The following is a 69,048-nucleotide window of genomic DNA, read 5'->3' as shown; positions in this document are numbered from 1 at the left end:
CATGGGCACAGTGCCCGAGGCATCCTCTACAAGAGCTGCAGATGCCGGAGGGTCATTTGTCCCCAGACTTTGCCCCCCATTTGGCTCTGTGGAAGAATTGCTGCAGTGGATTAATCTAGGAGCCATTCAACATAGGAGATGGTCAGGCCATTGTCAAATGTCTTGCAAAGGCTACAAATACAAAGGAAAGGCCACTTTATTTCTTCTGTTACTGCCCTCTTTTCTTGTAGGTGTCAGCAGCTCAGGGACTTCCCCCAACAGACATTGTAGCTCACTTTTTCAAATCACTGCTTTTACCTGTCCTCTCCACAGGGAATGTTGTGACTTACTGTTTCACCTTAAATATCTAGTTTCCTATGATCCCTTATAGTGTCTCTAGAGAATCCACGACCAATAACATCTGTTTTGGAAGAAAGGTTGAATGGGATGGTTCTGTCCACAGAAGAATAGAATTCCCAGCACAGCCTTTAAGAGAAAAGTTGCCTTCTTGACCCAGGTATTCCAGAACCAGCTCTCCATCAATAAAAATCCACGGACACAGGCTCTTGTAAATGTGTGATGAAATCAGGTGGATGTGTGTGAAAACAGGCTCAGAGTGAGCTGGTCCCCCCCCATCTCCCCACCAAAAAAAGGAGAAAATTTTGTTAAAATACAAATGGAGATTTTTAGGGGAACAAGAAGAATTATGCTGGAAGGGCCAGGATACTTTCTTTTGGAAAACAGCAGTGTCAACCTTTCAGCAAGGACTGAAGGAATTCAAACAACCTCTGAAATGTATCTTCATCTGCCTGTGACACATTTCTAGAGGAGAGGGGGACTCCCTCTGTTCCCGTTTCCTCTGAAGCAGAACTCAAGGAGGGCTCTTCAGTATCATGTAGTGGAACACAACCTAAACATTCTCTCCAACACGTCACTGACAGTAGTGGGGCACCTCCAGTAATTTTTTGGAGGGCCTGCACCGGGACAGACATAGACAAAAGAACGGCAGAACTCAACTTTAAGCCAAAGGGATTCAAGCGTGTGGCTCGTGGGAGGCTGTGAGCACAGCTGTGCTCTGTGGCACTGCAATGGGAACAGGCTGTTTAACGGCCTCGGAGATCTCAGGGACAAGCAGGGCGAGGTCTCCCTGCTGGGGAAGATTTGCCAGCGAGTGAAGGGTGTGTGAGAGGCACCTGTGTGAGCCCAGGCCTGTTGCAGGAGGTGTTTTGAGCTTGTTCTCTTTGTCATGCCAGGCTGAAGGTATCACATCAGCACATTCCACAGCTTTCCCGGAGCAGTGAAGCAATAAGGAGGAGAAAACAATTTGACACACTAAAGGGAAGAGCAGATGAACCTGCCTGTGTTAACAATGGAAAATAGCAGCACTGGGATTAAAAACTGTTGATTACAAATGAGAAATACACTTGGTGACAATGATAATGCAAACAGGATGAAATAATGCTATATTGGTTTTGTATCCTAGAACTGGATCTGAGGATTAGGAAACTGCTCCACAATTCCAAGTTACCACTAATGAAAATCACAAAAGTAAGATAAAAATCAAATTAAAAGCCAACTTCAGTCAACTATAACCAGATGTTCACCACCTTCAAACCCAGTGAAAGGCACATACAAATAAATCAAAACTCTGAACCACAGACAACTCAGTGGTCAAATAATCAGTTCATAAGATTAAAGAAATTGAGGGGAGAAACGGTGCATATAATCAGGGAAAATACCCACATGACCCTTAGAAAAATGGCACTGTCTTGGTTTGAACTGCCCCCCCCAGGTTCAGGGAAGCCCTGGGCCTAGAGGTGATTGGTCCCAGGAGAATTCCCCCTGAGGGACCAGTCAGAGCTGTTCTTTTTCACTCCTGTGAAAATTAGACATCAACAACAGCTGGAAGTTGTTGGCAGTGTCAGAGCCAAACAAGCAGGTTTTTCTGGGTAAGGACTTTAAAACTATTTGGGGTAAAAGAACTGAGCAGAGACCCAGAGCCTGCAACCTGGAGGGTGAGAATGGAACATCTTACTCTCTGGGGAGGAAACCTTCATGAACCAAAGAGGAAGGACTCAGAGCTATCTCCTTGGGCCTCATGATGAAGATGAGACCTCAGCAAAGAGCTGAGGGCTGGTAGGGGTGCAGAAGAGTGCCTTCCCCTGATACCCCAATGAGAGAGAGAGACTGTTTAACTATCAGCCTGAGCTCTTCTCCTGGACTGATAAGGGAGGGCTCAAGGGGTGGTAGAGACTGTTAATATTGTATATAATTGCCTATAGTATTTATTTGTGTATAGTAATAAATTGTATATATATTCCCTTCCCCCCATACTGAGTGGTGCCTGCCTGAAAATGTCTCTTCAGTGTCGAGGTAAATTGTGGGGGGAAGCTTGGAGACTGGATTTTTGTGGTGTCAAACCCCCACACACTCAAACAAAAAGTACTAAAAATAAAATAGCAGAGTAAATAAGCAACTTTAGCACATTAAAGGAAACAGAGTCCATTAAACCAACTAAACCAAAATAACTTCTGAACAATTCTTAAACATAGACTGATTTTTTTTTTCCTCATGAAAACAGACATTGAGGACAGAAATACTCAAAGGTCCAGAAAGAGTTAGGAAATGTAGAATGAAAATACGTTGAAAATTAATAAGCCTAGGCAGCTTCCCCCCAGATATTCATTAAAATATTTCCCTCTAACTGTCTTGGTGTTTGCTAAAACACAAATCAGTAATCAGATCCTTTCAGTGAGAACAGTTCAAACAGCAAAATTCCTGTTCTACAAGCATGGGCAATATTTTAGTGATATTAATTGTCCTATCTGTCAAAAAAAAAAAGTAATGATGATGTTTTCTTTAGTGTAGAACATCCTCTGGAACAGTATTAGATGTTCAGAAGTAGAACAGTGTAGAGGAACAGGAAAAAAAAACCAGCTCTTTAAAGACATGAAAGAGTAGACATCACCTGGCACTAAAAAAAAGCCAAAATATTTTTGTAGAACTGTTGACCACCAGGATTCATCCACTCTTCCTTCTCTCCACCTCCCTCCTCATCAGCAGGATCAAGGAGAATCCCATGTGGGCCCACACACCCTTGACCATCACCCCATGTGAGTCAGCACAGACAGGCAGCTGGAACTGGATTCAGGACTAGAACGCAAAGAGTAAATTTGTTTCCATTACCTTGATAACCCCGGGAATCTCAAAGCAACACCCAGGCAGAGGCACAGAGACAGTGGCTTCTGAACTCGGTCTGTGCTGGAGGGTCACCGGCTGCAGTTCACTCTGGGTTATCAAGGGTTATTCCCCACTGCAAGGTCACATGAGTGATTTACAATCCTCCTCACCTCTTTTCTGCTCTTAACCCATTCCTTCCAACAGTCCCAGAGCCTGCCTGCTACTTCCCAGGACTGCCATGGCACTGTCATTAATACCCCCAAGGAAGAGAAGGAGGGGTAATGGGCTGCAGGTGCAATAAGTTGAGCAGGTCCATTAAAAGTGACCCCAGTTTGAGTCCATGGCAAGCAGATGACTGGTCCAGCAGCTTGGAGCCTTCCATTGCTGTCACTCACCAATTTTTCTGGTGTTCCTGTGTGGCTCGTGGGCGATGGGCTCAGACACCTTGTTTGGCAGAGCTCCCAGCTCCTCCTTTGCCAGGACAGCACAGAGTCTACTCTGTGGCTGCAAATCTTCATGTGAAACAAGAGCCTTCACCTTGGTGCCAGGAGCTCCCAGCCTTTGTCACCATGGCAACCTCCATTTCCCATCCTAATGGGCACAGACTCAACCTGCCTCTCCTTTGGTAGAAAAGGGAGAAGTGGGCTCTTGAAGCTGCAGAGACTCAGAGGTGGAGTCCATCTTTTGCCATCAAGGTCCAGATTGTGTTAATGCTGCACAAGTTGATCATCATGAAAGATCTGATAATTCTGCAACAGCTCCTTTAATCTCTGATAGTCACTCCCATGGCCACAGTGCCTCTACATAACAAAGGACCATCATTTTCTTAGACTGTTCCTTCAAAGCCATATTGTGTTTCTTCATGTGGTATGTTTGGTCTTGAACCACTTGAGAAGTCACATGACTCCCTGTATAATCCAAAATTCTGTGTAGTGGAAGAGAGGCAGTTTTTGCAATGAAATACACCACTGTGTACAGGGGCTGGCGGGCCACAATGATATAAACAGCACAGGGCCCTGTACAAAAACCCAGAGAAGGTAAAAAGGCAATATATTTTGGGAAGGAAAAGAGGTGAGTGACTGTGATGATTAAAGAGACAAATAGAATAATCTTTTTATATTTCTGTTTATCCTGGAAAGATAGAGCTCACAAGGTTTCTAAAAGATTGAAGAAAGGGTGAACTTGGAAGTTCTGTACTTGATCAAGCTATTTGAAATCACTGAACTATTTAATTGTTGTTTTTCCTTTTCCAAATTTGGAAGACACCCTCTGGACACCCTCAAGGAGTTGCATACATGGATAATTAGAACAAATGTATGGCTCTTCATATCCTGTTTTTACAACCTTTTTGAATATCATGTGGAAAGAGTGATTTATTGCAATGAGTATTAGCAGTGTGAGGATGATAAGCTTGTATTTGGACCAGGGACCACCATCACAGTTGTACCAAGTAAGTACTTTGTTTTATTTATTTCTAAAATTGTGTTACAGTTAAGGTGGGGGAGGAAAAAGGAATCTAATGGTTTGGGTTCACTGCAAGAATTTTCTGCTGCAATAACCCCTTGAGTGCACTCTCTCTCTCCAGCCAGGCTTTCAAGCCAAATCCTCAGCTTGGAGCTGCTTAGGAAGGTTTCACAGGAACAACTGGCCTAACTCTGTGTAACACCTTCATTCCATGATCCCCAAACACCAGGTGTGCACTACTGAACATGTTACAATTTATTCCCAGTTTGGACACCACTGTGGCCCAAACTGACTCTGAAGGCTCCTCTTCTCCAGTGGATCTTCACTGACTCCCTCTGGGCAGGAATGCACAGCTCAGTGGAGAGCTCACAGTGGGGAGAAGTTTTGAGACAGACCTTTAACTGTCTGGTTGGAGAAGTTTTGACACTGGTACCACACTCACAGTGTCCCCAGGGAAGCAATTCCACTGGAGACAGAGGAGGAAGGAGGATAAATATCCCTGGCCTTCAGTTTTCACAGGTGCCTCATATCCAAGACGTCCTAGAATGAAAGACAACTGGCTCCCAAGTTGTCTGGGCTTTGAAAACACAGGTGTGGGGAGTAGGGATGATAACAAGCCATAGTTGTTATTCCTGTCTTTATTTGGACTTTCCTGATGTACAAAAAAGGTGGATGTCCCACCCTATGGGAATGTGAGTGTTGGGGTGTCAGAGGAGATTGTCAGGTTGCTCTGTGTTATCCTGAAGATAACACAGACTTGTTGCTGTGCTTTCAGAGGTCTGCATGTCTTTATAGTGCTGCAAAAATGTCCCATGTCATTTTACATTCCTAAAACACCCTGCTCTCATTTCAGAAGGGCTTGGGACTGCCTGAGGTGCTGCCTAATATCTGCCCATGCCTGTAGGAGATGTTGCATGGGAATAAATGTCTGTTTTGGAACAATCTCAGTCCACTTCCACTTCCAAAGGGGCAAAGGAATGCCAAGTTATCCTTTTGAAGAAAAACCTATTCTTTCTGTGCTGTTAATGATTTTCTTTTTGTAGCTAAAGATGAGATATTTTCAAAGCTGCACAAAGACTTTCAGATTATGTTTGACAGTATAATATATTGAGTCTTAAGTATCTAAACTCTTTCTGTCAAGGAAGGATGATAGAGGATTCCTTTCGTTTCCATATTTTTACTATAATTCGAATGGCTAATCTGAATTAGTCCTGACACTGGTATATAAATCATGCTGGATTATCCATGTCTGGGTTACGTGCAAGCAAAGATATTTTGGTTTTCTTTTAAACCTCATGGTATTGCAATGATTTGTTGGCTACTAACTCCTTTTGAGACTACCTGCTTTCTTTAAGGGCATCTCCTGCAAATTAAACAGTCTTGTATGTCTTATAGGAAATTCCCAGAGAAGGCTTCTGCTATACCATTGAAATTCAGTCTGTTTTAGTTGTCAACCTCTTGTCATTCATGTATTTCCAGGGGAATTCAACTCTAAAATTCTTTCAAAACTGAAAAAATACATCTAACATTTCAGAGTAACCAAATTTCTGACAGATCAGAGCAAGCATCTCAAATCCTGTGAAAAGTTGTCAGCATCTTTTAGATTCTGTCTAAACTCTCGTTTTCATGTCTCGATGTTTGTTGGTATTTTAGTGCTAAAGGACCAGCACTGAAGGTTATTACACTACTCGAAGGAATATTGTAAGATTTGTCCATGAGCATCATGTTTGTAGGTCCCAGGATATTCTTTCCCTCCGATCAGTTTATTAAACAAACTCTGCATTACACTTCCCACTGCTCCGGAGCCGTGGGTCTGACGACACGGCACAGCACAGGGGTGAGAATGGTCACACTTTCTGGAACAGGCACAAGAGCTGTTGAACCAAGGACCAATCCTGCTCTCTCCTCATCGCCTGCAGACTGGTTGGAATGTCTTACACCTTGTGCAATGTCTAGGGGGGAAAACCTCCCCCACAATGAAAGTTCTTGGCCTTGTCAGGAACTTCTGGAGCAGAACTAGTGAGCGACATCGCTGCCCATGGCAGGGGCTGGAACCAGATGGCCTTCAGGGTCCCTTCCAACCCAATCCATTCTGTGATTCTGTGATTCTGTGTGGAGATATACAATTCACAGACTTTCGATTGCTTCTCTCCTACTTTCCCATCTTACAGCCAGAAGTCCTTCTTGCACCTGAGCATTTGTTATGGAAAAGCTCAGCCTTGTCCCCCCCCTGCAGCAGCAGGACTTCATTTCTGCAAGTAACGTCACTCAGAGGGGGAACCTCGCACAGCAGTGAGGCAACAAACTGACCTCTGCTCTCCCTGCCACTCCTGCTGTGGTTGGACCTTTCAACCACAACAGGAGATTTGGGGAGGGGAGGGAGAGCAAAGGGAAAAACAGTTATTCCCTCATGTCTCACGAATATGCAAGGCAGTCCTCATAGAGTTGACATTGTTTGGAATTAAATTGTTGAGAAAGCAGAATAATTGGACTCTTGGAGTGACATGCACAAAAGTTCCCTTCTCCTTTGCAGGTCCTTAATTTATAAAATGAAGAATTCACTTACAGGCACCAGCTTTGGCAAAAGGAAGCTGAGATCCTGTGGAATTAAATCTCCTATAAAATACCTGCTCTCATACACCCTTTCTGTCTCTAATTTGATCTTTTGGAAGCAACAGCAAGAAGTAATGGCAAAAAAAAAAAAGGCAGTTGGTCATTGATAATGCTACAAATCAGTCCCAGGTGGTGTGTCTATTAATTTTCGTGACTTAACTCTCAGGTAGGCTTGCAGTAAAATCCATCATGCCCAAACCATACTTTTTTTACAGGCAGTCCAAAACATTCTGTCCCACAAGTCATTGTGATGAAATCAAAGAAACTGGAAGAAGGAGGCAGCACTGGGAAAGCAGCTTGTTTGGCAAGGAATTTCAGTACAAAGAACATCAGCTTGGAGATGTCCTCTGATGAGGTCGTGTATGAACAGAGCACACCCATTCTGGCGTCAGAGGGGCTGTACAGTGCAATGAAGGTGGTCAGTGTGACAAAAGACACAGAGGTGACCTGCAAGGCCCATTTGGACATTGGCACCATTACAGCATTGTCAGGTACAACTTGGGGGCACAGCTGGAACGTATTTGTGGAGACAGTGTCTTGTGGTGCTGCTCTTCCCTGACAGTCTGCACTGCCCAGGGTGGGCAGCAGAAACGAGAGAGACAGTTGGTACTTCAGCAGGGAAAGATGAAAGATGTTTAAAAGCATCTAAAAGAAATGGTCTCAACTGTTTAATAAATTGGAGAAACTTTTCTTTTGATGGGGGAGGAGAGAAGGCACAATCCATTTTTTTAAAATGGGAGTTTATTTTATTTGCAGCAGCAAACCTCCTGGAGTACAACCTGAAACAGCCTTTCTAAAGCCAACAAAAAGTTAAACTGGTGGTGTGATTTGGTTTTGGTTTTTACTAAATCCCTTTTCCCTATTTGAATGACCTTCAAGATGACAAAAACAATCACACAAAATATAAAAACAAAACAACCTAGAAATTCTTTTGTTTCCTGCAACTGCAGGGAGAAATTGTCTCCTCAGATTTATGTTGGAATTAGTGACTGATCATCTGAGCCCCAGGCTCTACTTCCCACATGTCCCTGTGGAAAGGGCCATAGGAATAGTTTTTTAATACTTTCTAAAAATTGGATATGGGTTAAAATGCCTTTTCTTTTTCATTCTACAGAAAAGGAGGCTGAAGAACCCGTAACGAGGACCAGTAACAGGGTTTGCAACAGCACAGACACCTCTGCCCAAGGTTAGTGACCGAAACAGATTGTGAAGTTACATTGCTGGTTGGGGGATAAATGCATAGAAAGGTAATTTCTCGAGGGGAGAGGAGACAGATTATGACATATTTATCAAACACAAGCTGCTTTTTCAAGGTTGCTGCTGTAGGAACACGCAAGCAACAGGAAGCAAAAAGCAATGGAGACAGACACCCTCCTCCCCTGGTGTTGCCATGTTCTCTGGCATCTCTTCCTCTGCTGCTGTTCCTTTCCCTGAAGCTGTTACCTGTGGCTTTTTCCACTTTCTGCCAAGATCCCAACATCCAGACTTAGGCCATGGTCTCTCTCCTCTTTTTGCTGTTCCTGAGCAGGTACCACAGTGCAGAGAGTGAACATGCTGTCTGTGGCTGTGCTGGGTTTGAGAGTCCTGCTGGCAAAAAGCATCGCCTTCAATACACTCATGAGTATCAAGTTGGTTCTTTTCTGAGGTAAGGAAGCACTCAGCTTGATTTGTAGAGATACTGGAAGCATGTGGCAGGAGTGACTGCCCGTCTGTGTGTACTTCTCTAACCCCACAGGTAACGACACCTATTCATCTGCTCCTGATTCCATTGAATAGCTCTTGCAGGTTTCTGGGGAAAAAAACAACAACGATGAGCAAAACCCACAAAAAGCACCCACACCAGGCCCCCTCCCCAAAAAATAAAACAATTAAGAGAAGCCCACCCTGCCTCCCACGTGACAAAGGAAACAACACTTTTCTATATCCAGAGCTCAGTTCTTGGTGGCTGGTTCCCAAATTTTCTTTGCCCGAGCAACTCAGGTATTGCCTGAAGAGCCTAAGAGGTACCTCCTTCACTACTTCAAGTGCCAGAGCACAAAGCCTGGAGAAAACTCCAAACAAATAAGGATTCAGAAGCAAGGATCCCAAAACACAAACCTGTGGGAGTAAAGAGAGGGGAGGCAGGGGGGATTTTCAAATTAAAGTGTCCAAAGAGGCACAAAAGATAGTCCAGCCTAAGTTTTGTAGTGTACCTGTCTTGACTGGACAGCTCCCAAACAGTGATTTATTGCTCCATTTGCATTAAATGTAGTTTAAAACACCCTTTGCTCTTCCAGCCATGTGGAGTCAAGGCAAGAGGAACCTGAAGAACTGCAGGAAAGAAGGTGAACCAGCAGCACAACGGGCTGGACAAGCAGTGTCACATCTGCTGACAGTGAGCACCCAGAACACAACACAGCCCCTTCCCCTTTAGACATTTGATGCTGTTCAATCCTGCCCAGCCAGTTCATTTAGATTTAAGAGTTGTAACTGCTTTTGCTATTTCTTTTTCTCTGTGCACTGAGGAGAGTGCATTTCTCCTCATCCTCCTGCTGAGTAGATCTCCCCACTGTTCTGGCATTTACACAGGAATGTCCAACCTGCCTCAATAGTTGTAGAAAAACCCAATCCTCACTATCAATACATATAGATATATAGAGAGCTATATAACGTTTTAAATCAGGTTTCACAGGCATGTTGTGTTACTGTCTGTAGAACTGGTGTGTTACTGCAGAGACAATTCAGGCACAATAGTTGCCATTTATAGCTTTGGTTTTTAGACAGCTTTATTAACAATAATTTCCTATTGTGGTTGAGAAGACCTGTGTTGGATCTGAAGTGATCCAATTCAAACAGATAATGTTCAACCATAGAAACATTTCTTTCTTAAACCTGTATTTCTTCTGCAAAATATATCCCACGTGCATTTTAGTTTCCTGTAGTAGTGACAAAAATAAAATTTTCCTTGACCAAAATGCTGTGGTTTGTTCTGTGCTTTTTCTTATGAATTTGGGATGGACATTGCTGAAACCCAACTGTCCTAATGACCACTGAGATTAGAAATACAGCTTTGATAACCCAGATTTCCCGTTGGCTGGATTTGTCTTTTCTAGACTTTGTGCAGGGAAGTATCTCTTGGGACATTCAGAAGCTTCAATTAAGACATAGCTTGCTGAAAGCATGAGGGAGGGAAACACACAGAGCAGAAGAGAAGAAAACATGCTGGTTTTTTCCACTCAGTGATATGAGGAAGAGGCCAACAGGAAATAATATGTGAATGTTTGATGGGGTGATAGTTTCCACAGCAACTTGGTTATGAACTAATAGACCCCACCACACACATGCCCCAGCTCACCTTTTTCTCACAAGCAACGGGCAGGATGTTGTGGCCAACAATTCTGACTTAGTTGCACCGTGCAAGATTAACCCTCCCCTTGTTTGGAAAAACAAGTTCACCACATCCTGGAGGAGAAATAAGGCTTTTCTCATACTGGCTGAGTTACTGATGGCTTCAAGACAGGCTCTGCAGAGAACATTGCAGGGTCTGCTTCATTAAGCTTTGTCAGGTTGTCCCTCAGACCCTGCAGACCCCTGGAGGAAGACCCTCACCCTATGCAGAAGAGAAGTGAAATTTGCCTGGCAAATCCAAATCCAGTAAAATGCTTGTTTAGTGCATCCTACCACCATAATGTAAATCAGGGGGAGTCACTCACTAGTATTTTTATCCTGATTTTCTGATGACACTCTGAATGTTTTCATCTTACACTCCACACCTTTTCCCAATCTCTCAGGCAGATTTAGCTTTTAAGAACACTCCCTTAGAGAAAAATGGTGTAATCAGGTGGACAGGAGGGAAAGGTCAATGATTGAGTGCTGTTATAATCTTTTACATAAACTGTTGATCAAGTCTGGGACTAGGAATGGTTCGATCCACACCTCCCCTGAGAGGCAGTTGAGAAAACAAGGGGGTCCTTTCTGTACCTTGTGACTCAGTGGGATGGTCTCTCTCTAACAACTCTACCTTCTTTTTGCCCCCCCAGTCTCTGCAGAAATCATTCTAAATTAATTCTAACTCGATGTTCCTGTGTATGTTTAATAAATAGAGTGACCATTGCCGTTGGACTTTGCTGAGCTTTTGCAAATTTCTATTAAACCTGCTTTTGCTGACATCTTTGACAGTGAGTGTTTAATCGACCTCAGCCACTCATTTCATGAGAGGCCTCCTGATTGCCTCCCACTGAGCAGTGGCTTTTCACTTTACGTTTGCATACATGGTTGAATTACAGGACATAGATCTTAAGAAAACAGGAGAATAGAATTGTTTCCAGAAGAAACCCCATAATAGGGAGCTTTTGTACAGTCCAATAGTAAGATTGTGTTAGTGTGGCTAATTCCACAGGAGAGGACAGAGTCTGCAGCTCTCCCAGCTCATATGATCTAAGGAAAGCTTTTGTGGAGAAATTGTGCTCCACAGTAAAATGCTCTCTGTTAAACCAGCACCTTTGCATTTGGAATTATCCCAAAATAGGAAAAAACCAAATTGTCCAGTGAGGGAACCAGAGATACCAGAAAAATGGAGGACGATTCTAAGCTGAACTCTTTGGTACAATACCTTTTAACAGTACTATCTATATTCTCCTTCAGACTTAATTGTATCCATATTTGATTGTGTTCAGAGAGCCTTTGAATATCTCCAGAGGTGGAACCACTGTCCCTGGAGATATTCAAAAGCTGCCTGGACATGGTCCTTGAGAAACAGCTCCAGATAGTCCTGCCTGAGCAGGGGAGACCAGATGACCCCCAGAGGTCCCTTCCAACCTCAATCATTCTGTATTTCTGTGATATCTTCCTCATAAAAAGAATGTCTGCCTAGGAATTTCAAAGAAGAAAGCCCAGGTTAGGAGTAGAATTATTTGGGTAAGAAAAGTAAATTTCACATTAACAGTGCGATTCTGTGAGGAATTATGTGAAGCTTATCTTGCCTGAAAGCTCTATGTAGAGTGGTCAGGAGCCCTCACAGAGTCAAATAAAAGCACAAGAAGATGAGTAAGTCATGAGATAATAAATGTAGTAGGGGAACCGTTAGGGAAAGAGAATTTTCATGTCCCAAAAGACAATGAAACTTGAGACAGTCCCTTTCCCAATAGAACCTGGCTGCTTAAAGGCCATTATTGGATTTGTGGACAACATGCATACTGAAGATTGCCCCCAGATTGGTCACAGATACATTATGTAGGACATATTAGACCATTGTTCTTTTTGTTACCACAAGCTCAAGGAGACAGATTAGGAATCAAAATATATGATGATCTGATTAGAGAAAAATGATCAACTGATGTCTCTTTGGTTGGGGGAAGTTCTCAAAAATGGGGAAAGGATGAGTGGCCCCCCAAGAGAATTATACAATGTTATGGACAAGTCACTTGGAATCCTAAGGAATTAATATATGGAGCAAGAGACCCTATTTATAATTTGACTCATATAATTAGACTTCAAGCTGGTTTAGAAGATATTACTAATCAAACGGCTACCACCTTAGATCTGTTAGCAGATCAAGTAACCCAGATGAGAAGTGCCAGCTTGTAACATCAAATAGTATTAGATTATTTATTAGCAGAGGAAGGAGGGGTATGTGGAAAATCAAATTATTCAAATTGTTGCCTGTAAATCGATGCCAATGGAAAAGTAGTAAAACAGATAACAAAAGAAATTTGGAAGCTAGCCCATGACCCAGTTCAACCTGGAAAGGGTGGGACATTGATATGTTTTTATACTTCTTGTCGGATGGGGAATAAAGAAAATATTATTTCTTGTTCTTTGTGAACTAGCTACCTTGATTTCTTGCCTTGTATAATCCTTTGTTTTATGCAACTTATCACACGTGATAAAGGGAATGCAATTAGTAGTGATGCCCAGTGATCCTGAAATGGTGACTAAAGGACAGAAAATAATGGCCCTGAAGATAATGCTCCAAAGAAAATTATCAATTATTCACTCTCAAGAAACTTTAATCTTAAGTAATTAAGTGGATCAAGAGACAATTATTAAGAAAATGATACTCCCTTTTTCAAGAACACCATCACAGAAACATGATGGGATGACTCCCATGACTGGAGTGCTGCCATGGGTGGCTAACAGCTCTTCAGAAAGGGCAGGCAAGGTAGGAGAGGTGGAGGGGTGGCTCTGTATGTTAGAGAGTCTCTTCACTCTGTAGAACTTGAAGTTGGTAACGATAAGGTTGAGTGCCTGTGGGTCAGAATCAGGGGGAAGGCCAACAAGCCTGACATCCCAGTGAGAGTCTGTTACAAACCATCCAACTAGAATGATGAATTATTCTACAAGCAGCTGGTGGATGTCTCAAAATCATCAGCCCTTTTTCCTGTAGGTGACTTTAACCATCTGAATGTCTGCTGGAAACTCAACACAACAGAGAAGAGGCAGTTTAGGAGATTCCTGGAGTGTTTAGAGAATAATTTCCTGCTCCAGCTGGTAAATGAGCCTACCAGAGATGGGGCCCTGCTAGACCTGCTGTTCACAAACAGAGAGGGGCTGGTGGGAGATGTGGTGGTCAGTGGACATCTGGGGCACAGTGACCATGAAATAATAGTTTTCAATACTCAAGGATGCAAAGAAGGCCATTGATAAAACTTCTACCCTGGACTTCCAGAGGGCAGATTTTGGCCTACTCAGAAGACTGGTTCAGAGGGTACCTTGGGAAACAGCCCTTGAAAACAAAGGGGTCCAGGAGGGATGGACATGCTTCAAAAAGCAAGTCTTGAATGCACAGGAGCTGTCCCAGTGTGCTGAAAGGCAAGCCGGTGGGGAAGACAATTGGTCTGACTGAACAGGGAGATTTTGAAGGAAATTAGGGTAAAAAAGAGAGCTTACCGACTATGGAAAAAAGAGCTAGCTATTCATGAAGAGTTTAGGAGTACAGTTAAGTCACATAGAAAGAAAATTAGAGAGACGAAGGTACAATTTGAACTCAATCTAGCCACTTCTGTTAGGGATAACAAGAAGTGCTTCTCCAAATACATCAATAGCAAAAGAAGGGGCAAGGAAAACCTCCGTTCTTTGTTGGACATGGAGGGAACATAGTCACCAAAAATGAGGAAAAGGTTGAGGTATTTAACACCTTCTTTACCTCAGTTTTCAACAATAAGACAGGTTGTCCTCAGGACAAGTGGCCTCTGGAGCTTGTAGACAGAGACAGGAAGCTGAACGACCCTGTAATCCAGGAGGGAACAGTCAGCGACCTGCTGAGCCACTTGGATCCTCACAAGTCTATGAGATCCATCCTAGGGTGATGAGGGAGCTGGTGGAAGAGATCGCCAAGCCGCTCTCCATCATCTACCAACAGTCCTGGCTCACTGGGGGGGTCTCAGATAATTGGAAGTTGGCGAATGTCACGCACATCCACAAAAAGGGCCTGAAGGAGGACACGGGAAACTACAGGCCTGTCAACCTGACCTCAGTGTCTGGCCAGGTGTCATAGTTTGAAATTGGCCTCCCTTGAGAGGCTGGGGGGGCTCAGAGGTGATTGGGTGCCAGGACAATGTTCCCTGGAGAGCCAATCACTGTCCATGTTGTTCGCTTCTGCTCAAAATCATATATCACAGCACCGGAAGCTGTTGGCAGTTCTGTCTTGGTTGTTTTGCTGGTGGTGTCTGCTGTGGGTAGGTGGACAAGGCCAGGGTGTGGCTGGGCTCGCTCTCTCCCCCTCCGGGGGGAAGAGGGGAGCCCTGTGGCCCCCCTAACTCTGCCTAGTCCAGAGTTGGAGACAGCACTGGAATGAGTGCATGTTTGTGGGGGATGAGACTCACAAACAACTGGTAAGTGGGAGAGAGAGAGGCAGGCCCTGCGACCAGGCCCTCTTCTTCTTTCCCCCCCACCTTTGCAGCCAAGCTGCAGAGCAGGGCTGTTTTTCCCTCTCGCTGTTTAGTGAGAGTGGATGTGAGGCTCAGCATTGGAGCAGAGCCAAGTGGACGGGCTGGAGGAGGCTCGATTGCTGGGGAGAAGGATCCCAGGCAAAAATTGGAGATGGACCCCAGAGAGAGAGAGAGGGGCCCGGAGGATGTCTCTGCCGTGAACTAAAATGCAGGACAGCTGAAAACCCGAGGAGAAATCAACATTCCAGGACACAGACGCTTGATAAGCTGAACTACACTGCAGCAGCCTACGAACCAAGGTATGAGAGAGAGAAATCACACAGCAGCAGAAGAGCAAGGACTCAAAACTATCTTCTTGGACTTCATGAGGAGAGAGACTGTAACAAGCAGCTGGAACTTGGTGAGGGGGGAGCGTTCAAGCCCAGAACACTCCCACGGCAAAGACTCTGTTATGTATCAGCCTTGAAAAGCTGCTCCTGGACTAAAGTAGTTAAAAGGAGGGGCTTGAAAAGACTGACAGACAGAAATGTAATATATATATATATCTGCTTTTAGTTTGTACAGTATATTTATTTGTGTAAATAAATGTATATACTTCCCCTTTCCCCTATAGAAGCCTCTAGCCTGAAAGTTTCTCTCTGGTGTTAGGATAAATTTTCAGAAGGTGTGGGGGAAGCCTGGAAAATTGGATTTTAGATTTCTAATGCGGCTCAAACTGCCACACAAGGTTATGGAACAGATCATCCTAAGTGCAATCACACAACACCTACAGGATGGACAAGGGATCAGACCCAGCCAGCACGGGTTTAGGAAGGGCAGGTCCTGCCTAACCAACCTGATCTCCTTTTATAATCAGGTGACCCACCTGGTGGATGAGGGGAAGGCTGTGGATGTGTCTGCCTGGACTTCAGCAAAGCCTTGGACACCATCTCCCATGGCACACTCCTGGAAGAGCTGCAGCCACGGCTTGGACAGGGGCATTCTGTGCTGGGTTAGGAACTGGCTGGAGGGCTGGGCCCAGAGGGTGGTGGGAATGGTGCTGCATCCACTTGGGATCCAGTCACCAGTGGTGTCCCCAGGGATCAGTGTTGGGCCCAGTTCTGTTTAATATTTTTATTGATGATCTGGATGAGGGGATTGAGTTTACCATTAGCAAATTTGCAGATGACACCAAGTTGGGGGGGAGTGTCAATCAGCTGGAAGGCAGGAGGGCTCTGCAGAGGGACCTGCACAGGCTGGATCCATGGGCCGATTCCAATGGGATGAGGTTCAACCAGGCCAAGTGCCGGGTCCTGCCCTTTGGCCACAACAACCCCTGGCAGCGCTACAGGCTGGGCACAGAGTGGCTGGAGAGCAGCCAGGCAGAGAGGGAGCTGAGAGTGCTGATTGACAGGAAGTTGAACATGAGCCATAGTGTGCCCAGGTGGCCAAGAAAGCCAATGGATCCTGGCCTGGCTCAGGAAGAGTGTGGCAGCAGGACCAGGGAAATGATTCTTCTCCTGGACTCAGCACTGGTGAGGCCACCCCTGGAGTGCTGTGTCCAGTTCTGGGCCCCTCAGTTCAGGAAGGATATTGATGTACTGGAGCAGATCCAAAGAGCAACAAGGCTGGGGAAGGGACTGGAGCACAAGTTCCATGAGGAGGGGCTGGGAGAGCTGGGTTGCTTAGCCTGGAGAAGAGAAGGCTCAGGGGAGACCTCCTCACTCTCTACAACTACCTGAAAGGAAGTTGTAGCCAGATTGGGGTCAGTCTCTTCTCCCAGGCAACCAGCAGTAGGACAAGAGGGCACAGTCTAAAACTGTGCCAGGGGAGGTTTAGCTTGGATATTAGGAAGAAATTTTTTACAGAGAGAGTAATCAGCCATTGGAATGGGCTGCCCAGGGAGGTGGTGGATTCACCGTCCCTGGAGATTTTCAAGATGAGACTGGATGTGGCATCAGTGCCATGTTCTAGTAACCATTCGATCTAGATGGTGTTGGATCAATGGTTGGACTTGATGAACTCAGAGGTCTTTTCCAACCTGGCTGATTCTATGATTCTATAACTCTAAGAGAGAAAAAGGAGGGATTATTAGGAATAAGTAGGTGTTCTTGCAAAATTTGTAGTGTAGTCACAGTTCGCAGTAAGAAGCGACAAGTTCCTGGTTGGTCAGTTGTCAGTTGGTGCAGTTTGCCCAGAGATGGGGCACCAACCAGCAGTAGAGAAGGATCAGGTGGCCATGTCCTCCACATCACAGTGAGCTGTGGCCTCCATTCTGAACAATGTCAGTGACCTTCAGAGCCACCCAATAAGCACATAGTGTGGGACACACGGGAGGCGTCGGGAAGGCTGTAACTCTGGAGTATCTCAGCCAATGGAGAAACGGGGAGTGACCAGCACTCCGGGCAAAGGGGCTAAAAGGAGGCTGCAATTTCCACTGAGCTGAGTGACCTCAGTGAGATTTGTTCAGTGAACTTTCCCTTTTATTCAAATAAAAGTTTATGTTTTTTAGTTAGATCCTGTGTTTCCTGGCTATTTATGTGTTTCCCAATGCCTGGATTTTTGGAATAAGAATAACCACTGACAAAACTAGAGAAGAATTGTTCTTTTATACACTGTAAAGGATTTTTATTAAATCTTTTGTCAGTAGATGGTTCTAACTACCTCTTTAAGCCTTTTGAACCACATATATTTATTATGTATTGTGTATTTTGAACCCAGGTACAACAGACCAGTGCAATCGAAACTAGTTTTCTTACCAAACAGATTAAAAACCTAGGTTTTTATCCCCAAGAGACTAAACCCTGTGTGTTTAATCTCACACCTCACACAACTGGAACCAGTATCTGCCCAGATTCTTTTTGCCCTGGTGCAGCCACATAGCCATTTTAAGACATCTGACTCTGAGAAATAAAATACTTTTTAATTACAAAACAAAATTATAGGCATATCGTGAAGTTGTAAGGTATCCAACTCCAAACTGGACTGAGTACCAGGGTCTTTTGCAGCTGTCCTCAGCAGAGTCCACGGCTGATTGTGTGTTCCTGCCTTGTGTGCTCTTGGAGCAGCTGCGTTTGCACGGACACATGTGGGGGCACAAATCTGTGTGTGATTCCACACTGGTGTGCACGAGCCTGTGAGTGTGTGTGTGTGTGTGTGTCTGTGTGTGTGTCCGTCCATGTGTTTCCTCATGGAAAGTTCATTTGCTGCTTATTCCAGGGATACCGTCCTCTGTTCTGGCCCTGAACTCCACAGAGCAGCAGGTTGTCAGGGTCAGAAGGCGCGTGGGTGCAGCTGAGTGCTGACGGCACCTGCCCCCTACAGCTGTGTCCAGGGAAGAGGCAGAGAAATGCAGGTTCTGCCTCCGGAGCCCTTCTCTTCCTGTCCGTCCACAGCTCTCGCTCCGCTGCTGCTGATTTCGGCCCAACAAGGCCGGTTTCACTGCAGCTTGGATGCTGAGTTGACCTCAGTGTAAGCAACACTGGCAGTGCCTCAGCACGCCTGGCAGCCCCCCGTGCCCCCTCCCCAGCCGTGAGGCTGCTGCTCTCAGCAGCGCTGCAGAGGTGAGGAGGGGCAGGTTTGCCTGGTGGGCAGGGAGAGAGGCTCCTGAATGGCGCCGACCGTGTGCTGCCAGTCCCGGAGTGGATGTGCTTCCGATGGCGTGTGGGTGGTGTCTGGGCTGGCCCCCAGCTGTGTGCTGTGGCTGGCAATGCCAAAGGGATTTGTGCCGCTGCTTGTGCTGGTGCTGTGCGAGGAGGGGGCTGAGCCCGGGCCGGGGCGGAGCTGGCGGAGGAGGGCAGAGGAGGGAGAATGGGAGGGGATGGGAGGGGAGGCGGCCCGTCCGGAGCCGAGAGCCGGGGCTGGCGGGGGCAGCGAGGCGCGGGCGGCGAAGCGGCGGGATGCGGCGCTGGCGGGGCGCGGGGCTGGCGGCGCTGGCCGCGGTGCTGCTCGGTGCGCGGGGCTGGCGGCGGGGGACCGTGGGGGTCGGGGCTGGGGCTGGGGTGGCCGCGCAGGTCTCTGGAAGCTGCCGTCCCCTCTGGCTTCTTCACAGACCTCTGTCCCTGAATCATCCTCCCATCCATCCCTCTCTCTACACCATCCCACATTCCCTCAGAGAATTCACGCCTCTCTTCTTTGTCCAACTATCACTGCACCTTCCTTTCCTCTCTGTCTTTCTTTCTTTCTTTTGCCTATTATTCACACAGTCATGTCTCCACTAGTGATTGACATTTCTATTACTGCACATGTTGACATCCTCTGGATACTCTTCTCCTCATCATCTCTGTATGTCCCTGACTGCTTCTGCAGGATTTCTTCTGAGAAACAACTCACAGGACAAAAAGAAATTCTGATATTTTTCTTCTTTGTCTCTCTGGCAGTGGCTGCAGGCAGAGCCCAGGTGCAGCAGGAGCCGTTGGCACAAACCCCCGAGGGCACGGAAATCACCATCAACTGCTCACACCCGACCATACGGACTGGTGACTATATCCACTGGTACCGTCAGCTCCGGGGCCGAGGCCCCCAACTGCTCGCACTTATTGTTCAAGGCTCCAAAGATCTACCGGACAAGGCGGGACAGGTGTCGGTGTCGCCAGACCGTCGCTGGAGCACCCTCTGTCTCTCCGGGCCCCGTGTTGGGGACGCGGCGGTGTATTACTGCGCCGTGGCAGACACGGCCAGAGGAGCCGGGGCTGCGGCCGGGCACGAACCGCCGCGGGCGGGGCCGGGCGGGGCCGGGGGCACAGCGCCGGCCGGGGCCAGCAGGGGCCGCTCCTGCACCTCCAAGATTTCTTTCTCAAACCATGTCCCGCCTTCCTGGGCCCCCTTGTTTCAAAGGGCTGCTTTCCAAGGGGCTTTCCGAATCGGTGTCCTCAACAGGCCCAAGTCCAACCTCCAGAAGTCGAGGGTACAGGTTTGGTTGATGCTCCTCCTTACTTCACCAAGTGTGGAAAACTCTAACATTTCATGGTCGCTGTGCTCCAGATGGCCTTTGATCAGCACATCTCTCACCAACCCTCTTCTGTTTGCAAATAGCAGGTCTGGGTGCTGTATAAACTCCCTGACGATCAAAAATATTAAAATTCCACCAATGGCACTGTTCTTTATGCCAGAGCAGATGCAGGCAATCATACATAAGACTGTAGTGGCTGCCAAGAGAAGGTTTCACCAGTCACAAGGGATGAGATGTACATGTTACAGCATCCTCTCCCCCAGACTGGCAGCCAACTCCTCAGCACAAACCCTCTGTGGGGAGCAAGGAAGCAGTGAAGAGCTCTGCACCCACCTGCAGCTCTGCTGGGAAGTGCAATCCCACAATCCTTGTCCTTGCTGATGTGCCCGTTCTCCTGTAGGTTCAGTGTCACAGGGATGTCACCTCCCGCAGTATTTCACTGTCTCCCTGTCCCCACTCGCTGTGACAGCCCTCAGCTGCCCTCACCTGCTTTGCTGCAATTTCCAGCCTTGACTCATTCAGCAGCCAAAGGATGGTTCCCCTCAACAGAGGAGCCATTGCAGGCTGTCCCAACCTCCCATTCCTCTGTCAGTGGAGAAGGCTCTCCTTGTGCCATCACCCACTTCCACTGCTGAGAAACTCCTTTCCACTTTGACAGCTTGGAGAGTGTCTGCAGGGGTGGGAAAGCCAACACGGAGGCCAGGCTTGAATTCAGCAGAAAGATGTGAGGAGTCAAAAGAGGGAAAGGACATCCCTGCATGTGGAGGACAGCAGTGCAGGGAGCCCGGGGGCATCTGAGAGTCTGTCCTCCTTGGTGGGGGAGAAGTTCCTGCATGGTGCCTGTCTGCCTGTCCCTTAGAGGGAGAGGAGACAGATGGTCCCCACCAGGCTGACCATGGTGGGACCTTGCTGCCAAGGGGAAGCAAAGCAAACAAAGAAAAGGGAAAGGCAAAGCCATTCACCTCTCCTGGTACCAACATGGAAAAATGTCCATCCTCACTCAGCCCAGCATCATGTTCTGAGTCCCCTGAGGTGTCTCCCTGGGGCTTTCCCAGTATCTTCTTCAGGGGAGGGACCTTTTGCCACAATAGCATCTGAAGATGTGGGAGCGGTTGAAACAAAGAAGATAAAAATACATGGCTAAAGTTTAAGGCCTATGTTAACATAACCTTCAGAACTTAGCATAAGTATGACTCTGTAAAAGTAACTGCTTGCAAGCAGAAAAACAACATGGCTGGAAGGGGAAACACCCAACTGGAAGGGAAAGATAATAGCTGGAAGAAGTGCTTCAGGACACAGCAGGTGTAATCAATAGCTTTACAAGGGGTCTAAAGGATGGATGGCGGATGTTGCTGCTTGGAGTGATAATCATATGTAATAGCAGGTATAGAGAATAGGTAACCAAGTGTATAGTTAGATAAGACATCTACCCACCTTTGTACTGAACCTTGAAGAATGTATGTGTTAGATAAAATTCGGAGCTTGTTTACTTCCATGTATAAATGCTTGTTGGGTTCTGGCACTCGTTGGACATGTGTATGGCAGTGCTACCCCTACGTGTACCAACAACTTGCCATGACAGCAAGCTCCAGGGCCCAGCACAGGACACAGCCAGAATCATCTGAGATGTCCAACCAGTGGAGATCTCGCTGTGGAAGAGGAGGAGAAGGGGCTTCAGACTCACCTGGTTCCCAAGCAGAAGGAGATAAGAGAAGTGGATGAGACAGCAGGGGCTGGGGCTGCCTTTTCTACCTGTCCTTCACCGCCACTGGACCAGGGACAGCCTTTGCAGAGGTAACAATTTCATCTTGAATGCAAACCATCACAGCTGATGGTACAGGCTGTGCTTTGGTTTCCAAACTGCTGCCTTTTCATTTCTGGGTTTCTTCCATGCCCCAAGGATGGCTTTGTTTGAACCCTAGGATTTCTAGGGTAAGAATGAAATAATGCAGCTCAGGACTCAGCTCCAGGGCTGGATGGATCCAGAGCAGGCAATGATGTGTCAGTCTGGATCACACTGGTGGGGTTGCTTAAAGTGCTGTTTTCAAGAAGAAGTTGCAGCAATCCTCTGTGGATACCCAAGGACTCCTGGGCATGAGGATGGGCCATGTCATTCCCTTTCCCTCCCTCCTCAGCTCACCCCAATGGTCACTGGTTGTTGCCTCTCTACGTGTGTGCTTTGGGCGGCTGCTTTGACCCCGTCCTGCCTAACACTGCCCTCAGGAAAGCATTTGGGTTTATTTTGAATCTTCTGTCTGTGTGCAGCCTGTGAGTACACAAACAATGCCACGGGCTTCCCTGGGGCCTTGTCCTTCCCCACAGTGCCCCAGCCCTGCGGTGTTGTCCCCAGGTGTCCTCAGCAGAGTCCGTCATTGGTTGTATTCCTGGTTTGAGTGCACTTGTGTGCAGCCAGGTTAGTGTGAATTCATGTGCGTGGGTTTGCACGGCGAGGTTTTGGTACTGGGGGAGCACTAAAGGGGTACCTTCTCTGAGAAGCTGTGAGAAGCTTCCTCCATGTCCAACAGAACCAATGCCAGTCAGCTCCAGGACGGACCCACCGCTGGTCAAGGCCGAGTCAATCATCAATGTCAGTGACACACATCTGTGACAACACTTGTAACAGGGGAAAAAATGATTGTGCAGAGGAAACTGCAGCCAGAGGGCAAAGGAGTGAGATGGGAGCAGAAATCACCTGCAGCCCATGGAGGAGCAGGTGAATGCCTGAAAGATGGCTGTGAGCCTGTGGGAAGCCCATGCTGGGGCAGGCTTCTGGCAGGGACCTGTGGACCCACAAACTGAAGAGCACATACTAGAACAGGTCTCTAAGAAGGACTTGTGACCCTCTGGGGGACCCAGGCTGGATCAGTCTGTCCCTGAAGAACTGCACCCCGTGGAAAGGGACCCACGCTGGAGCAGTTTATGAAGAAGCATAGCCCAAGGGAAGGACTCACACTGGAGAAGTCTGTGGAGGACTGTCACCCATGGCAGTGACCCCAGGCTGGGGCTGGGGAAGGAATCCTCTCCCTGAGGAGGAAGCAGCGGCAGAGACAAGGTGTGATGAACTGACCACAACCCCCATTCCCCACCTCCCTGTGCCACTGGAGGGGAGGAGAGAGAGAATTGGGAATAAAGTTAAGTCCAGGATGGAGAGAGGGGTGGGGAAAAGGTGATTTTAGCATTTGTTTTGCTTCTCATTATCCTGCTCTAGTTTTGATTGGTAAACAATTCAACTGATTTTCTTAAGTCAAGTCTGTTTTGCCCATGCAAGTAAACAGTGAGTGATCTCTCCCTGCCCTTAACTCATGAGCTTTTCATGATGTTTTCTCTCCCCTGTGCAGTTGTGGAGGGAATGATAGAGCGGCTTCAGTGGGCACCTCTGAAGTGCCTCTTGCCTGTAGTGACCTTTGGTGAGATCATTGCCAGGGAGCTCTGCTGGGAGAGCTCAGCCAGGCCAGATTCCCCCTCCATGGAGATGCTCTCGGACTGAGGTACTCGTGGAAGTGAGATCAAAGCTCATTGATTTCTCCCCAGATCACAACTCTGTGGAGATGGGAGGGCAGCACAGGTGTGCACCTAGAGGTTCACCAGACCCTTGACACCCTCCACCCATACAGCCTCTGCAGGCTGGGAGCTGTCTGTCTAGGAAGCAGATCCATGGAACAGGATGTGGGGTTTTAGGAGACATCTGGCAGAACATGAGAGAGCAGTGCCCTTGCAGCAAGGAAGGTCAAGTGCATCTTGAGCTGTGCTAGTTGATAAGCTGTGAGCAGGTTCAGGGAGGTGACCCTGCCCCTCTGGCTCGTTGGAGGCCACATATGGAGTATTTCATCCACCCTGAGGCTCCCCAGTCCAACAAGACTATCAACAGACTGCAGTGAATGCAACAAAGGCCACCAAGTAGATTTGGGCACTGGTCAAACATGACATGCAGGGGCAGGCTGACCAAATCGTGTTACTTGTCTTGGAGAAGAGAAACCCTTCCATTCCCCTCATGGTTTTGCAGGACTTCATCTTATCCCGAGAGTCACAGTTGCTTTCAGATCCGTCTCTCTCAGGCCACAGATGGCCACATAACCTTGTCATCCCTGATCTTCCACCTGTCCTAGCCTTGTGCTCCATGAATGCAGACTGCATCTCCATGACTCCAAAGCAGATGGGAGATGCCATGCCATGTCCGGGCTTTCTCTGGGGAACGTACTTCTCCCATGCACTGCCTCACGGTAGCACTGGTGCCACAGTCCCTGCCCAACCGGGCTGTGTCCCCACACGAAGTGCTCCAGCTGCCAGCAGGGATGCTCCCCGTGACAGGCCAGGAGAGGCTGAGCCCGGGATGCTGAGCCCGGAGGGATGTTCTGCCTCTCATGCCCCTCGACCATTCTTACAAGCACGTGCCCTGGAGGACAATTCAGGAGTCCCCAGGTGCCAGTGAAGGAGGGATGTGAGGGAAGAGACGATGGCGGTGAAAGGAGCTCATGGCCTGTCCATGTTAAGCTCCCCGATACCAACCCGCTCCTCTGCCAGCCAGCCCGGCCCCGCCGCCCCGCAGTGCAGAGCCCCGACCGCCGCCGCGCTGCCGCCGCTCTCGCCTGCCCTCGGCATCCAGCCCGCCCCCGGCGAGAGCCCGAGCGGCGCCGGCGCAGGGCTCAGCCCCGGGGCGGAGCTGGCGGAGGAGGGCAGGGGAGGGATAATGGGAGGGGATGGGAGGGGAGGCGGCCCGTCGGGAGCCGAGAGCCGGGGCTGGCGGGGGCAGCGAGGCGCGGGCGGCGGAGCGGCGGGATGCGGCGCTGGCGGGGCGCGGGGCTGGCGGCGCTGGCCGCGGTGCTGCTCGGTGCGCGGGGCTGGCGGCGGGGGACCGTGGGGGTCGGGGCTGGGGCTGGAGTGGCCATGCAGGTCCCTCGAGGCTGCCGTCCCCTCTGGCTGCTTCACGGATCTGTCTCCTCAGATCATCGTGCAGTCCATCCGTCTCTCTGTGCCATCCCATATTGCCTCAGAAATCTCATCACTCCATAGTTTGTCTGACTCTCACTGTTCTCTTCTTTTCATTGTGATTTCCGTATTACTCATGCAGTCAGTCCTTCCCATTTGCTACTTTCTTTCCGTCTTTTCTTTCTTTGTCTCATTTTTTTGTTACAGTGACCTTATCCTTCCACGTTTCATTCACACATTCCTCTCTCCACAAACGGTCGATGAGTTGTGATCTGGGGAGACTCAATGGACTCTGTTCTCACTTCCACGAGTGCCCTCACCGCACGTGTTGACAGCCTCGGGAAACACTGCTCGTCATCATCTCTGTGTGTTCCTGACTGTTTCTGCGGGGTTTGTTCTGAGAAACTGCGGGGAGGGCTGGGCAGAAAGCACATTTTGACGGTTTTTCTCTGTTTTCCTTCCCAGCAGTGGCTGTGGGGAGAGCTCAGGTTCTGCAGGACCCGTCGACAGAGACCATCGAGGGCACCGGTACCTCCATGAACTGCTCCCTCCCCAAACTTCAGGGTACTGCTTCTGTTCATTGGTACCGTCAGTTCCCCGACCAGGCGGTGCATCACATTGTAACGGGTTTCACTGGAGATAAAGCAGTGCTGGAGCCTGTGGGACAGGTGTCGGTGTCACCAGACCGTCGCTGGAGCACCCTCTGTCTCTCCGGGCCCCGTGTTGGGGACGCGGCGGTGTATTACTGCGCCGTGGCAGACACGGCCAGAGGAGCCGGGGCTGCGGCCGGGCACGAACCGCCGCGGGCGGGGCCGGGCGGGGCCGGGGGCACAGCGCCGGCCGGGGCCAGCAGGGCTTTGTCAAATGCTGTAAATCCCACCTGAGCTCAGACTCACTGACACCCTCGTCTTTGGAGCTTTCAGGGAATTTTCTTAGAAATACACAACTCAGTTAATTGTTCCTACAGCGGAGCAAAGTAACATCCCGATGAAAACAGGGCGTTTCACTCCTGCGTAAAGCACAGGCTTGTGACCGAATGTCTGGGTGCCAAGTGACATACACAGCACAGCACAGGTCTGGGCATACTCCAGTCAGCTGCAATGTGTGTCCCTAACTTCTCCTGAGAAATCATCACCTGGATATTCCGATCTGTTCCGGGCAGGCACTGAGATTCTCTGGTTCATGAGGATCTTCTGTTTGGGTAGGGGGAGAATTCTGACCTTGCCCGCAGTGTGGAAAAGGGACAGTCGGGGTCTGCAGAGCTTCCAGTGTCACTCATGAGGGATCTGAGCACTACATCTCAGAGGTGTGCTGAAGAAGGTGTGAAGGCAGACACTGCAATGGAGCGAGGTACAGACAGGCCAGACCGAGTGTTAGAGGTGGTGAGAGAGGAGACAAAAGCAGCAAGAAAGGAGAGACTTCCAGCCATGAGGCCCTGCGGTCAGGAAGGATGGTTGGAGGTTTATTCTCTCAGTATGAATGCAGACTTCTCACCTTCCTGCAAATGTGTTGTCTCTGCTTTGACACCTAAGAAGGTAGAACCATGTCAGGACCCATAGGAGGGTAAGCTTGATGCTGCTTTTCCACTGGGAAGACTGTGAAAGCCTCAGGATGCTCCACTTCCCTAGAAATCTCCTTTTACACCATGAGGAGGTGCAGAATTTTCATGCGAATGTTCTTATTAGAACCATTATCATTATTTCTATCATTATTCAAATCATCGTAGACGTTTTGTAGAGGAAAAAGCCAATTTAGAGGTAACCAAAAGGAAGAGCATGTTTTCTGTGGTGTGCCGCGTGCCTGGGATCGCTCTGGAGTTGATCTAGAGAAGGGGTGTGTAAGAGATCGTTCCGTCTCTAACTCGCGTCTTTGTTTTTACATTGACCCGTGCAATAAACAATTGGTAATTGGCCGCTCTGCCCAGGCGCGAGAGGTGTTAATGGGGCAATTAAACACCTTGGGCAAGGCTTCTTGGAAGCCGGTTAAAGTTGCACAGGCGGCAATTAACTACTTCACACTAACGAGGCTCTTTCCATCGGCTGAGGTACGCGCCAAGGGTCAGTTTTGCGGGCTACCAGGAGCCCCCGGGAGCCCAGCGACCGAACGAAGTGGGGACACCGACTTTAGCTCTTGGCAGGGCTGTCTTCATCCACCTAGAGGACATTGTGGACTGCTTGCTGGAACCGCTGGAGAGTCTCCAACAGAAAGGTGTTCCATTTTCCCGCCTTGGCAGAGCCGGCCAGCCTGGATAGCAGCAGCTTCACCAACCGACACCGTGGAGAGATCTGCCCGGAGCCAAGCTGGCCAGGGAGCACCCACCGGGGGGTATTTAAGGCACTGCCCAGCGTTTAAGTCCAGTCGGTGTCGGAGCAGGGGCCCGTGCTGGCTGCTGGCCCCACTCCTCGCTCCATCCTGCTCGTGTCCCACCTGCCCGCGTCTCCTGTCTTGTCTTGGTTCCAGTCTGTTCACCGCCTGCTTCCCTCCAGCGGTCCTTCCCTGACTGCCTGAGGCTGACTACACCCGGTTCTCTCACTGGTGGTGGTTCTCTCACTGGTGGTGGTAACTCTTTTTGCACTTTCCTTTTGTAGACTTTCCTTTCCCTTATCTCTACCTCTTCTCCCCTTCCACCCGGCCCCGGTTTTCGCCTATTACTTACTGTTACAAATAAAGCAAATTGTCTGTTTGAGACCTAACGTGTGGAGTTTTGTGCCTTAATCTCGCCTTGGAAGTAATCATCTAAAAGAACCACGTTGCAGCCCCTGACCGGACTGTAACAGGGTGGGAGTAAGGGTGTCCATCTGCCAAGCCCGCAGCCCTTCACCTGCCCTTTCAGATGGGTGGGGCAGGGCTGTCCCAGCCCCACCCCTCGCAGGCAGCTCTCTGGTGGGTGCCCCGTGCGCTCCCTGCCTGTGCGTGGGGATCACCTCCTGAGCCCTCCTCCTGTTCCCTGCTCATCCCTCAGCCCTTTCCCTAGGGAATATGCTGTCCTTGCCACCGCTGGGGCTGGGACATCCAGCAGCCCTGCTGGAGCCACGTTCCTCTCTCACACTGTGCATTTCCCCAGCAGAGCAAGGCACAGCCAGAGAGCCTGGGCTGCTGCCCAGCAGGGCCCATCTCCCGTTCCTGGGCAGCTGGGAGAGAGGTGTTTGTCCCAGGGAGATGAAGAAGGACAGGGGAGAAGCCACAGACAGGGAGGAGACACGTGCTCCCCGAGGGAACTGCAACGAGCCCAGAGAGCTGAGGACAGCACGGCAAGATGTGAAACCTGAGTGGGGAAGAAGCCCCGGAGCTCCCAAAAGCCCAGCAGTGGGTGTGCAGCAGAGCAGGCCATTGCAGCTGGGGAGGGGGGACTGCCCTGCGAGCTGACCGGGAACAGCCCCTGCCCGTGAGGGAGGCCCCAGAGCCAGGCAATGCTCAGAATGCCATCGGCTGAGGGAGCCACAGGGGCTGCTGCTGGGGGAGGGAGAAACCCAAAGAGAGCATTTCAGGCACTGAAAGACAATATCTCTGCCCTCCTTCTTCCTTTTGCTCCCCCTAGAGAGTCGGTTCTGGCAGCTCTGTTATCTCGGGGCTGGGAGGTGGTTTCTGACTCTCTCAGCAAACAGGCAGGTTGGTCTCAGCATGAACCTCGGCTGTCTCATCCTCACTGTCTGCCTGGGCCACCTCCTGGGTAAGTCCTGGTTTTTCATCAGTCAGCTTTCTTCTCCCCCCAGGAAATCCTCAACAGCTTTATCAGGAGCCCGTGGGAAAAAAACCTACTGAATTGAATAGAGGGAAAATGCTGTCAATTGTCTCCTCATATTTGCCGGTTTGCCTGTGTTTGCTCCAGAATCCTTTATCATTTTAAAGGGAAAGGGAAGAAAGAGAAGGGAAACCTCAGAACCCGTCTCTGTCTCTTCTCTCTCCTTCAAACCATCTCCCTCTGCCTCTTTCTTTGGATTCCCCTGCTATCCCCACAGGAGATCTCCTCTTTGCAGTCCCACATCCCTCCTTTTTTGATGCATATTGGCAGATCCTGTCAAATCTGCCCCAGGCACTTTAAAGCTCTCATTTCTCTGACATCAACGGGGTGTCCCATTTTGCCTCCTGGCTGCCACAAGCTTCCAGTTTTCTCCACTTGGCAACACAGCCAGGGCTCCCTCTTTCCAAGCTCAACATTCTGTGTCCTCAGGGAGTGAGGAGCTGGTTCCAGCACACAAAGTTCAGGCGTGACAGGCTGTTCCCTGCTCCTCTGAGCAGGAGGAGCAAGAACATGGACACAGCCCAGCTCTCCTCAGATTCGTGCTGTGATAAGAGCTCTGAACCACTTTCAAAATCACTCTCACCTGACTGTCTCCAGGTCTCAGGACTTCCCTACAGGGCAGGCAGCTTTCTCCACCAGGGTTTAGCATCCAGTTTGCTTTATCTTGCCATAGTATTTCCCTGTGCAGCTGCTGACCTTCACTTTCTTCCAGGCACCATGGGGCAGATCGTTGTCACCCAGGAAGATGGAGAAGTCCTGGTGAAGCAGAAAGGCCTCTTCCAGACCACCTGTACATACCAGACCAATTACTTCAATGGATTGTTGTGGTACCAGCAGAGGAAAGGACAAGCCCCACAGCTGCTCTCGTCTCAGGCGGGGGCCGGCCAGAGGCAGAGCGGCCGTATCAGCACGGAGCTGAACACCACGGGGAAATACAGTGTCCTGCAGGTGGAGGAAGTGGAGGTCTCTGACAGTGCTTTGTACCTCTGTGCTGTGCGAGACACCCTGGTGCAGGGAGCTCCCTGGGCTGTGCAACAAGCCAGGGGAGGGAGGGGATGTGTCTGTGCAAGGCTGAGCTTGGGGAAAGGGACCCTCCGCTGTCCCCTGGCAGCGCTGCTTCCCCTGTACACCCAGAGATCTGCAGGCTGAGCCCCTCTTCCAGGAGAGGAGAGTGTCAGTGGTCGAGGGGAAGGAGAAAGAGGTGAAACAATTTCCAGATTGCTCATTGTCACTTATGGGTTCCGTGGTTCTTCTTCCCAACATCTCCAGGGAGTTGTTGGGCAATTCAGGAGGCTGAGACCACTTCTGCAACGATTCCTTGTGCTGCTCTTGGCTTTCTGTTTTTCCCTGCTGCCCGTGGCTTCTCCAGGGTTTCCACTGGGCTTGTCCCTTAGAGTACCTGCTCTGGGTTGTGTCCCTCAGAGTTCCGAGTTCAAAGTAGGGTGAAAAACATAAATAAGACGTTATCTGCAATGCTCCTTCCTTGAATTGCATGACTCCAACAATTTCTGAAAGTGCTCAGAAGTGCCCAATGAAAACGTCCAGTTGCTGTGTGGCAGAGGAGAAGTGGAGGAGAGAGCAGGAAGTTGGGCTGCCTTTTATACCTGCCCTTCACTGCCACACAACCAGGGGCAGCCTCTGCAGAGCTAACAATTTCCCCACAAGCTCATCTTGCATGCCAACCACCACACCGAGTGCTATGGGCTGTGCTCTCATGCCCTGCACTGCTGCCTTTACATTCCCATATTTGTGCCATGCCCATTCCCCAGTGAGGGCTTAGCCCTGGGATGAAAGGCCCCAGGATTTTGCAGCAGGAATGCAGCAGTGCAGGCACATGACTCATCTCCAGTGCTGGATGGATCCAGAGCAGGAGAGGGATGCATCAGCCTGGGTGACTCTGGTGGAGACACTTGAGGTGTCATCCTCAGGAAGAAGTTCTGCCACCCCCAACTGGACACTCATAGGCTGTTGTGCATGGGATGATGTCCCCTTGCCTTGTCTTTCTCTCTCTCCTCAGCTCACCCCGATGCTCACTTGTGGTTGCCTCCCCATGGGTGTGCACTGAGATGATGGTTTTGATTCTGTCCTGCCTAACGCTGCCCTCAGGAAAGTGCTCTGCACTATTTTGTCTCATCTCCACTTTGTGCAGTCTCTGAGTAAACACAGACTGCCCTGTGCTTGCCTGGCACCTTGTCCTTCCTCTCGATCCTCCAGCTCTGCTGCTTTTGACCTCAGGTGTCCTCAGCAGAGTCCACGGCTGACTGTGTGTTCCTGCCTTGTGTGCTCTTGGAGCAGCCGGGTTGGCACGGACACATGTGGGGGCACAAATCTGTGTGTGATTCCACACTGGTGTGTACGAGCCTCTGTGTGTGAGTGTGTGTGTGTGTGTGTGTCCGTGTGTGTCCGTGTGTGTCCATGTGTGTCCATGTGTGTCCGTCTGTGTCCCTCATGGGAAGTTCATTTGCTGCCTATTCCAGGGATACCGTCCTCTGCTCTGGCCCTGAACTCCACAGAGCAGCAGGTTGTCAGGGTCAGAAGGCGCGTGGGTGCAGCTGAGTGCTGACGGCACCTGCCCCCTACAGCTGTGTCCAGGGAAGAGGCAGAGAAATGCAGGTTCTGCCTCCGGAGCCCTTCTCTTCCTGTCCGTCCACAGCTCTCGCTCCGCTGCTGCTGATTTCGGCCCAACAAGGCCGGTTTCACTGCAGCTTGGATGCTGAGTTGACCTCAGTGTAAGCAACACTGGCAGTGCCTCAGCACGCCTGGCAGCCCCCCGTGCCCCCTCCCCAGCCGTGAGGCTGCTGCTCTCAGCAGCGCTGCAGAGGTGAGGAGGGGCAGGTTTGCCTGGTGGGCAGGGAGAGAGGCTCCTGAATGGCGCCGACCGTGTGCTGCCAGTCCCGGAGTGGATGTGCTTCCGATGGCGTGTGGGTGGTGTCTGGGCTGGCCCCCAGCTGTGTGCTGTGGCTGGCAATGCCAAAGGGATTTGTGCCGCTGCTTGTGCTGGTGCTGTGCGAGGAGGGGGCTGAGCCCGGGCCGGGGCGGAGCTGGCGGAGGAGGGCAGAGGAGGGAGAATGGGAGGGGATGGCAGGGGAGGCGGCCCGTCCGGAGCCGAGAGCCGGGGCTGGCGGGGGCAGCGAGGCGCGGGCGGCGGAGCGGCGGGATGCGGCGCTGGCGGGGCGCGGGGCTGGCGGCGCTGGCCGCGGTGCTGCTCGGTGCGCGGGGCTGGCGGCGGGGGACCGTGGGGGTCGGGGCTGGGGCTGGGGTGGCCGCGCAGGTCTCTGGAAGATGCCGTCCCCTCTGGCTTCTTCACAGACCTCTGTCCCTGAATCATCCTCCCATCCATCCCTCACTCTACACCATCCCACATTCCCTCAGAGAATTCACGCCTCTCTTCTTTGTCCAACTATCACTGCACCTTCCTTTCCTCTCTGTCTTTCTTTCTTTCTTTTGCCTATTATTCACACAGTCATGTCTCCACTAGTGATTGACATTTCTATTACTGCACATGTTGACATCCTCTGGATACTCTTCTCCTCATCATCTCTGTATGTCCCTGACTGCTTCTGCAGGATTTCTTCTGAGAAACAACTCACAGGACAAAAAGAAATTCTGATATTTTTCTTCTTTGTCTCTCTGGCAGTGGCTGCGGGCAGAGCCCAGGTGCAGCAGGAGCCGTTGGCACAAACCCCCGAGGGCACGGAAATCACCATCAACTGCTCACACCCGACCATACGGACCAGTGACTATATCCACTGGTACCGTCAGCTCCGGGGCCGAGGCCCCGAATTCCTCGTGAGCTTTCACAAAGGCTCCAAAGATCTACCGGACAAGGCGGGTCAGGTGTCGGTGTCGCCAGACCGTCGCTGGAGCACCCTCTGTCTCTCCGGGCCCCGTGTTGGGGACGCGGCGGTGTATTACTGCGCCGTGGCAGACACGGCCAGAGGAGCCGGGGCTGCGGCCGGGCACGAACCGCCGCGGGCGGGGCCGGGCGGGGCCGGGGGCACAGCGCCGGCCGGGGCCAGCAGGGGCCGCTCCTGCACCTCCAAGATTTCTTTCTCAAACCATGTCCCGCCTTCCTGGGCCCCCTTGTTTCAAAGGGCTGCTTTCCAAGGGGCTTTCCGAATCGGTGTCCTCAACAGGCCCAAGTCCAACCTCCAGAAGTCGAGGGTACAGGTTTGGTTGATGCTCCCCCTTATTTCCCCAAGTGTGGAAAACTCTAACATTTCATGGTTGCTGTGCTCCAGATGGCCTTTGATCAGCACATCTCTCACCAACCCTCCTCTGTTTGCAAACAGCAGGTCTGGGTGCTGTATAAACTGCCTGACGATCAAAAATATTAAAATTCCACCGATGGCATTGGTCTTTATGCCCGAGCAGATGCAGGAAATCATACATAAGACTGTAGTGGCTGCCAAGAGAAAGTTTCACCAGTCACAAGGGATGAGATGTACATGTTACAGCATCGTCTCCCCCAGACTGGCAGCCAACTCCTCAACACAAACCCTCTGTGGGGAGCAAGGAAGCAGTGAAGAGCTCTGCACCCACCTGCAGCTCTGCTGGGAAGTGCAATCCCACAATCCTTGTCCTTGCTGATGTGCCCGTTCTCCTGTAGGTTCAGTGTCACAGGGATGTCACCTCCCGCAGTATTTCACTGTCTCCCTGTCCCCACTCGCTGTGACAGCCCTCAGCTGCCCTCACCTGCTTTGCTGCAATTTCCAGCCTTGACTCATTCAGCAGCCAAAGGATGGTTCTCCTCAACAGAGGAGCCATTGCAGGCTGTCCTGAATCCAAAAAATCGGTCCGAGAAACTGCTCAGAGACTTTTTTATCTTTAAGCAACAAGGTATTTGTTTATTCAACGTTGGGAGCAAACCAGCTCGCGCTGGACAAACTTGCTTGCTGGCTCCTCAGAAAATCAACATTTTTATACAATTTTCAGATGTGATTAAATGCATATTCAAGTGATTACGACATCTATCTATGCATATTAATAATAGGCGGAGTACAGGCTGAGCTCAGGCGGGGCTTGGGGCGGTGCTTCTCTTGGCCCTCAATTTTGGTGGGTCTGGGGGCTTAAACTCATCTTCTTCAGCCTGACCTTTCTTCTCTTCCATTGTTCTTGACCCGCTCACTGAAGCTTGGAAAAAACCCTGGCTCCAGGCCTATTTCTCCTATTCAAATGTCTACCTGATCCTGCTATATTTCTAATTTATTGCTTCTAGGCCTATTACATGTTCTTGTACTATTCTCTGAAGCTTTGGGTCCAGTCAGTAGAACAGAACGAGCACAGATCGTCTTGGATGTTGGTAGCTTGTTAGCAGGCCCAAATTTCTTAGTTAACTCTTTTGGGCCTAGCCTCCTGTTTCATTCCCCCCTCTTTGTTTAAAATTTACGAATTCCTTCGTCAAGTTCCAATGGATTTTGATAGCTATTCATCACAGCTCACATTATCTGCATCCTTCTGACCATGATGCTTGATTTGTACCATAGCCAAACAGTTAAGACCAGTAATAGAATCATGCCAGCTGCTAATACCAATATTGGATGTATCAAATAGTGGAACACTTGTGATGCTGTAGGGGATTATCCTGTAAAGATGTCCCACCAGTGGTGCTCTCCCACTTTTTCCACTTTGGTTAGAACAGCTTTTATGCTCTCAGTGTCATATTCTACTTGCCAGAGCATTCGTTTAGTCGTTCTGTTTACTTCCCGGACCAGTTTTTCTATATCAGGATGTTTAAGCATTGCTTTAAAAAGATTAATGTTCACTCCTATCTGCAATTTTGGCACATCATGATACATTGTATAATCAGCTTCAATCAGTTGTCTAGTAGTCACTAGAATGTTATAATCAAAGTCACAGCCTATTATTTTAGTAAAACAAAAAAATTAGTACCACTCACTACTTCATGACAAATACCTATGGTAAAATTAACACAAAAGATTCTAACACATGCACAACCATTTCCTACATAATAGACTTGTGATTGGGTTTTAGTATGGTGAAGCATTTCAAAGATACACACACACTATCTTCAGCATCTAAGCATAAATCCTCATTTCCTACTACAGCATTTTCACAGATATATCCTAATTGTCCTTTAGGAATACATGCCTCAGTACTGACTGACTGCTACTTTTTCTTGGTGTGATCATAACTTGCCCAAACATTATGGTCTATGGGTCTGACAATTACGTTTTGGTGTATGGCTCCTAATGTTAGGATAGGAAAGATGGTCTTTTCTTTGGCTGCACTGATAGTGAGTACATAAGCTTCAATGTGCTCATGTTGAGGGTTGTAAGTGAAGTTCACTAAATGCCACCACGCCTGGTAATTTTTCTCAAATTGTGTAGTAGAACTGTTTCTAGCTATTATTTCTCTTACCTCTTGTGGTAATATTCCTGAAGTTCCTTCTCTTAATATTCCTGCTGCTACAGATTGTACCCACTGTTGAGTTTGGAGACATTGTATTGCAAATGCAAACCTTTTATGGGATGACACCAGCATAGTGAATAATTTTGGTGAAATCCTTTGCAGTGTGGTTAGCTACTAATGTTAACAATTTAACTGCCAATGATTGTGTTTCTGCCAAAATGAGCAAAGATGATCTTAAAGGGACTTTGAATTTTCCTAGATCAGATGTGACAGCACTTAGTTTATTCACTAATACTTCTTGGTCTATGGTGTTTAATACACTTAATCCTGTGCCAAACCATCCGGTTACATCTCTTTGAATTCTGGTACGAGGGGATCTGGCCATCATCCATGCATACCAGCCTTTAAGGCTTTGTTGAATACAGGGCTGACAATCTTTTTGTATACTTGATATGTTTACTTGAAGGTTTATTCGAACCCTCTTCAGTGAATATGTGGGATCTAACAACAGCTTCTGCTCATTTGAGTGTCTAATCATGTAAGGTCCAGCATAAGTTAAATTGTGGACACTCTCACAGGTTAAAGAAGGAGTTGTAGAACTGGTGGTGGTCTTAGTCAATGGGGTGGTAGGAGATTTGGTAGTTGGAAGCATTAATTATAAATCTCCTGGTTATATTTCCTTCCCTGAATGTCCAGTGACACATCACAGAAACTGATTTATCTAGAGTGAAGGTGTGCCAACATTGATCAGAATCACATGCATGTCCACTAATTACATTTCTGTAGTCAAACGGGTAGGTAAGAAATACTTTCACAGAGTCCTGTACAATAATATCAATTTTGGGTGACCATCTAATCTGCCTATTAAAACACTTGCATCGTATAGGGTACCAGGATTTTACCAATTATTCAGCACCCTCATTCCTTGGAGGACTATAATAGATGCATTGTATTGGTTCAGTTCAGATGGATTCAGAATATCTGTATTTATAGCAAATCATAGACTAGAACTCCCATTATAGACCTGAGACCATAATGATTTTTGGGTAAGGGCTTGATCTAACACCAGTGTACTTATCAGTCCAAAGATCAGCACTGAGGAGGCTTGATAGTAGATGATTCCTCTCCCGAGGTCCATGCTTCCTCCAGAACCCTCTTGACTCGAGAGCAGTGGATCCACGTGGGTTCCTCTTTCACCCGGATCGTGTGGAGGTGGTCATCAACACCTGGTAGGGTCCATCCCACTTCTCTTGTGGTGGATCTCCTGAAAGATTCTTAACATGTACCCGATCACCAGGATTGAATGGATGTAACTCACAATCAGGCTGCTTGGGTTGGTGTTCTAACACCACTGTAGCATTTTTCTGCAATTGTTTTCCTACAGCCATATCATAATCATACACATATTGATTACTGATTTGATCTACAGCTTCACTATTCACAGTTTGCATCATGTAGGGTCTGCCCAATAGAATTTCAAATGGACTCAGTTTCTCTTTTGTTCTTGGCTTGACCCTTAGCCTGATTAAAGCAATAGGTAAAGCTTGATACCAATGAAAATTTGTTTCTTGACATATTTTAGATTCATCTTTTCTACTTGCCCATTTGCTTGGAGTCTGTAGGGCATATGCAGTTGCCAATTGATTTTTAGTGCTTTGCTTATTGCTTGTACAATTCATGCACAAAAGTGTGAACCTCTATCTGAAGAAATGCTCTTAGGCATTCCAAACAGTGGTATAATCTCATTCAACAAGACTTTAACCACTCTTTTTGATTCATTTTTTCTACATGGGCTGAGCTTCAGGCCATCCAGAAAATGTGTCAATCAAAACTAAGAGATAACAGGACCCCCCCTTTTCTTGGGAGCTCAGAGAAATTAATTTGTCAAATTTCACCTGGGAAATGTCCTTTACTTATTGCCCTTTACTTATTGCCCTTTGGTGTATTTTTGTTCCAGTATTTCAGACAAAGTTCACATTGGGATGTGACTTGCTCTATTGTGGTAAATAAATTTGGTCCTGCTACTCTAGTCCTTAAATGCTAATAGAGTGAGTCTAAGCCCCATTAGTTTTATCATGTTTTACTTTTACAAATTGCCACACTAATTTTTCTAACAGTATTAACTGACCTGTTTTTAGTTAACCTCATCTATTGTCTAACACCTTACCTTCATTTTCATGTATCCACTTATAATCTGTTTCTTGATATTCTACCTGTTGATCTGTGTCTAGTTCTTCTAGCACTAAAGCTGCTACTGGTAGTTCTTTACTTCTTGCAGCAGCTAATTCAGCTTCTGCATCAGTTTTTCTGTTTCTTATTTCCAGGACAGTGTTACCTTTCAGGTGTCCTTGGCAGTGCATAATTGCCACCTGAGAAGAGAGTTGTACAGCTTCTAATAATTGTAGAGTTTCTTCAGCATATTTCACAACTTTTCCTTGAAGAGTTAAAAGTCCTCTTTCTTTCCAAATTGCTCCATGAGCGTGAACTATGCCAAAGGCATATTTGGAGTCAGTCCAGGTGTTAATTTGTTTTCCTTCTGCCAATCCTAAAGCTCGAATGAGAGCCATCAGTTCTGCTTTCTGGACTGAGGTTCCTGCAGGCAAAGGATTTGATTTGATTACCTCAGTAGTGGTGGTCGCAGCATACCCAGCCATCTTCACACCTTGTCTTATGAAACTGCTGCCATCGGTAAACCAGTCATCTGCATCCAGGGGTGGTTCTTCTTTAAGGTCCAGGCAGCTGGAGTGCACTGCTTCGATGGTTTCCAGGCAGTCCTGCATGACAGGTGCAGCCAAGATTCTTCCTTCTAGGAATGAAGCTGGGTTAACAATGTTAGTCACCTGAATGGTTATATCATCTGAATCAGCCAGGATTACCTGATATTTCAGAAATTGGGAGGGTGACAGCCAATGATTTCCTTTCTCTTCCAGTACTGTAGATGCTGTGTGGGACACTAACACAGTCATTTTCTGTCCCATTGTACATTTCCTGGCTTCTTCTATATTTATGATCATTGTTGCTACTGCCCTTAGGCAGGTGGGCCATCATTTGCTTACTTCATCCAATTGCTTGGAGAAGTAGGCTACTGTTCTTTTGTATGGCCCTTGTTGCTGAGCCAGGACCCCCAGAGCCATTCTGCAAGAACAACCAAAAGGGCTTCCTTATGTCAGGCAATCCCAGCGCCGGAGTCCTTATGAGTTCTCACCTCAGTTGTTTGAAGGCTCCACTTGCTTCGGGGGTCCAGATGAGGTTGCTCTTAGTCATTTTCAGCAGGTCATATAAAGGCTTTGCAATTAGCCCATACTGATATATCTATAAACAACACCGACCTGTCATTCCTAGAAAGGTTCGAAGGTTTCTCACCATCTGTGGTTTCAGTGTCTGGCAGACAGTTTCCTTTCTTGTTGTCCCCAGTGATCATTGTCCTTCAGATACTTCGTAATCCAGGTACACCACTTGTTTCTGCACTGGAAGTGCTTTCTGTTGAGAGACTCGATACTCATTTAAGTCCATAAAGTTTAAGAGGTTTACTGTCCATTGGGCACATTCTTCTTGTTTTTCAGTAACAATCAATAGATCATTCACATATCATAAAAGTACACCCTTTCCCGGTGGTGACTGCCATTTTTCCAATTCTTCAGCTAATTCATTCCCAAAAATTATGGGAAAATTTTTAAACCCTTAAGGTAACACTGTCCAAATGAGCTGAGTTTTCCTTCCTGTGGTGGGATTTTCCCACTTGAAGGCAAATATCCTTTGACTTTCCTGTGTTAAGGGAAGGCAGAAAAAGGTATCTCTTAAGTCTAATACTGTGAACCAAATTACACTTTCTTTTAATATTGTTAATAAGGTATATAGGTTTGCAACAGCTGCATGTATGTTTTAGCTATTTTATTTACTGCTCTTAAATCCTGAGCCAACCTATGTGTTCCATTTGTCTTTTTGACTGGTAAAATTGGGGTGTTGCAATTTGATTCACACTCTACAAAACATTAATTTCAAAAAGTTGTCTATTATTGGCTCAATTCCTCTTCTATCTTCCAGCTTCAGTGCATATTGCTTCCTAACTACTGGGTTTGCTCCTGTCCGTAATTCTATTTCAATGGGAGCTGCTCTTTTTGACTTTCCTGGTGTTTCAGTAGCCCAAACTCCTAGGTATACCTGATCTAAAATTTGATTGACATTTGAATTACCCTGGCTTGGCTCCACATAGCTCATTGCTAAACTCAGAGCTACTATTAATTGTTCTTCCTTTACCTTAAGTTCAATTTTACCTTGTTTGAATTCTATTACAGCTCCCAGATTTTCTAGTAGGTCTCTGCCCAATACGAGTTTGGATAAATTCGGTAAATACAAAAACTGATGCACTCCCATTTGTTTTCCAATTTTGAACTTTAGGGGTTTCAAAAGAAAGCTTTTCTGATTGGCCAGTGGCACCCACGACTTAAACATATTTATCACTTTTAGGTATTAATTCAAAACAGAAAATGTAGTCCTGGTATCAATTAGAAAATCTAATTCTTCTTTTTCTTCCCCTAGCTTAATTTTTACCAGCAGGTCCCCTAGCACTGGCCTGTCGGCCCCCCCTTCACTCAGTATTCTGTAAGCAACAACAGCCTCTCCTGTGCCTGTATTTCCACCTGTTATTTCAGGGCATTCTTGCTTCCAGTGTCCCTCTTTTCTGCAATATGCACACTGGTTCTACCCAACCTTGTCTGTCGGGGAGGCAAACCTTACATCTGTTACACAAGGCTCATACATATAACTAACAATTGCAAAATTGACAAATCTTAACTCTAGGTCTTATCCAAAGTGATGTGCTTATAGTTAACTCTTCAGCACTACCTCTCATATAGCAACTCTTAGCATGATAATACCTTTAACTATGTGCTCCTGGATGTTTCAAGGTAAGCAAGATATATCAGGTACACAATAGCAATACTTGGCCAAATACAAACAAAACCAGACCAGAAGACTAGACCAGACCAGAGGGGATATTCCCCTGGGAGAGCGTCCTCTCCCGTGTCCCCTGCGAGACGGCGTCCCGCCTCGACTTACGGGTATCCAGAACCAGAATAAACAAAACCAGAAACCAGATACAAATACCTTTTATCAATAGGCAGTGTTCTTGTCCAGCCCCCGCAAGAAGCCACCGAAGAAGGGAGCCCCTTTGGGTAAAAAGACTTACCCGAGGGCGCCCAAGGGGGTCCCGTCCTCCGAGGGATTCTGCAGCCGGGTGGAGAAGGTGTGCTGCCACAGGTCGCCAAATGAATCCGAAAAATCGGTCCGAGAAACTGCTCAGAGACTTTTTTATCTTTAAGCAGCAAGGTATTTGTTTATTCAACGCTGGGAGCAAGCCAGTTCGCGCTGGACAAACTTGATCACTGGCTCCTCAGAAAATCAACATTTTTATACAATTTTCAGATGTGATTAAATGCATATTCAAGTGATTACAACATCTATCTATGCATATTAATAAAAGGCGGAGTACAGGCTGAGCTCAGGCGGGGCTTGGGGCGGTGCTTCTCTTGGCCCTCAATTTTGGTGGGTCTGGGGGCTTAAACTCATCTTCTTCAGCCTGACCTTTCTTCTCTTCCATTGTTCTTGACCCGCTCACTGAAGCTTGGAAAAAACCCTGGCTCCAGGCCTATTTCTCCTATTCAAATGTCTACCTGATCCTGCTATATTTCTAATTTATTGCTTCTAGGCCTATTACATGTTCTTGTACTATTCTCTGAAGCTTTGGTCCAGTAAGTAGAACAGAACGAGCACAGATCATCTTGGATGTTGGTAGCTTGTTAGCAGGTCCAAATTTCTTAGTTAACTCTTTTGGGCCTAGCCTCCTGTTTCAGTCCCAACCTCCCATTCCTCTGTCAGTGGAGAAGGCTCTCCTCGTACCATCACCCACTTCCACTGCTGAGAAACTCCTTTCCACTTTGACAGCTTGGAGAGTGTCTGCAGGGGTGGGAAAGTCAACACGGAGGCCAGGCTTGAATTCAGCAGAAAGATGTGAGGAGTCAAAAGAGGGAAAGGACGTCCCTGCATGTGGAGGACAGCAGTGCAGGGAGCCCGGGGGCATCTGAGAGTCTGTCCTCCTTGGTGGAGGAGAAGTTCCTGCATGGTGCCTGTCTGCCTGTCCCTTAGAGGGAGAGGAGACAGATGGGCCCCACCAGGCTGACCTTGGTGGGACCTTGCTGCCAAGGGGAAGCAAAGCAAACAAAGAAAAGGGAAAGGCAAAGCCATTCACCTCTCCTGGTACCAACATGGAAAAATGTCCATCCTCACTCAGCCCAGCACCATGTTCTGAGTCCCCTGAGGTGTCTCCCTGGGGCTTTCCCAGTATCTTCTTCAGGGGAGGGACCTTTTGCCACAATAGCATCTGAAGATGTGGGAGCGGTTGAAACAAAGAAGATAAAAATACATGGCTAAAGTTTAAGGCCTATGTTAACATAACCTTCAGAACTTAGCATAAGTATGACTCTGTAAAAGTAACTGCTTGCAAGTAGAAAAACAACATGGCTGGAAGGGGAAACACCCAACTGGAAGGGAAAGATAATAGCTGGAAGAAGTGCTTCAGGACACAGCAGGTGTAATCAATAGCTTTACAAGGGGTCTAAAGGATGGATGGGGAATGTTGCTGCTTGGAGTGATAATCATATGTAATAGCAGGTATAGAGAATAGGTAACCAAGTGTATAGTTAGATAAGACATCTACCCACCTAACTTTGTACTGAACCTTGAAGAATGTACGTGTTAGATAAAATTCAGAGCTTGTTTACTTCCATGTATAAATGCTTGTTGGGTTCTGGCACTCGTTGGACATGTATATGGCAGTGCTACCCCTACGTGTACCCCAGCTGAGTAAAGGTGTGCTTTATCTATACACTGCGTACCTGCTGTGTAGAAATTGCCTTGAATCAAGGTCACAGCCCCCGGAGTTGATGGGCACTCCGTCACAGCTGAGGATGCTGCCAACGGCAGCAGAGGTGGAGGATCCCACCACGGTGTTCTGTGGGAAGGAGCTGAGGATGGGCCCGGGCAGGGTCACCAGCACAGCCGGTGGCTCAATGACAACGGTGGAGCTCTGGCACTGCCTGACACAGCACTCATTGCAGCTGTTGGCCAGCGGGGTCGGGCCGCAGGGTTGGTAGGAATGGCATGGGATGTAACAGGACATGGGATGCCCAGTGTTGGGGGGCACCTGGGAGAGGGAGCAGACAAGAAACAGAGCACAAGCGTGAATAAGAGCAAACAAGGTCACTGCTGAACTGGGAGCTGCAGGCATGGCAAGGAGCCACACCTTCTTCCTTGTGCTGCAAAGAACAGCCTGGCCCAGAGAGTCTCCCTCCTAAATTGTTAAGCAAAAGCCACATTCCAGCCTCTCTCTAGCACATATTTTACAGCCAACAACTTGCCATGACAGCAAGCTCCAGGGCCCAGCACAGGACACAGCCAGAATCATCTGAGATGTCCAGCAAGCGGAGATCTCGCTGTGGAAGAGGAGGAGAAGGGGCTTCAGACTCACCTGGTTCCCAAGCAGAAGGAGATAAGAGAAGCGGATGAGACAGCAGGGGCTGGGGCTGCCTTTTCTACCTGCCCTTCACCGCCACTGGACCAGGGACAGCCTTTGCAGAGGTAACAATTTCATCTTGAATGCAAACCATCACAGCTGATGGTACAGGCTGTGCTTTGGTTTCCAAACTGCTGCCTTTTCATTTCTGGGTTTCTTCCATGCCCCAAGGATGGCTTTGTTTGAACCCTAGGATTTCTAGGGTAAGAATGAAATAATGCAGCTCAGGACTCAGCTCCAGGGCTGGATGGATCCAGAGCAGGCAATGATGTGTCAGTCTGGATCACTCTGGTGGGGTTGCTTAAAGTGCTGTTTTCAAGAAGAAGCTGCAACAATCCTCTGTGGATACCCAAGGACTCCTGGGCATGAGGATGGGCCATGTCATTCCCTTTCCCTCCCTCCTCAGCTCACCCCAATGGTCACTGGTTGTTGCCTCTCTACGTGTGTGCTTTGGGCGGCTGCTTTGACCCCGTCCTGCCTAACACTGCCCTCAGGAAAGCATTTGGGTTTATTTTGAATCTTCTGTCTGTGTGCAGCCTGTGAGTACACAAACAATGCCACGGGCTTCCCTGGGGCCTTGTCCTTCCCCACAGTGCCCCAGCCCTGCGGTGTTGTCCCCAGGTGTCCTCAGCAGAGTCCGTCATTGGTTGTATTCCTGGTTTGAGTGCACTTGTGTGCAGCCAGGTTAGTGTGAATTCATGTGCGTGGGTTTGCATGGCGAGGTTTTGGTACTGGGGGAGCACTAAAGGGGTACCTTCTCTGAGAAGCTGTGAGAAGCTTCCTCCATGTCCAACAGAACCAATGCCAGTCAGCTCCAGGACGGACCCACCGCTGGTCAAGGCCGAGTCAATCATCAATGTCAGTGACACACATCTGTGACAACACTTGTAACAGGGGAAAAAATGATTGTGCAGAGGAAACTGCAGCCAGAGGGCAAAGGAGTGAGATGGGAGCAGAAATCACCTGCAGCCCATGGAGGAGCAGGTGAATGCCTGAAAGATGGCTGTGAGCCTGTGGGAAGCCCATGCTGGGGCAGGCTTCTGGCAGGGACCTGTGGACCCACAAACTGAAGAGCACATACTAGAACAGGTCTCTAAGAAGGACTTGTGACCCTCTGGGGGACCCAGGCTGGATCAGTCTGTTCCTGAAGAACTGCACCCCGTGGAAAGGGACCCACGCTGGAGCAGTTTATGAAGAAGCATAGCCCAAGGGAAGGACTCACACTGGAGAAGTCTGTGGAGGACTGTCACCCATGGCAGTGACCCCAGGCTGGGGCTGGGGAAGGAATCCTCTCCCTGAGGAGGAAGCAGCGGCAGAGACAAGGTGTGATGAACTGACCACAACCCCCATTCCCCACCTCCCTGTGCCACTGGAGGGGAGGAGAGAGAGAATTGGGAATAAAGTTAAGTCCAGGATGGAGAGAGGGGTGGGGAAAAGGTGATTTTAGCATTTGTTTTGCTTCTCATTATCCTGCTCTAGTTTTGATTGGTAAACAATTCAACTGATTTTCTTAAGTCAAGTCTGTTTTGCCCATGCAAGTAAACAGTGAGTGATCTCTCCCTGCCCTTAACTCATGAGCTTTTCATGATGTTTTCTCTCCCCTGTGCAGTTGTGGAGGGAATGATAGAGCAGCTTCAGTGGGCACCTCTGAAGTGCCTCTTGCCTGTAGTGACCTTTGGTGAGATCATTGCCAGGGAGCTCTGCTGGGAGAGCTCAGCCAGGCCAGATTCCCCCTCCATGGAGATGCTCTCGGACTGAGGCACTCGTGGAAGTGAGAACAGAGCTCATTGATTTCTCCCCAGATCACAACTCTGTGGAGATGGGAGGGCAGCACAGGTGTGCACCTAGAGGTTCACCAGACCCTTGACACCCTCCACCCATACAGCCTCTGCAGGCTGGGAGCTGTCTGTCTAGGAAGCAGATCCATGGAACAGGATGTGGGGTTTTAGGAGACATCTGGCAGAACATGAGAGAGCAGCGCCCTTGCAGCAAGGAAGGTCAAGTGCATCTTGAGCTGTGCTAGTTGATAAGCTGTGAGCAGGTTCAGGGAGGTGACCCTGCCCCTCTGGCTCGTTGGAGGCCACATATGGAGTATTTCATCCACCCTGAGGCTCCCCAGTCCAACAAGACTATCAACAGACTGCAGTGAATGCAACAAAGGCCACCAAGTAGATTTGGGCACTGGTCAAACATGACATGCAGGGGCAGGCTGACCAAATCGTGTTACTTGTCTTGGAGAAGAGAAACCCTTCCATTCCCCTCATGGTTTTGCAGGACTTCATCTTATCCCGAGAGTCACAGTTGCTTTCAGATCTGTCTCTCTCAGGCCACAGATGGCCACATAACCTTGTCAACCCTGATCTTCCACCTGTCCTAGCCTTGTGCTCCATGAATGCAGACTGCATCTCCATGACTCCAAAGAAGGTGGGAGATGCCATGCCATGTCCGGGCTTTCTCTGGCTGAGCCCGGGATGCTGAGCCCAGAGGGATGTTCTGCCTCTCGTGCCCCTCGACCATTCTTACAAGCACGTGCCCTGGAGGACAATTCAGGAGTCCCCAGGTGCCAGTGAAGGAGGGATGTGAGGGAAGAGATGATGGCGGTGAAAGGAGCTCATGGCCTGTCCATGTTGAGCTCCCCGATACCAACCCGCTCCTCTGCCAGCCAGCCCGGCCCCGCCGCCCCGCAGTGCAGAGCCCCGACCGCCGCCGCGCTGCCGCCGCTCTCGCCTGCCCTCGGCATCCAGCCCGCCCCCGGCGAGAGCCCGAGCGGCGCCGGCGCAGGGCTCAGCCCCGGGGCGGAGCTGGCGGAGGAGGGCAGGGGAGGGAGAGGAAGGCAGAGGACGGAGAGGAGGCGGAGAGGAGGCGGCCCGTCCGGAGCCGAGAGCCGGGGCTGGCGGGGGCAGCGAGGCGCGGGCGGCGGAGCGGCGGGATGCGGCGCTGGCGGGGCGCGGGGCTGGCGGCGCTGGCCGCGGTGCTGCTCGGTGCGCGGGGCTGGCGGCGGGGGACCCTGGGGGCCGGGGGCTTTGTGGGACGGGGGCTCGGCACAGGACTATTCTCTGACACTCCTGCACATCCTCGGTTCTAATTTACGCTCTTTCCCCGCCTTTGCCGTCATGCTTTTCCCCTCCAAGAAGTCATTTCCTCCCTGCTCTCTCGTCATTGTTACTCTGTTTTTTAATCCATCCATCCATCCTTCCCTCCATCAATTCCTCCCAACCAATCTCTTTTCCTCTTTCCCTTCTCGTCTTTTTATCTCAGACTTTCCTTCAAAACATCCCTCATACTTTTGTCCACAACCAACTACCCTCACAGAAACAGTCTGGCCAAAGTTTATTCTCAGCACATATCCCCGTCAGCACTGTCATCCCCTGCCTCTGCACGGCATTTTCCGCTGTAGAAAAGTCATTCTTCTGTTCTCCCCGGCAGTGGCTGCAGGAAGAGCCCGGGTGCAGCAGGAACCGTTGGTAAAGACCACGGAAGGCACCGAAATCACCATCAACTGCTCACACCCAAAAATAGAGAGGAACGAAATGATCTACTGGTATCGTCAGCTCCCGGGCAGCGGCCCCGAATTCCTCGTGAGCTTTCACAAAGGCTCCAAAGAGCTGCCGGACAAGGCGGGTCAGGTGTCGGTGTCGCCAGACCGTCGCTGGAGCACCCTCTGTCTCTCCGGGCCCCGTGTTGGGGACGCGGCGGTGTATTACTGCGCCGTGGGAGACACGGCCAGAGGAGCCGGGGCTGCGGCCGGGCACGAACCGCCGCGGGCGGGGCCGGGCGGGGCCGGGGGCACAGCGCCGGCCGGGGCCAGCAGGGGCCGCTCCTGCACCTCCAAGATTTCTTTCTCAAACCATGTCCCGCCTTCCTGGGCCCCCTTGTTTCAAAGGGCTGCTTTCCAAGGGGCTTTCCGAATCGGTGTCCTCAACAGGCCCAAGTCCAACCTCCAGAAGTCGAGGGTACAGGTTTGGTTGATGCTCCCCCTTACTTCACCAAGTGTGGAAAACTCTAACATTTCATGGTCGCTGTGCTCCAGATGGCCTTTGATCAGCACATCTCTCACCAACCCTCTTCTGTTTGCAAACAGCAGGTCTGGGTGCTGTATAAACTACTCCACGATCAAAAGGGGCTTCAGACTCACCTGGTTCCCAAGCAGAAGGAGCTAAGAGAAGTGGATGAGACAGCAGGGGCTGGGGCTGCCTTTTCTACCTGCCCTTCACTACCGCAGTACCAGGGGCAGCCTTTGCAGAGGTAACAGTTTCTTCTCAAGCTCCTCTTGAATGCAAACCATCACAGCTGATGGTACAGACTGTGCTTTGGTTTCCAAACTGCTGCCATGCTCATGCCCCAGTGAAGACTTCTTGTGATTTTTGGGATGAAATGTTCCAGGATTTCCAGGGCAATGGAGTCGTAAATGTCAGGAGCACACTCAGCTCCAGGGCTGGATGGATCTGGAGCAGGCAAGTGATGTGTCAGTCTGGATCACACTGGTGGGCCTGTTTGAAGTGCTGTTTTCAAGAAGAAGCTGCAGCAATTCTCTGTGGCTACCTAAGGACTCCTGGGCATGAGGATGGGCCATGTCATTCCCTTTCCCTCCCTCCTCAGCTCATCCCAATGGTCACTGGTTGTTGCCTCTCTACGTGTGTGCTTTGGGTGGCTGCTTTGACCCCGTCCTGCCTAACACTGCCCTCAGGAAAGTATTCGGGGCTCTTCTGACTTCTGCCACACTGGTCAGTCTCTGAGCACACAAACAGTGCTATGGGCTTGCCTGGAGCCTTGTCCTTCCCTGCCCTGCAGTGTTGTCCCCAGGTGTCCTCAGCAGAGTCCATGGTTGGTTGTTTTCCTACGTGGGTTCCTGGTTTGTGTGCACTTGTGTGCAGCTGGGTTCCACATGAAATCCTGTGGGAGCACAAATTTGTGCATGAGTGTCAGGGTTAACAGAGAACCTGTCAGCAGCCTGGCAATTAGTGACGAGGAATTTAAACAACTTTTAGGAAATATTTACTGTAATGGCAGACAGAACAAACATAATGCAGCCCAGACCAAAGGTCACCAATCAAAATGTGTATAGTGTCACCAAAAGGATGTCACAGCATGGACAGTCTCTTCAGTGTCACCAATAAGAGTGTGTGCAGTGTCTTCTGTATCACCAATTAAAGTATATACAGCGTTTTATGCTTGAGACTTTTGACCAATTGTGTTGTGGCACGATAGTGTACAAAGAGTACAAAAGAAACACTTGAGAGCAATAAACAGCTTCCTGATCACCTTACACCTGGACTACATCTGATATCTGTGTCATTTTGGCAGTTCCAACTTTACCAACGACACGAATCCACACCACTGTGCCTGAGCCTCTCTGTGTGTGTGTCCTTGTGTGTAACTCAACAAGTGAAATGTGCTGGTTGCACTGGGAACACTCCATTGCTCTGCCCGTGAGCAACACAGAGCAGCATTTGCCCAGATTCAGGAGGAGCCTGAGTGCATGTGCTGGTTTTGGCCTGGGTGGAGGAAGCTTTCTTCACAGTGGTTGTTATGGGGCCATTTTTTGGATTTGTGCTTAAGCCAGGGTTGATAATACAGGGATGTTTTTGTTATTGCTGAGCTTACACAGAGCAAAAGCCTTTTCTGCTTTTCCTGCTGCCACGCTGGCAAGGAAATTGGTGGTGAATTGAATGCTGGGAGGAGCCAGAGCCAGGATAGGTGACTGACACTGAGCAAAGGGATATGCCAGATCATATGACATCATGCTTGGTGTTTAAAGCTTTGGGGGAAGAAGGAGGAAGGGGGGGAAATTTGTCATGATGGTGTTTGTCTTCCCAAGCACACATCATGCGTGATGGGACTGGCAGCCCCTCCACCCTCACCACACCCACACACTGCTCCAGACCAGCACACACCTGCTCTCCCCAGTGCTGGAGACCTCAAAAGGATAACGTTGGTTTCATGGACAGGCAGAACGACTGAGGGTTCCTGCCCCCCTCATGTATCCACCTGTGTGGATCTGCTTCCAGTGCAGTGCTGGGGGTGTTGGGTGGGACACAGCTCCCTCTCCTGTCCAAGCCCCTGCCCAATGTACCTGTGCAGCCCATCGACCAGGTGCTGAGTGAAGCAGCCACAGAGACGTTGTCCCAAACGGGGAATGAAGGAAAGGGACACGGCCCTGAGGTCACTGCGCTGTGAGAGGAAGAACAGCCCCTGTGTCTTGCAGAGGGAAAGGCAGAGTTCTGGCGACTGTTTTGGACTTCAGCCCACAAGGACCTTGTGGCAGTTTGAGCCACATTAGAAATCTAAAATCCAATTTCCAGGCTTCCCCCACCCCTTCTCAACAATTTATCCTAACACCGGAGAGAAACTTTCAGACCAGAGGCTACTGTAGGGGAAGGGGGAAGTATATACATTTATTTACGCAAATAAATACTATACAAACTAAAGGCAACTATATATATATATTACATTTCTATCAGTCAGTCCTTTCAAGCCCCTCCTTCAACTTTAGTCCAGGAGCAGCCTTTAAGGCTGATATGTAACACAGTCTTTTGCTGTGGGGGTGTTCTGGGCTCCTGAACACTCCCCCCTCACCAAGTTCCAGCGTTGTTTGTTGCAGTCTCTCCTCACAAAGTCCAAGAAGATAGCTTTGAGTCCTTGCTCTTCTGTTGCTGGTGATTTCTCCCTCTCAGTGTCTCACCTCGGTTTGTAGGATGCTGCAGTGCAGCTTATCAAGTGTCTGTGTCCTGGAATCTTCATTCCTCCACGTCAGTTTTCGGCTGCCCCCGATCAGCTTTGACAGGCAATTCCCGAGCTCTTGGCTCGCCTCCACTTTCACCTGGGATTCTTCTCCTGAGCATGGAGCTGATTTATCAGCCCATCCACTTGGTTCTGCTCAAATGCTGAGCCTTAAAATCCACTCCCCACTAGCCTAAATGTAGTGCAGGGAAAAAGCTGCCTAGCCTTGGCCACAGGCAGCTCGGTTCAATTATACCCTGTCCCAAGTGTCCTGCAGCTGCAGGGGGGGGGGAAAGAAGGCCTGGCCTCCTCCCTCTTACCTCAGGCACTGTGAAATTCTTCTTTCACAGCACACACTCCAAATGCTGACTCTAACTCTAGCCAAAGGCTGAGTTGGGGGGTCGCAGGGCTCCCCTCTTCCCCCCGGAGGAGAAGAGAGGGAGCCCAGTCACCCCCTGGCCTTGTCCACCTACCTGCAGCAGACACCAACAGCAAAACAACCAAGACAGAACTTGCTAACAGCTTCCAGTACTGTGATATATGATTTGGAGCAGAAGCGAACAACATGAGAGGTGATTGGCTCTCCAGGGTACATTGTCCTGGCACCCAATCACCTCTGAGCCCCCCCAGCCTCTCAAGGGAGGCCAATTTCAAACTATGACAACCTTTATCCCCCACACTGGAATCTCAGTCTGAGAGTCCAGGAACTGTCACTGGGAGTGAAGTGTCAGTGCATTCCAGACCACATGCTTCTCTCCCACAGGGATGAAGGAAACAAGTCCGATTTCAACCAGGGACTGTGCAGAGTGGGTAAGGCTCACAAGCCCATCTCCCTGCCTGGATGTCTGATAGACTGGGCATGTCCAGCTTGGAGACAGAGCAGCTGAGGGCTTCCTCTCTTCCCTCTAGCAAGCTTCATGAGATCATTGCCAGGGAGTTCTGCTGGGAGAGCTCAGCCAGGCCAAACTCCCCCTCCATGGAGATGCTTTTGGGCTGAGGCACTCGTGGAAGCTCATTGATGTCTCCCCAGGTCACAGCTCTGTGGAGATGGGAGGGTAGCACAGGTGTGCACCTGGAGGTTCACCAGACCCTGGACACCCTCTACCCGTACAGCCTCCACAGGCTGGGAGCTGTCTGTCTAGGAAGCAGATCCATGGAACAGGATGTGATGTTTCAGGAAACACCCGGGAGAACACTGGACAGCAATGCCTATCTTCCTGGACCTTTATCCTCTCCCTGGGTACACAGTGGCTTCCAAATCCATGTCTCTCATGTCCTGGGTGACCACATTGCCTTGTCATCCCTGACCTTCCGTCTGTGCTCCATGAATGCAGACTGCATCTCCATGACTCCAAAGCAGGTGGGAGATGCCATGCCATGTCCGGGCTTTCTCTGGCTGAGCCCGGGATGCTGAGCCCGGAGGGATGTTCTGCCTCTCGTGCCCCTCGACCATTCTTACAAGCACGTGCCCTGGAGGACAATTCAGGAGTCCCCAGGTGCCAGTGAAGGAGGGATGTGAGGGAAGAGACGATGGCGGTAAAAGGAGCTCATGGCCTGTCCATGTTGAGCTCCCCGATACCAACCCGCTCCTCTGCCAGCCAGCCCGGCCCCGCCGCCCCGCAGTGCAGAGCCCCGACCGCCGCCGCGCTGCCGCCGCTCTCGCCTGCCCTCGGCATCCAGCCCGCCCCCGGCGAGAGCCCGAGCGGCGCCGGCGCAGGGCTCAGCCCCGGGGCGGAGCTGGCGGAGGAGGGCAGGGGAGGGAGGGGAAGGCAGAGGACGGAGAGGAGGCGGAGAGGAGGCGGCCCGTCCGGAGCCGAGAGCCGGGGCTGGCGGGGGCAGCGAGGCGCGGGCGGCGGAGCGGCGGGATGCGGCGCTGGCGGGGCGCGGGGCTGGCGGCGCTGGCCGCGGTGCTGCTCGGTGCGCGGGGCTGGCACCGTGGGGATTGGGGCTGGGGCTTGAGTGGCCATGCAGATCCCGCGAGGCTACCGTCCTGCCTGGCTTCTTCATAGAAGACCTCTGCCCCCGAACTATCCTCCTGTCTGTCCCTCCCTGTTGAGAAAATCTTAGATGATGCAGGACATATACTGCATCAGACCTGCTTGCACAATCCGGCCTGCGTGCTGGACGGCAGGGACCTGTGTTCTCCAGCAGCAGATGTGTGTCCTTGAGCAGCAGATATCAGAAAGCTGCATAGAGGAAAACAAGGATGGAGGTTGTTATCCAGGGTGTGAGAAACCAGAAGATGGGGGGACCTGGAAATGTGCCTTGGCTAGTAGAGCCAATGAAGTTATAGATATAGTGTGTGAAAGTAAATGTAACCAATAGAAAGTTAGAATAGAGCGTGTGAACCCTGTAGGACCCTTGATAATGTGTGTATTTTTGGAATAAAGTTAGAGCATTGCCTGTACCTCTATGAGGATGTGTCTCTGACTCTCGAGCTCGTTTTTTGCATCTTCTCCTTTTACCTCCCTCTACTCCAAAAGGCATTCCCTAGGAACACTCATCGCTCCTTTCTTTGTCGAACCGTTCTTGTTTCCTTGCTTTACCCTGTGTCGTTCATAGAACTCATGCAATCCGTCCTACCTCTTTCCTACTTTTCTTTCTCTCTTTTTGGCTTTGTCTCGCAGCCTTCCATTCTTCAGCGACTCCACTAATCCACCTCTCGTTCCCGCCCTTATCTCTCTACCAAATACTAATGGACACTTCGATTACTGCATGCCTTGACATCCTCTTCAAATTCTTCTTCATGTGGTCCTGACTGCTTCTGGGCGATTTGTTGTGGGAAACAACATCCAGTGCAAAAAGCAATTCTGACGGCTTGTCTTCTTTATCTCCCCACCAGTGTCTGCAGGCAGAGCCCAGGATCAGGTGCAGCAGGACCCACTGGTAGAGACCACCGAGGGCAGTGAAATCACCATCAAGTGCTCACACCCCAACATACGAGTCGCAGATTTTATCCATTTCTACCAGCAGCTCCCGGGCCACAGCCACGAGCTCCTGGCACGCGCTGCTAAAGGGTCCAGAGAGGTGAAGGGCTGCGGGCTTGGCAGATGGAGACCCTTATTCCCAGCCCCGTATCTAGATCAAATCCAGAGTGATCCCAGGCACCCGTCACACCACAGAAAACATACTGTTCATTTTCGTTACCTCTAAATTGGCTTTTCCTCTACAAAACGTCTACAGTTATTTGAATAATGATAGACGTAATGATAATGGTTTTAATAAGAACATTCACATGAAAATTCTGCACCTCCTCAAGATGTAAAAGCTTGGATACTGAGTTGACCTCAGTGTAAGCAACACTGGCAGTGCCTCAGCACGCCTGGCAGCCCCCCGTGCCCCCTCCCCAGCCGTGAGGCTGCTGCTCTCAGCAGCGCTGCAGAGGTGAGGAGGGGCAGGTTTGCCTGGTGGGCAGGGAGAGAGGCTCCTGAATGGCGCCGACCATGTGCTGCCAGTCCCGGAGTGGATGTGCTTCCGATGGCGTGTGGGTGGTGTCTGGGCTGGCCCCCAGCTGTGTGCTGTGGCTGGCAATGCCAAAGGGATTTGTGCCGCTGCTTGTGCTGGTGCTGTGCGAGGAGGGGGCTGAGCCCGGGCCGGGGCGGAGCTGGCGGAGGAGGGCAGAGGAGGGAGAATGGGAGGGGATGGGAGGGGAGGCGGCCCGTCCGGAGCCGAGAGCCGGGGCTGGCGGGGGCAGCGAGGCGCGGGCGGCGGAGCGGCGGGATGCGGCGCTGGCGGGGCGCGGGGCTGGCGGCGCTGGCCGCGGTGCTGCTCGGTGCGCGGGGCTGGCGGCGGGGGACCGTGGGGGTCGGGGCTGGGGCTGGGGTGGCCGCGCAGGTCTCTGGAAGCTGCCGTCCCCTCTGGCTTCTTCACGGACCTCTGTCCCTGAATCATCCTCCCATCCATCCCTCACTCTACACCATCCCACATTCCCTCAGAAAATTCACGCCTCTCTTCTTTCTCCAACTGTCACTGCACCTTCCTTTCCTCTCTGTCTTTCTTTCTTTCTTTTGCCTATTATTCACACAGTCATGTCTCCACTAGTGATTGACATTTCTATTACTGCACATGTTGACATCCTCTGGATACTCTTCTCCTCATCATCTCTGTATGTCCCTGACTGCTTCTGCAGGATTTCTTCTGAGAAACAACTCACAGGACAAAAAGAAATTCTGATATTTTTCTTCTTTGTCTCTCTGGCAGTGGCTGCAGGCAGAGCCCAGGTGCAGCAGGAGCCGTTGGCACAAACCCCCGAGGGCACGGAAATCACCATCAACCGGGGTGAGGAAGGGGGGGACATTTGTCATGATGGTGTTTGTCTTCCCAAACACACATCATGCGTGATGGGGCTCTGCTCTGCTGGAGGCAGCTGAACACCTGCCTGCCCATGGGAAGCAGGGAATTAATTGCTTGCAACATTTGTTTTGCTTCCCTTCATGGCTTGTGTTTTCCCTGTTGAACTGTCTTTCTGTGACCCTGTGAGTTTTCTTGCTTTTACCCATGCAGTTGTCTCCTGGATCCTGCTGAAGGGGGAGTGAGTGAGCAGCTGTGTGGGCCTTGTTTGCTGGCCAGGGTGAAACCAGGACAGTGCAGTTGAACAGTGATGTACCAGCCTGCAACAGACCTGCTCAGGAAAGAGGCACTGACATGCAGCCCCTGCCCCCTGTGCCCTCCTTTACCTACTGCTCTACAGATCATGCTCTGCTGCTGCCAATTGCAGGGCCCAACAAGGACAGTTTCACCAAAATTTGCATCTTCCCCTCAATTCAGGATCAAATGCTGGCAGTGCCTCAGCAGGGCTGGCAGCCCCTCCACCCTCACCACACTCACACACTGCTCCAGACCAGCACACACCTGCTCTCCCCAGTGCTGGAGACCTCAAAAGGATGACGTTGGTTTCATGGACAGGCAGAACGACTGAGGGTTCCTGCCCCCCTCATGTATCCACCTGTGTGGATCTGCTTCCAGTGCAGTGCTGGGGGTGTTGGGTGGGACACAGCTCCCTCTCCTGTCCAAGCCCCTGCCCAATGTACCTGTGCAGCCCATCGACCAGGTGCTGAGTGAAGCAGCCAGAGACGTTGTCCCAAACGGGGACTGAAGGAAAGGGACACGGCCCTGAGGTCACTGCACTGTGAGAGGAAGAACAGCCCCTGTGTCTTGCAGAGGGAAAGGCAGAGTTCTGGCGACTGTTTTGGACTTCAGCCCACAAGGACCTTTATCCCCCTGTAGTGGGTTTCTGTGCCTGGGTTTTGGTTGCAGAGGGGGGCTACAAGGGTGGCTTCTCTCAGAAGCTGCTAGAAGCTTCCCCTGTCCCATGGAGCCAATGCCAGATGGCTCCAGGATGGGCTTCCTCCCGCTGGCCAAGGCCAAGCCTATCAGGAACAATGGTAATGCCTTTGGGATAACATATTTAGCAACAGAAGTTTGTTGAGCAGAAGGAATTCCAGCCAGGGAAGAGTGGAGTGAGAACGTGGGAACAACAAAGTAGACACCAAGGGCATTGCAGAAGGAGGGGGAGGAGTGCTCCAGGTGCCGGAGCTGTGGCCCCTGCAGCCTGTGGTGCAGACCGTGGTGGAGCAGCTGTGCCCCTGCAGCCCATGTAGGACCATCGGGGTGCAGAAACTCCCCTGGAGCCCATGGAAGAGCCCATGCTGGAGCAGGTGGATGGAGGAAGGAGGCTGTGACCCTGTGGGAGGCCCAAGATGGAGCAGGGTCCTGCTGGAGACCTGCAGCCCGTGGAGAGGGAAGCCCACGCTGGAGCAGGTTTTCCCTGGGTAGGACCTGTGGCCCCCGTGGGGGACCCACGCTGGTACAGCTCATCCGTGAAGGACTGACCCCGTGGAGGAGTGACCCACGGGACAGCAGGTTGGGAAGCGGCGGGATGCGGCACTGGTGGGGCACGGGGCTGGCGGCGGGGGAACGTGGGGGCCGGGGCTGGGGTCCCTCGAGGCTGCCGTCCCCTCTGGCTGCTTCACGGACCTCTGTCCCCGAATCATCGTGCAGTCCATCCCTCTCTCTGTGCCATCCATATTGCCTCAGAAATATCAATACTCTATGATTTCTTGGACTCTCCCTGGTTCTTTTCTTTCCCTTGTGTTTTTCCGTACAACTCATGCAGTCAGTCCTTCCCACTTGCTACTTTCTTTCTGTCTTTCTCAAATTTTTTTTGCTGCAGTGACCTCACCCCTCCACGTTTCCTTCACACATTCCTCTCTCCGCTAACGATCGATGGACACTGCCCTCACCGCATGTGTTGACATCCTCTGGAAACACTGCTCGTCATCATCTCTGTGTGTTCCTGACTGTTTCTGCGGAGTTTTTTCTGAGAAACAGGGGGGAGGGCTGATCAGAAAACACGTTTTGACGGTTTTTCTGTTTTTTTCTTCCCAGCAGTGGCTGTGGGCAGAGTCCAGGTACTGCAGGACCCATCGACAGAGACCATCAAGGGCATCGGTATATCTATCAACTGCTCCCACCCCAAAATCCAGTTCAATGAGTACATCTACTGGTACCGTCAGCTCCCTGGCCGAGAACCCGCACTCCTCATGAGCGGTCAGAAAGGGTTCAGAGAGATGCCGGACCCTCCTGGGTGGCTGTCAGTGTCGCCAGACCGTCGCTGGAGCACCCTCTGTCTCTCCGGGCCCCGTGTTGGGGACGCGGCGGTGTATTACTGCGCCGTGGCAGACACGGCCAGAGGAGCCGGGGCTGCGGCCGGGCACGAACCGCCGCGGGCGGGGCCGGGGGCACAGCGCCGGCCGGGGCCAGCAGGGCTTTGTCAAATGCTGTAAATCCCACCTGAGCTCAGACTCACTGACACCCTCGTCTTTGGAGCTTTCAGGGGATTTTCTTAGAAATACACAACTCAGTTAATTGTTCCTACAGCGGAGCAAAGTAGCGCCCCTTTGAAAACAGGGCGTTCCACTCCTACATAAAGCACAGGCTTGTGACCGAATGTCTGGGTGCCAAGTGACATACACAGCACAGCACAGGTCTGGGCATACTCCAGTCAGCTGCAATGTGTGTCCCTGACTTCTCCTGAGAAATCGTCTCCTGGATACTCTGATCCGTTCCGGGCAGGCACTGAGATTCTCTGGTTCATGAGGATCTTTTGTTTGGATAGGGGGAGAATTCTGACCTTGCCCGCAGTGTGGAAAAGGGACAGACAGACAGACAGTGAAACCGGCCTTGTTGGGCCGAAATCAGCAGCAGCGGAGCGAGAGCTGTGGACGGACAGGAAGAGAAGGGCTCCGGAGGCAGAACCTGCATTTCTCTGCCTCTTCCCTGGACACAGCTGTAGGGGGCAGGTGCCGTCAGCACTCAGCTGCACCCACGCGCCTTCTGACCCTGGCAACCTGCTGCTCTGTGGAGTTCAGGGCCAGCGGAGAGGACGGTATCCCTGGAATAGGCAGCAAATGAACTTCCCATGAGGGTGTTACGATCTGCTTAAATATTGCAGAAAGAGTTTTTGGATTTGAATATTCCCTTGAGCAAAATTAAAACTCATACAAGTTATCTGTTGATACCAAAACTGTTTTTTATTAATTGCTAAGAGATGCAAAGAGAAAGAGGAAAAAATAAGAAAAGGTTGGAAAATGCTAAGATTACTTTTAGAAGCAGAGAAAAGATACCACCAAAATCTACCTTTCCGTCGAACTGGTCTGTGGGGTGGGGGTGGAGAGAGAGAGAAGCAGTTTTCTGCTTTTTTTTTCTCTGTCTCTGCCGCTTTCAATGTTATCTCTTTAGCTGCAGGGGGTCTTAGTTCTCTGGAATGCAGCCAGGCTGTGGGCCTTGCCGCCGCTCACACCGGGCCGTGTCCCAGGCTGTGCAGAGGTCTCGGTCCAGCTGCACCTCTTGGCCCTCAGAAATATGGTCAGGGTGGAGAAACTCACGTGGGTGGCACGGTGGATCTCAGTCCACTTTAAGATGGCAGAAGTCCAGTCTCTGGTGATGGCAGGCAGCTCACTTACGGTGGCAGAAGAAACGATAAGGGCGAGGCGGAGGAGAGATCTTTAGCTGCTATAGCCAATTCTCTTTCCTACTCCTCTTTCCCCTGCTTTTCCCAAACTTTTCCTCATCTTTTATAGTGTTCAAAGGAGGTTGTGTGTGGTTTGTTGGCACGTAGCCTTATTCAGATGTTTGCAGAGATATGATAACCATGAACAATAACAGGATCTTTTGGCAGGAAAATTCCAGTGTAAAAATTTTCGTGAGAACTTCGGGTGGAAAACTGACACAATTTTTGGTAGGAAGTTTTTGACAGGCAGAAACAAAGGCAAAACATAATTTTTGGCATTTGTATGTTATCTGTCTGTTACAGAGGGACACACATGGACACACAGGGACACACAGGGACACACATACACAGACAGACACACACACACATGCACACACATAGACAGACAGACAGACAAACACGGACACACACCCACAGGCTCGTACACACCAGTGTGGAATCACACACAGATTTGTGCCCCCACATGTGTCCGTGCCAACCCGGCTGCTCCAAGAGCACACAAGGCAGGAACACACAGTCAGCCGTGGACTCTGCTGAGGACACCTGAGGTCAAAAGCAGCAGAGCTGGAGGATCGAGAGGAAGGACAAGGTGCCAGGCAAGCACAGGGCAGTCTGTGTTTACTCAGAGACTGCACAAAGTGGAGATGAGACAAAATAGTGCAGAGCACTTTCCTGAGGGTAGCGTTAGGCAGGACAGAATCAAAACCATCATCTCAGTGCACACCCATGGGGAGGCAACCACAAGTGAGCATCGGGGTGAGCTGAGGAGAGAGAGAAAGACAAGGCAAGGGGACATCATCCCATGCACAACAGCCTATGAGTGTCCAGTTGGGGGTGGCAGAACTTCTTCCTGAGGATGACACCTCAAGTGTCTCCACCAGAGTCACTCAGGCTGATGCATCACTCTCCTGCTCTGGATCCATCCAGCACTGGAGATGAGTCATGTGCCTGCACTGCTGCATTCCTGCTGCAAAATCCTGGGGCCTTTCATCCCAGGGCTAAGCCCTCACTGGGGAATGGGCATGGCACAAATATGGGAATGTAAAGGCAGCAGTGCAGGGCATGAGAGCACAGCCCATAGCACTCGGTGTGGTGGTTGGCATGCAAGATGAGCTTGTGAGGAAATTGTTAGCTCTGCAGAGGCTGCCCCTGGTTGTGTGGTAGTGAAGGGCAGGTATAAAAGGCAGCCCAACTTCCTGCTCTCTCCTCCACTTCTCCTCTGCCACACAGCAACTGGACGTTTTCATTGGGCACTTCTGAGCACTTTCAGAAATTGTTGGAGTCATGCAATTCAAGGAAGGAGCATTGCAGATAACGTCTTATTTATGTTTTTCACCCTACTTTGAACTCGGAACTCTGAGGGACACAACCCAGAGCAGGTACTCTAAGGGACAAGCCCAGTGGAAACCCTGGAGAAGCCACAGGCAGCAGGGAAAAGCAGAAAGCCAAGAGCAGCACAAGGAATCGTTGCAGAAGTGGTCTCAGCCTCCTGAATTGCCCAACAACTCCCTGGAGATGTTGGGAAGAAGAACCACGGAACCCATAAGTGACAATGAGCAATCTGGAAATTGTTTCACCTCTTTCTCCTTCCCCTCGACCACTGACACTCTCCTCTCCTGGAAGAGGGGCTCAGCCTGCAGATCTCTGGGTGTACAGGGGAAGCAGCGCTGCCAGGGGACAGCGGAGGGTCCCTTTCCCCAAGCTCAGCCTTGCACAGACACATCCCCTCCCTCCCCTGGCTTGTTGCACAGCCCAGGGAGCTCCCTGCACCAGGGTGTCTCGCACAGCACAGAGGTACAAAGCACTGTCAGAGACCTCCACTTCCTCCACCTGCAGGACACTGTATTTCCCCGTGGTGTTCAGCTCCGTGCTGATACGGCCGCTCTGCCTCTGGCCGGCCCCCGCCTGAGACGAGAGCAGCTGTGGGGCTTGTCCTTTCCTCTGCTGGTACCACAACAATCCATTGAAGTAATTGGTCTGGTATGTACAGGTGGTCTGGAAGAGGCCTTTCTGCTTCACCAGGACTTCTCCATCTTCCTGGGTGACAACGATCTGCCCCATGGTGCCTGGAAGAAAGTGAAGGTCAGCAGCTGCACAGGGAAATACTATGGCAAGATAAAGTAAACTGGATGCTAAACCCTGGTGGAGAAAGCTGCCTGCCCTGTACGGAGATGGAGACTCCCTACTGGAGACAGTCAGATGAGACTCCTTTTGGGCAGGATCTCAGAGCTCTGAGCTCAGGAAGAGCCTGGAGAAGAGGAGGCTCAGAGGTGACCTCATCACCGTCTATAACTACCTGAAGGGAAGTTCTAGCCAGGTGGGGGTTGCTCTCTTCTCTCAGGCACTCAGTAATAGGACAAGGGGGCACGGGCTTAAGCTCCGCCAGGGGAAATTTAAGTTGGATATCAGGAGAAAATTCTTTACAGAGAGAGTAATCAAGCATTGGAACGGCCTACCCAGAGAGGTGGTGGATTCACCATCCCTGGAGATTTTTAAACGCAGATTGGACGTGGCACTGAGTGCCATGATCTAGTAAATGGACTGGATTTGGACCAAGGGTTGGACTCGATGATCTCAGAGGTCTTTTCCAACCCAATCGATTCTATGATTCTATGATTCTATAAGATCCTGAGGAGACCTTTGCTGTCTCTGTCTTCTTGCTCCTCCTACTCAAAGGACCAGGGAACAGCCTGTCTTACCTTAGCTTTTGTGCTGGAACCAGCACATCTCCAGCAGGTTGAGGAGCTTTTGGAGGAACAGCAAAAAGATTCATCCATCCCTCTTACCTCTGAGGGTTCCTCGCTCCCTGAGTACACACAATTCTGAGCTTGCAAAGAGGGAGACCTGTCTCTTTTGACAGCCAGAAGAAAATGAAACCATGGCAGATATTTGGGCAGCCTCGAGGCAGAATGGGACACAGTCCATGTGTAAAGTCAGTGAGATGAGAGCTTGAAAGTGTCTGGGCCAACTTTGGCAGGAACTGCTGATTTTCTTCAGAGAGGGAGAAATGTGGTACTGCAGAGACAGCTGAGATGTCCTGTGGTGGCAGCAGGTGGATTAGAAGAGAGAAGGAGAGGGAGGTGGATTGAAGGGGAGAGCAGAAAAGGAGAAGGGGTCTTAGGTTTCTCTTCTCTTCTCTTCTCTTCTCTTCTCTTCTCTTCTCTTCTCTTCTCTTCTCTTCTCTTCTCTTCTCTTCTCTTCTCTTCTCTTCTCTTCTCTTCTCTCTACCGTCTCTCCTTCACGCTTTCCTCTCTCCTTCTCTTCTCTGCCCCCCTCTTCTCCGTTCGGCGTCGCTGCTCGTCTCTCTCTTCGCTTCTCTTCTCCTTTTCCCCTCCCCTCTCTCTCCTTCCTCTTTCTCCTTCCTTCTCTATCATCGTCTCTGCGCTCCTCCTCCTCGCTATTTCTCTTCTCTTCTCTTCTCTTCTCTTCTCTTCTCTTCTCTTCTCTTCTCTTCTCTTCTCTTCTCTCTTCTCCCATTGCCTTTATAAAAATCAGTGCTTCCTGAGTGAACACATGCAAGACAGCAAAGTTGAGAAGATACTTTGCAATGATCTTTCTCTATTCAATGGTATTTCCCCACAGGGGCCTGATAAGGCTGTTGAGTGTTTCCTGGGAGGAAGAAGAAGAGTGCACTGATGAAAAGCCAGGACTTACCCAGGAGGTGGCCCAGGCAGACAGTGAGGACGAGATATGCTGCTTGTTTGCTGAGAGAGTCAGAAACCACCTCCCAGCCCCGAGACAACAGTACTGCCAGAAACAACATCCTTGGGGGAGCAAAGGAAGAAGGAGGGCAGAGATATTATCTTTCAGTGCGTGGAATGCTCTCTTTGGGTTTCTCCCTCCCCCAGCAGCAGCCCCTGTGGCTCCCTCAGCCGATGGCATTCTGAGCATTGCCTGGCTCTGGGGCCTCCCTCACGGGCAGGGGCTGTTCCCGGTCAGCTCGCAGGGCAGTCCCCCCCTCCCCAGCTGCAATGGCCTGCTCTGCTGCACACCCACTGCTGGGCTTTTGGGAGCTCCGGGGCTTCTTCCCCACTCAGGTTTCACATCTTGCCGTGCTGTCCTCAGCTCTCTGGGCTCGTTGCAGTTCCCTCGGGGAGCACGTGTCTCCTCCCTGTCTGTGGCTTCTCCCCTGTCCTTCTTCATCTGCCCAGGACAAACGCCTCTCTCCCAGCGGCCAGGAACGGGAGATGGGCCCCACCAGAGAGCTGCCTGCGAGGGGTGGGGCTGGGACAGCCCTGCCCCACCCATCTGAAAGGGCAGGTGAAGGGCTGCGGATGGAGACCCTTATTCCCAGCCCCGTATCTAGATCAACTCCAGAGTGATCCCAGGCACCGTCACACCACAGAAAACATACTGTTCATTTTTGTTACCTCTAAATTGGCTTTTCCTCTACAAAACGTCTACAATTATTTGAATAATGATAGACGTAATGATAATGGTTTTAATAAGAACATTCACATGAAAATTCTGCACCTCCTCAAGATGTAAAAGCTTGGATGCTGAGTTGACCTCAGTGTAAGCAACACTGGCAGTGCCTCAGCACGCCTGGCAGCCCCCCGTGCCCCCTCCCCAGCCGTGAGGCTGCTGCTCTCAGCAGCGCTGCAGAGGTGAGGAGGGGCAGGTTTGCCTGGTGGGCAGGGAGAGAGGCTCCTGAATGGCGCCGACCATGTGCTGCCAGTCCCGGAGTGGATGTGCTTCCGATGGCGTGTGGGTGGTGTCTGGGCTGGCCCCCAGCTGTGTGCTGTGGCTGGCAATGCCAAAGGGATTTGTGCCGCTGCTTGTGCTGGTGCTGTGCGAGGAGGGGGCTGAGCCCGGGCCGGGGCGGAGCTGGCGGAGGAGGGCAGAGGAGGGAGAATGGGAGGGGATGGGAGGGGAGGCGGCCCGTCCGGAGCCGAGAGCCGGGGCTGGCGGGGGCAGCGAGGCGCGGGCGGCGGAGCGGCGGGATGCGGCGCTGGCGGGGCGCGGGGCTGGCGGCGCTGGCCGCGGTGCTGCTCGGTGCGCGGGGCTGGCGGCGGGGGACCGTGGGGGTCGGGGCTGGGGCTGGGGTGGCCACGCAGGTCTCTGGAAGCTGCCGTCCCCTCTGGCTTCTTCACAGACCTCTGTCCCTGAATCATCCTCCCATCCATCCCTCCCTCTACACCATCCCACATTCCCACAGAGAATTCACGCCTCTCTTCTTTGTCCAACTATCACTGCACCTTCTTTTCCTCTCTGTCTTTCTTTCTTTCTTTTGCCTATTATTCACACAGTCATGTCTCCGCTAGTGATTGACATTTCTATTACTGCACATGTTGACATCCTCTGGATACTCTTCTCCTCATCATCTCTGTATGTCCCTGACTGCTTCTGCAGGATTTCTTCTGAGAAACAACTTACAGGACAAAAAGAAATTCTGATATTTTTCTTCTTTGTCTCTCTGGCAGTGGCTGCAGGCAGAGCCCAGGTGCAACAGGAGCCGTTGGCACAAACCCCCGAGGGCACGGAAATCACCATCAACTGCTCACACCCGACCATACGGACCAATGACTATATCCACTGGTACCGTCAGCTTCGGGGCCGCGGCCCCGAATTCCTCGTGAGCATTCACAAAGGCTCCAAAGAGCTGCCGGACAAGGCGGGTCAGGTGTCGGTGTCGCCAGACCGTCGCTGGAGCACCCTCTGTCTCTCCGGGCCCCGTGTTGGGGACGCGGCGGTGTATTACTGCGCCGTGGCAGACACGGCCAGAGGAGCCGGGGCTGCGGCCGGGCACGAACCGCCGCGGGCGGGGCCGGGCGGGGCCGGGGGCACAGCGCCGGCCGGGGCCAGCAGGGGCCGCTCCTGCACCTCCAAGATTTCTTTCTCAAACCATGTCCCGCCTTCCTGGGCCCCCTTGTTTCAAAGGGCTGCTTTCCAAGGGGCTTTCTGAATCGGTGTCCTCAACAGGCCCAAGTCCAACCTCCAGAAGTCGAGGGTACAGGTTTGGTTGATGCTCCTCCTCACTTCACCAAGTGTGGAAAACATGGTCACTGTGCTCCAGATGGCCTTTGATCACCACATCTCTCACCAACCCTCCTCTGTTTGCAAACAGCAGGTCTGGGTGCTGTATAAACTCCCCCATGATCAAAAATATTAAAATTCCACCGATGGCATTGGTCTTTATGCCAGAGCAGATGCAGGAAATCATACATAAGACTGTAGTGGCTGCCAAGAGAAAGTTTCACCAGTCCCAAGGGATGAGATGTACATGTTACAGCATCCTCTCCCCCAGATTGGCAGCCAACTCCTCAGCACAAACCCTCTGTGGGGAGCAAGGAAGCAGTGAAGAGCTCTGCACCCACCTGCAGCTCTGCTGGGAAGTGCAATCCCACAATCCTTGTCCTTGCTGATGTGCCCGTTCTCCTGTAGGTTCAGTGTCACAGGGATGTCACCTCCCACAGTATTTCACTGTCTCCCTGTCCCCACTCGCTGTGACAGCCCTCAGCTGCCCTCCCCTGCTTTGCTGCAATTTCCAGCCTTGACTCATTCAGCAGCCAAAGGATGGTTCCCCTCAACAGAGGAGCCATTGCAGGCTGTCCCAACCTCCCATTTCTCTGTCAGTGGAGAAGGCTCTCCTTGTGCCATCACCCACTTCCACTGCTGAGAAACTCCTTTCCACTTTGACAGCTTGGAGAGTGTCTGCAGGGGTGGGAAAGTCAACACGGAGGCCAGGCTTGAATTCAGCAGAAAGATGTGAGGAGTCAAAAGAGGGAAAGGACATCCCTGCATGTGGAGGACAGCAGTGCAGGGAGCCCGGGGGCATCTGAGAGTCTGTCCTCCTTGGTGGAGGAGAAGTTCCTGCATGGTGCCTGTCTGCCTGTCCCTTAGAGGGAGAGGAGACAGATGGTCCCCACCAGGCTGACCATGGTGGGACCTTGCTGCCAAGGGGAAGCAAAGCAAACAAAGAAAAGGGAAAGGCAAAGCCATTCACCTCTCCTGGTACCAACATGGAAAAATGTCCATCCTCACTCAGCCCAGCACCATGTTCTGAGTCCCCTGAGGTGCCTCCCTGGGGCTTTCCCAGTATCTTCTTCAGGGGAGGGACCTTTTGCCACAATAGCATCTGAAGATGTGGGAGCGGTTGAAACAAAGAAGATAAAAATACATGGCTAAAGTTTAAGGCCTATGTTAACATAACCTTCAGAACTTAGCATAACTATGACTCTGTAAAAGTAACTGCTTGCAAGCAGAAAAACAACATGGCTGGAAGGGGAAACACCCAACTGGAAGGGAAAGATAATAGCTGGAAGAAGTGCTTCAGGACACAGCAGGTGTAATCAATAGCTTTACAAGGGGTCTAAAGGATGGATGGGGAATGTTGCTGCTTGGAGTGATAATCATATGTAATAGCAGGTATAGAGAATAGGTAACCAAATGTATAGTTAGATAAGACATCTACCCACCTAACTTTGTACTGAACCTTGAAGAATGTATGTGTTAGATAAAATTCAGAGCTTGTTTACTTCCATGTATAAATGCTTGTTGGGTTCTGGCACTCGTTGGACATGTGTATGGCAGTGCTACCCCTACGTGTACCCCAGCTGAGTAAAGGTGTGCTTTATCTATACACTGCGTACCTGCTGTGTAGAAATTGCCTTGAATCAAGGTCACAGCCCCCGGAGTTGATGGGCACTCTGTCAGAGCTGAGGATGCTGCCAACGGCAGTGGAGGTGGAGGATCCCACCACGGTGTTCTGTGGGAAGGAGCTGAGGATGGGCCCGGGCAGGGTCACCAGCACAGCCGGTGGCTCAATGACAACGGTGGAGCTCTGGCACTGCCTGACACAGCACTCATTGCAGCTGTTGGCCAGCGGGGCCGTGCCATAGGGTTGGTAGGAATGGCATGGGATGTAACAGGACATGGGATGCCCAGTGTTGGGGGGCACCTGGGAGAGGGAGCAGACAAGAAACAGAGCACAAGCGTGAATAAGAGCAAACAAGGTCACTGCTGAACTGGGAGCTGCAGGCATGGCAAGGAGCCACACCTTCTTCCTTGTGCTGCAAAGAACAGCCTGGCCCAGAGAGTCTCTCCCCTAATTTGTTAAGCAAAAGCCACATTCCAGCCTCTCTCTAGCACATATTTTACAGCCAACAACTTGCCATGACAGCAAGCTCCAGGGCCCAGCACAGGACACAGCCAGAATCATCTGAGATGTCCAACCAGTGGAGATCTCGCTGTGGAAGAGGAGGAGAAGGGGCTTCAGACTCACCTGGTTCCCAAGCAGAAGGAGATAAGAGAAGCGGATGAGACAGCAGGGGCTGGGGCTGCCTTTTCTACCTGCCCTTCACTACCACTGGACCAGGGACAGCCTTTGCAGAGGTAACAATTTCATCTTGAATGCAAACCATCACAGCTGATGGTACAGGCTGTGCTTTGGTTTCCAAACTGCTGCCTTTTCATTTCTGGGTTTCTTCCATGTCCCAAGGATGGCTTTGTTTGAACCCTAGGATTTCTAGGGTAAGAATGAAATAATGCAGCTCAGGACTCAGCTCCAGGGCTGGATGGATCCAGAGCAGGCAATGATGTGTCAGTCTGGATCACTCTGGTGGGGTTGCTTAAAGTGCTGTTTTCAAGAAGAAGCTGCAACAATCCTCTGTGGATACCCAAGGACTCCTGGGCATGAGGATGGGCCATGTCATTCCCTTTCCCTCCCTCCTCAGCTCACCCCAATGGTCACTGGTTGTTGCCTCTCTACGTGTGTGCTTTGGGCGGCTGCTTTGACCCCGTCCTGCCTAACACTGCCCTCAGGAAAGCATTTGGGTTTATTTTGAATCTTCTGTCTGTGTGCAGCCTGTGAGTACACAAACAATGCCACGGGCTTCCCTGAGGCCTTGTCCTTCCCCACAGTGCCCCAGCCCTGCGGTGTTGTCCCCAGGTGTCCTCAGCAGAGTCCGTCATTGGTTGTATTCCTGGTTTGAGTGCACTTGTGTGCAGCCAGGTTAGTGTGAATTCATGTGCGTGGGTTTGCACGGCGAGGTTTTGGTACTGGGGGAGCACTAAAGGGGTACCTTCTCTGAGAAGCTGTGAGAAGCTTCCTCCATGTCCAACAGAACCAATGCCAGTCAGCTCCAGGACGGACCCACCGCTGGTCAAGGCCGAGTCAATCATCAATGTCAGTGACACACATCTGTGACAACACTTGTAACAGGGGAAAAAATGATTGTGCAGAGGAAACTGCAGCCAGAGGGCAAAGGAGTGAGATGGGAGCAGAAATCACCTGCAGCCCATGGAGGAGCAGGTGAATGCCTGAAAGATGGCTGTGAGCCTGTGGGAAGCCCATGCTGGGGCAGGCTTCTGGCAGGGACCTGTGGACCCACAAACAGAAGAGAACATACTAGAACAGGTCTCTAAGAAGGACTTGTGACCCTCTGGGGGACCCAGGCTGGATCAGTCTGTCCCTGAAGAACTGCACCCCGTGGAAAGGGACCCACGCTGGAGCAGTTTATGAAGAAGCATAGCCCAAGGGAAGGACTCACACTGGAGAAGTCTGTGGAGGACTGTCACCCATGGCAGTGACCCCAGGCTGGGGCTGGGGAAGGAATCCTCTCCCTGAGGAGGAAGCAGCGGCAGAGACAAGGTGTGATGAACTGACCGCAACCCCCATTCCCCACCTCCCTGTGCCACTGGAGGGGAGGAGAGAGAGAATTGGGAATAAAGTTAAGTCCAGGATGGAGAGAGGGGTGGGGAAAAGGTGATTTTAGCATTTGTTTTGCTTCTCATTATCCTGCTCTAGTTTTGATTGGTAAACAATTCAACTGATTTTCTTAAGTCAAGTCTGTTTTGCCCATGCAAGTAAACAGTGAGTGATCTCTCCCTGCCCTTAACTCATGAGCTTTTCATGATGTTTTCTCTCCCCTGTGCAGTTGTGGAGGGAATGATAGAGCAGCTTCAGTGGGCACCTCTGAAGTGCCTCTTGCCTGTAGTGACCTTTGGTGAGATCATTGCCAGGGAGCTCTGCTGGGAGAGCTCAGCCAGGCCAGATTCCCCCTCCATGGAGATGCTCTCGGACTGAGGCACTCGTGGAAGTGAGAACAGAGCTCATTGAGTCTCCCCAGATCACAGCTCTGTGGAGATGGGAGGGCAGCACAGGTGTGCACCTAGAGGTTCACCAGACCCTTGACACCCTTCACCCATACAGCCTCTGCAGGCTGGGAGCTGTCTGTCTAGGAAGCAGATCCATGGAACAGGATGTGGGGTTTTAGGAGACATCTGGCAGAACATGAGAGAGCAGTGCCCTTGCAGCAAGGAAGGTCAAGTGCATCTTGAGCTGTGCTAGTTGATAAGCTGTGAGCAGGTTCAGGGAGGTGACCCTGCCCCTCTGGCTCGTTGGAGGCCACATATGGAGTATTTCATCCACCCTGAGGCTCCCCAGTCCAACAAGACTATCAACAGACTGCAGTGAATGCAACAAAGGCCACCAAGTAGATTTGGGCACTGGTCAAACATGACATGCAGGGGCAGGCTGACCAAATCGTGTTACTTGTCTTGGAGAAGAGAAACCTTTCCATTCCCCTCATGGTTTTGCAGGACTTCATCTTATCCCGAGAGTCACAGTTGCTTTCAGATCCGTCTCTCTCAGGCCACAGATGGCCACATAACCTTGTCATCCCTGATCTTCCACCTGTCCTAGCCTTGTGCTCCATGAATGCAGACTGCATCTCCATGACTCCAAAGCAGATGGGAGATGCCATGCCATGTCCGGGCTTTCTCTGGGGAACGTACTTCTCCCATGCACTGCCTCACGGTAGCACTGGTGCCACAGTCCCTGCCCAACCGGGCTGTGTCCCCACACGAAGTGCCCCAGCTGCCAGCAGGGATGCTCCCCGTGACAGGCCAGGAGAGGCTGAGCCCGGGGTGCTGAGCCCGGAGGGATGTTCTGCCTCTCGTGCACCTCGACCATTCTTACAAGCACGTGCCCTGGAGGACAATTCAGGAGTCCCCAGGTGCCAGTGAAGGAGGGATGTGAGGGAAGAGACGATGGCGGTGAAAGGAGCTCATGGCCTGTCCATGTTGAGCTCCCCGATACCAACCCGCTCCTCTGCCAGCCAGCCCGGCCCCGCCGCCCCGCAGTGCAGAGCCCCGACCGCCGCCGCGCTGCCGCCGCTCTCGCCTGCCCTCGGCATCCAGCCCGCCCCCGGCGAGAGCCCGAGCGGCGCCGGCGCAGGGCTCAGCCCCGGGGCGGAGCTGGCGGAGGAGGGCAGGGGAGGGAGAGGAAGGCAGAGGACGGAGAGGAGGCGGAGAGGAGGCTGCCCGTCGGGAGCCGAGAGCCGGGGCTGGCGGGGGCAGCGAGGCGCGGGCGGCGGAGCGGCGGGATGCGGCGCTGGCGGGGCGCGGGGCTGGCGGCGCTGGCCGCGGTGCTGCTCGGTGCGCGGGGCTGGTGGCGGGGGAACGTGGGGGTCGGGGCTGGGGCTGGAGTGGCCTCAGAAATCTCATCACTCCATAGTTTGTCTGACTCTCACTGTTCCCTTCTTTTCATTGTGATTTCCGTATTACTCATGCAGTCAGTCCTTCCCACTTGCTACTTTCTTTCCCTCTTTTCTTTCTCTGTCTCATTTTTTTGTTACAGTGACCTCATCCTTCCACGTTTCATTCACACATTCCTCTCTCCACAAACGGTCGATGAGTTGTGATCTGGGGAGACTCAATGGACTCTGTTCT

At 50.7% G+C, this 69,048-nt stretch overlaps 4 protein-coding genes and 4 gene segments (V, D, J or C); 7 read left to right on the top strand and 1 right to left on the bottom strand.

Moving 5' to 3' along the window:
* Positions 1 to 10,190, top strand: part of LOC113999877 (Ig heavy chain Mem5-like) — a 17,942-nt gene extending 7,752 nt beyond the window's left edge. Inside the window, exons 3-7 of the mRNA XM_039387762.1 lie at positions 6,860 to 6,881; positions 7,452 to 7,727; positions 8,351 to 8,422; positions 8,765 to 8,881; positions 9,513 to 10,190. Coding sequence (XP_039243696.1) covers positions 6,860 to 6,881; positions 7,452 to 7,727; positions 8,351 to 8,422; positions 8,765 to 8,880 — 486 coding nt within the window. The 3' untranslated portion in view covers position 8,881; positions 9,513 to 10,190. The remainder of the gene's footprint in view (positions 1 to 6,859; positions 6,882 to 7,451; positions 7,728 to 8,350; positions 8,423 to 8,764; positions 8,882 to 9,512) is intronic.
* An 8,792-nt stretch (positions 10,191 to 18,982) lies between these two features.
* LOC113996258 lies at positions 18,983 to 23,521 on the top strand. Its single transcript, XM_039387761.1, has 3 exons — positions 18,983 to 19,034; positions 19,463 to 20,329; positions 23,373 to 23,521. Exons 1-3 carry the CDS (start codon positions 18,983 to 18,985, stop codon positions 23,519 to 23,521), a joined length of 1,068 nt encoding a protein of 355 aa, XP_039243695.1.
* A 5,060-nt stretch (positions 23,522 to 28,581) lies between these two features.
* Positions 28,582 to 30,148, top strand: LOC113999064. The segment is given in 3 exon segments: positions 28,582 to 28,630; positions 29,415 to 29,710; positions 30,125 to 30,148. Coding segments are annotated over 3 exon segments (369 nt in total).
* A 1,711-nt stretch (positions 30,149 to 31,859) lies between these two features.
* LOC113999063 lies at positions 31,860 to 33,492 on the top strand. The gene is made up of 2 exons (XM_039387757.1): positions 31,860 to 31,911; positions 32,340 to 33,492. The coding sequence occupies exons 1-2, from the start codon at positions 31,860 to 31,862 to the stop codon at positions 33,290 to 33,292; spliced, it is 1,005 nt and encodes a 334-aa protein (XP_039243691.1). The 3' UTR covers positions 33,293 to 33,492.
* Positions 33,493 to 45,573: 12,081 nt separating this feature from the next.
* On the top strand, positions 45,574 to 47,910 carry LOC113999879. The gene is made up of 3 exons (XM_039387759.1): positions 45,574 to 45,625; positions 46,071 to 46,597; positions 46,726 to 47,910. The coding sequence occupies exons 1-3, from the start codon at positions 45,574 to 45,576 to the stop codon at positions 46,891 to 46,893; spliced, it is 747 nt and encodes a 248-aa protein (XP_039243693.1). The 3' UTR covers positions 46,894 to 47,910.
* A 5,174-nt stretch (positions 47,911 to 53,084) lies between these two features.
* Positions 53,085 to 56,881, top strand: LOC113999891. The segment is given in 3 exon segments: positions 53,085 to 53,136; positions 53,565 to 53,642; positions 55,752 to 56,881. Coding segments are annotated over 3 exon segments (528 nt in total).
* A 1,525-nt stretch (positions 56,882 to 58,406) lies between these two features.
* Positions 58,407 to 61,306, bottom strand: LOC120324552. The segment is given in 2 exon segments: positions 58,407 to 59,441; positions 61,030 to 61,306. Coding segments are annotated over 2 exon segments (546 nt in total).
* Positions 61,074 to 63,295, top strand: LOC113996257. The segment is given in 2 exon segments: positions 61,074 to 61,184; positions 62,799 to 63,295. Coding segments are annotated over 2 exon segments (483 nt in total).
* The last annotated feature ends 5,753 nt before the right edge of the window (positions 63,296 to 69,048 follow it).

Source organism: Pipra filicauda, unplaced genomic scaffold (assembly GCF_003945595.2).
Source record: "Pipra filicauda isolate LSUMZ 115617 unplaced genomic scaffold, ASM394559v2 scaffold589_size259243_pilon, whole genome shotgun sequence".
In the NCBI taxonomy this organism is placed as follows: Eukaryota; Metazoa; Chordata; class Aves; order Passeriformes; family Pipridae; genus Pipra; species Pipra filicauda.
Note: the sequence above shows the minus strand (reverse complement) of the source record. Positions and strands in the feature narration are given on the sequence as shown.

Excerpts from the sequence above, each read along its gene's own strand:
- LOC113999879 (XM_039387759.1), top strand. The coding sequence starts at position 45,574 with ATGCGGCGCTGGCGGGGCGCGGGGCTGGCGGCGCTGGCCGCGGTGCTG. Across the intron at positions 45,626-46,070 it reads GCTGGCCGCGGTGCTGCTCG|TGGCTGCAGGAAGAGCCCGG; the intron begins GTGCGCGGGGCT and ends TCTCCCCGGCAG. Across the intron at positions 46,598-46,725 it reads CCAACCTCCAGAAGTCGAGG|CAGGTCTGGGTGCTGTATAA; the intron begins GTACAGGTTTGG and ends GTTTGCAAACAG.
- LOC113999063 (XM_039387757.1), top strand. The coding sequence starts at position 31,860 with ATGCGGCGCTGGCGGGGCGCGGGGCTGGCGGCGCTGGCCGCGGTGCTG. Across the intron at positions 31,912-32,339 it reads GCTGGCCGCGGTGCTGCTCG|TGGCTGCGGGCAGAGCCCAG; the intron begins GTGCGCGGGGCT and ends TCTCTCTGGCAG.
- LOC113996258 (XM_039387761.1), top strand. The coding sequence starts at position 18,983 with ATGCGGCGCTGGCGGGGCGCGGGGCTGGCGGCGCTGGCCGCGGTGCTG. Across the intron at positions 19,035-19,462 it reads GCTGGCCGCGGTGCTGCTCG|TGGCTGCAGGCAGAGCCCAG; the intron begins GTGCGCGGGGCT and ends TCTCTCTGGCAG. Across the intron at positions 20,330-23,372 it reads CTCCTCAGCACAAACCCTCT|TTGTGGAGGGAATGATAGAG; the intron begins GTGGGGAGCAAG and ends TCCCCTGTGCAG.